Source organism: Beta vulgaris, chromosome 8 (genome assembly GCF_026745355.1).
Source record: "Beta vulgaris subsp. vulgaris cultivar EL10 chromosome 8, EL10.2, whole genome shotgun sequence".
NCBI lineage: Eukaryota > Viridiplantae > Streptophyta > Magnoliopsida > Caryophyllales > Amaranthaceae > Beta > Beta vulgaris.
The window spans coordinates 33,078,736-33,131,951 of NC_079209.1; the positions used below are offsets into that span (position 1 = coordinate 33,078,736).

At 40.3% G+C, this 53,216-nt stretch overlaps 1 protein-coding gene, 1 non-coding gene and 2 pseudogenes across 2 annotated transcripts; 3 read left to right on the forward strand and 1 right to left on the reverse strand.

Moving 5' to 3' along the window:
• Positions 1–3,797: 3,797 nt before the first annotated feature.
• On the forward strand, positions 3,798–4,601 carry LOC104885302 (uncharacterized). The gene has a single exon (XM_010669996.1). The coding sequence runs from the start codon at positions 3,798–3,800 to the stop codon at positions 4,599–4,601; it is 804 nt and encodes a 267-aa protein (XP_010668298.1).
• A 14,448-nt stretch (positions 4,602–19,049) lies between these two features.
• On the forward strand, positions 19,050–23,240 carry LOC130589890 (uncharacterized; annotated as a pseudogene).
• A 12,180-nt stretch (positions 23,241–35,420) lies between these two features.
• Positions 35,421–38,224, reverse strand: LOC130589891 (uncharacterized; annotated as a pseudogene).
• A 2,062-nt stretch (positions 38,225–40,286) lies between these two features.
• LOC125492985 (small nucleolar RNA R71) lies at positions 40,287–40,392 on the forward strand. The gene has a single exon (XR_007269370.2). It is a non-coding gene; the product is annotated as a small nucleolar RNA R71 (small nucleolar RNA).
• The last annotated feature ends 12,824 nt before the right edge of the window (positions 40,393–53,216 follow it).

Below are 53,216 nucleotides of genomic sequence, written 5' to 3' on the forward strand. Positions count from 1 at the left end.
AACAAGTGCATCTTGATGTAGTCAGGAGAGACATCATTAGTTGTTATCATGGCACATATCTCAAGAAACCTGTCGAGATGGTCTAGAGGATCTTCATCTGACCCCCCACAAAATTGCTCTGCTTTCACCATTCGAGTAAACTGAGGGTGAATGCTGAAATTTGTAGTGGTGGTGGGGAGTCGAATTCCACCTTGAAGAACATAGGAACCCGGATTTCCGAAATCCCTAAACAGTTGTGGATTTGCTTCACCCATTTCTGATTCAACTTCACTTGATGTACTTGAGATTGGTGAAGAAGGCTCGGAACCAAAGTCAAATTTTCCAAATTCTTCCGAAGCTTTCGCAATGTACGGTCGATTTCAGGATCTAGAGGCAATGTGGGTGAACCGTGAGTCCTTCTTCTCATGTAACACAACAAAGCTAAGCAGAGGATTAGCAAATAACAACCATAGTCAAAAAGAAAATAAAAGAAAAATCAACTAAGCAAACTAAACTAAAATATACTTCAATCAATAGCACAATTTCCCCGGCAACAGCAAAGTCTTCTGTTTTTTCTGAAAAACGTGTTCAAAATCCCGCACCAAATTTTTTTTTCGAAAATTTTCCTCATGTGCGGGCGCACAAGCGGGAGCACCTAACCCGTCTGATTTGTACATATTTCTTTTCCAAAACACTCAATTCACTCAACTTTTCATAAAAATTCAGATGTCCCAATGTACCTCTGATGGCTAACTGATAAATCAAAAGCCTAACTAACAAACAAAGAAAAAATAAAAGAAAGGAAACAAAAGAAACGGGTTGCCTCCCGTGTAGCGCTTGTTTTAAGTCATTAGCTTGACTAAAAAGGATACGTCCATCATAAGAGTCGCTCAGGTGAGCGAAGAATCAAGCAACCAATGGAACCAACGGCATGAGAATCATGATAGAACTTCAACCTTTGACCGTTTACCCAAAATGGACCATTCTCACCCATAACTTCATAAGCTCCGTATGGAGTAGTCTTCAACACAGAGAAAGGACCCGACCACTTGGACTTTAACTTTCCGGGGAAAAGCTTTAGTCTTGAGTTGAACAATAAGACCTTGTCCCCAACCCGGAAGTCTTGTTGTTGAATCCGGTGATCATGCCATTTCTTCGTTTTCTCTTTGTATTTTCGCGAACTCTCATAAGCATCAAAACGAAGTTCTTCAAGCTCTACTAACCTTTCCTTTCGAGCTTCTCCCGCCAAGTGAAGATCCATGTTGAGCTCCTTAATTGCCCACCAAGCCTTGTGCTCCAGTTCAACCGGCAAATGACATGCTTTGCCATACACAAGGACATAGGGAGTGGTGCCTATAGGCGTCTTAAAAGCCGTGCGAAGAAGTCTAATGGACTTGAGGAACCCAATAAGGATAAATGAGTCATATTAATGATAAAGATTCTAATTTGTTTATTCTATTCATCATCAATTATCATTAAGTTCAATCTCCTTTTCCTAAGCCCAAAAGGGAAGCCCTTATAAATATCCTATCACTCAATTATTTTACCCCACACAAAGAATATTTTCTCTCTCCTCCTTTCAAACTACACGACATTCACTCTCTCTCTCCTCTTCCACGATTTTCTTTCTTTCTCTTCCAAGTTCTCTCTTTCTTCTTCCAGATAAGGTAACAGCTGCTGTTCCCATTCCAGAGGTTCTACATGCTCCCTCCTCTTCTCAAAATCCTTCTCAAAATGCTCCCTCCTCTTCTCAAAATCCTACCATTGGTTCTACATACACTCTAGCTCATGCTAGGAGGTTGGACTATTTGTTTTCTTTGGTTATGGGTCATTCGGAAGCTATGATGGAGTTTGCTACGGAAGCCAAGGATTTGAATGGGTTAGTGAAAGGGGTAATGAGCAAAGTTGACGAGGCTTTGAAAGGACAACAAGTGATCATGGAATGACTCAGTGAACTTTCCTCCTCCATCCAAGTGATGAACTCTCGGTTATTGAAGTTGGAGGATGGTGTGCTCAAGAGTGATCATACCATGGCCGAAAATCATAAGGAGGTGATGGCTAAGCTTAATGATGTGGTGGCAAAAATCGAGCAACCTCCCTCTCCTAAACTTTAAATCTTTCTTAGTTTAGTTTTTGTGGGAACATGAACTTTTTAATCTTCGTCTTTTCTATCTTTCCCTTTTAATCATGCTACAATGGAACTTGTTAATTTGATAATTCTAGTTTAATCTTTTTGCATGTGTGCGACTATTGAATGGCTAATATTCTTGGATTGTGGTTTTGAGAGTTGAATGCTTTATTTGCTTATACTAACCAAATTGTTTCTCACAAGTTTGGTGGTGCGATGTGTTTAGTAGATAAAATTCATCTTTTTGAAATTGTGGACTAATGTTTTTGAAGATGCCAAAGGGGGAAAGAGAAAGGCAATCAGAGTAAATTTTCAAGGTCTTTACACAAATAAAATAATATGTTCTTTACACAGACCTGACACTATAGGAACAAGGTTAGGGAACAAGACTTAAAACTTATTTAGGAACACCTAAGAGTCTCTAAAGTTGTGCGCCTAACTCAAATATGCGCCCAATATATTTGTTAGAGTTATTAGGGTTGTTTTAACTAAGATCCACTATTTTAGGAATTTAGTTTAAGTTTGTTAGGAAAAAGATTTTAAAAAGATTTTCTTATTTTAATCTAACCGATTTTCAAATCTTATCTTTTACCTTTTATATTTTATTTAAAAGATTTTGTTTTCAAAAATAATATATTTTCGGTTTTTAAATGATTTCGGTTTTAAGATATAAAACAGTTTTTTCGATTTTATTAAAGATATTTTAAAAAAGATTTTTCCTAAAAACTAGGTAATGTAAATAATTTATTTTATTTCCTAAAAACTGGATTACACGCCTAAAAAGATACTGCTACACGTTTTTGTAGTTAGTAGATTTAGTGGCTTAGTTAATTATCCTCCAAGTATTTAATTTAATTAAATGAGTTTAATTATTCCTCAAGTTTTGTGAAACCACGTAATATGGTACCGCTTCTCTTATGAAGTGAAGTAGTGGATTAGTGGGTTATTTACTTGACATAGAATATTTAATTTTTTTAATTAATTAATTAAGATCATGAAGATCATGTGATAAAGGTTTAATTAGTGGAGAACATGTCTTGTCTTAATTGTCTATAAATAGGCGCCTAAATCCTTTGAACAATTTGTGTCTGACTTAGCTAATTTGTCTTAGTTATCTAAAAGAGTTAGTGCCTTTTCCTTAAGAGAATTCATACTTACATTAATCGAGTTTATTACTCTTCCATTGTTTTACAAAGTGTATTTTTGAGAAAAGGGTTTGAGTGAACTCTTGTAAGTGTGAGAAGCTTTGAGTGAAGCAAGAGAAAGAGAAAGAGAAAGGAACTTCGAGTCAAGTTTGAGAGGAACGTCAGTTGTGGGAACTGTCGTTGGGAACTTGAGTTGAGTGACTTGAGTTGAGAATCGAGAGAAAAGTAATAGGTTGTAATCAGAGTTGGTTTGGCCTATTATAGTGGAAAGTTGTTATAAAATCCCTTGTGGTCGAGGTTGTTTTTTCCTACTAGGCCTAGGAAGTTTTTCCTCGCTAAATCTCTCGTGTTCCCATTGTTTGTTCCCAAGTTTACTTTTAATTCCGCAAAAAGAATAGCTTATTCTCTCACTATAATTCACCCCCCCTCTTATAGTGCTCATATTATACAACAAATGTGAATGGTGGAAACACCCATGTGAATAACGCACGTAACTTATGCAATATGTTTATACGCGATCTAGAGGAAGGCGACAAGAAAACCAAATGGCCGAAACTCCGGAAAAAGTTGCAGCACGACTTAGGAATCTGGAGCAACTAGCTCAAAGCTTTGGTTTAATTCTTCAAAACCAGCTCAACAACCACCACCATGGAGACGATCCGCAAGCTGCCATGGCGAAAAAGATTTCCGCTTTGAAACCACTAACCTTTGTTGGTAGAGAAGACCCATTACTTCTCGAAAATTGGATAAGAGACTTCGAAAAGATTTTCACGACCACAGGTACGCCTGAGGCCCAGAAAGTAGACCAAGCGACCTTTTATTTACATGAGGACGCTGATACTTGGTGGGAAAGTGTAGGACCAATTGTTAAAGCTCAAGAGAACTTTAACTGGGAAACTTTTAAGGTAGCAATTAATGCTCGATTCTTCCCCGAGCACATTCGTAGGAAGAAATACAATGAGTTTAGTAGGTTCAACCAGAGCTATAACATGAGTGTGCAAGAGTACGCTCATAAATTTAATGAGTATGTCCGCTTTTATCCAACTGTAGTTCCAGATGAGGGAACTAAGTCTCAAAAGTTTGAAGACGGACTTAAGTTTGATCTTCAGACTCTAATGGGAGGTAGTACCTCAACTACTTTCGCAGAGGCGTATGCTAAGGCCTCAAACTTAGAGAGAATTCTACAGCGTGAGAAAGAAGTGCTAAGTAGACATAAAAGGAAGGTACCTACTAGCAACAACAACCAAGGGTACAATAAGAGTCCCAACAACAACAACAATGGTGGACGCTACAACAACCGCAACAATCAGAATTCTGGGCAACATACCCAACAAGGAAATAGGATCTAAAGGAACTTCGTTTGCAAGAAGTGTGCCAAGAGCCATCCAGAATTCACTTGTCAGGGTGAAAGGATCAAATGTTTCGAATGTGGAGAAGTAGGTCACAAATCGTTCAACTTCCCCAAGAAGCAAGCTCAGAATGGACCAAATGCGAACAACGGTAGCAAAGGTAACAATAATGGAGGTGGAAACATAATTCAGAGTTTCAATAACAACCGCCCAAGTGGAGGAAATGCTACATAGAACGGGAACCAGAACAACCGCTCCTCTGGAAGTGGAAATGGAAACTTTGGAAAGAATTGCAATGGAGGCTACACCAATGGGCGAATCAATGTCATGAGCCGAATGGAAGCTGACACTGATGCTAACGTTGTGACTGGTACTTTTCTTGTGAACTCAAATCCTGCTTATGTACTGTTTCTTGTAAATCTCTTTTCCAAAATATCCCTATAGTCATAGCTGGTACTGATTACCGGCCGATCTTATCCTTTTTTACCTAAAAGACTTTGACGTTATCTTGGGAATGGATTGGTTAGCTAAGTATAAAGCCAAAATTGAGTGTCATAACCAGAAAATATCTCTTAGAGGACCAAAGGGAAATAGGATATATTATAATGGCATAATCTTCCAGCTTGATGTCAAAATAATCTCTGCCGTGAACCTTCAAACCTATCTTAGAAAAGGCTACCCAGTCTACCTATGCGAAGTAAGGGATGTAAGCGTGGAAAGCGAGGAGTTGACCCAGATTCCGGTAGTAAAGGAATTTCCGGATGTATATCTCGAAGAGTTACCTGGAATGCCACTAGTTAGATAAGTGACTTCAAGATCGACTTAACCTCGGGAACAGGACCTATCTTTAAGGCTCCGTATCGAATGGCACCTGCAGAAATGCAAGAGTTGAAAGTGCAGTTGGAGGAATTGTTGGAAAAAGGGTACATTCGACCTAGTGTTTCGCCTTGGGGAGCCCCAATATTGTTTGTCCGAAAGAAAGATGGATCTTTGAGGTTGTGTATCGATTATAGGGAGTTGAATAATGCCACGGTGAAGAATAAATATCCACTCCCGAGAATCGAGGATTTATTCAATCAACTTCAAGGTGCAGCAGTATTTTCGAGGATCGATTTGAGATCGGGTTATCACCAATTGCGAATTGATGAAGAGGACATCCCGAAAACAACCTTTCGTACGAGATATGGCCATTATGAGTTCACAGTCATGCCTTTTGGACTCACTAATGCGCCAGCAGCTTTCATAGACCTCATGAATAGGACTTTCCAACCATACATGGACAAGTTCGTGATAATATTCATTTGACGATATATAGGTGTACTCGAAGGATAAAGAAGATCATGAGACTTAGCTGAGGAAAGTATTGGAGATTCTTTGAGAAAAGCAATTGTACGCCAAGTTCTCAAAGTATGAATTTTGGTTGGAAAAAGTATCATTTTTGGGTCATGTGATATCAAAAGAAGGCGTTTCAGTAGACCCATCGAAGATTCAAGTAGTGACCGATTGGCCTGAACCTAAGACCGTCACCGAATTAAGGAATTTCTTGGGTTTGGTTGGATATTACCGAAGATTCGTAAAGGATTTTTCAAGAACGGACCAACCTCTCACCAAACTGATGAAGAAAACAACAAAATTTCATTGGGATGATAAGTGTGAGGAAGCATTTCAAGAGTTGAAGAAAAGACTTACAATATCCCCGGTATTGACATTACTGTAACAGCCCGTTTTCCCGAGCTGCTAGGTAAATACACTTAAGATCCACTAATCACAATCAATGCTTAATAAGCCTCGGATTAAACATTTACTCGCAGCGGAAACATAACCTATGAAACGATCCTGAAACCTGTGGATTATTGGCCCACAAAACAAAATCCTTTATATAAGACTTCAATTACACCGATATCTCGACTATTATTCCCAAATATTGTATACAACGAAATATAAATATCTAATCTCAAATACACTATCTAGATACAAACTCAATCCATAAGCTACGCTGACATCTTTACCTTGCTTCACTTCAGAATCCTGAGCTCACAACACCAAACCTGCAACAATATTTCACTCTGCCACTCACCAAGTGACAGGCCACAGAAATGACAACACTATCAGCAAAGCTGAGTACACACTGTGTAATAGAAAATACAAGTTTAGGTGTATTTTGAAAACTAACACATAGTTATAATAACAGATAATCACATTAACTCAGTTATTATCGTTCACAAAATCAAATCGTTTGGCATGAACGCGAGTGGAGAGGGGTACCACGCAGTACCAGCTGTCTCCAAACTATTGAGGGTCGTCACCCAGCCTTTTATTGTTATGCTTGCAAGACTTACCCGGACATGTCCTATAACGCCAGGAATTCGCCCCTCCTGGAAGGCAACAGCTAGGGACTCTACCCGCCCTAACTCGGGGTGCCTATTCATGCCTCACTTTCATATTTATAAAATAAGATATTTAATGATTCATACTTGAATCCTCAATACTCATAACATAACACCATATTCGACCTTATCTGGTCTTAACTCATATCTGAATCATTTCCTCATTATCATACCAAATCATATTTTGAGAAATATAGTATTTTCGAACGATTTCGATAATTGAACAAAATGATACTTTTATAACAATCCAATAGCAATTCACAACTAACTCACAGAGATGTATCTATAATCATGGCCATTACCACAAACGATATATGATATCCAAAATTCAATATAACGCCCTATGGAGCATTTAAATATATTTTGCTGAACCCAAAGGTTACCTCAACTCTATAACAATTATACGAAACCTCCAAGCATCATAACTTGATTTCCCATATCATCTTGAATTATATACGTCTACATAGCCATTCTCCAACAACCATCTCACGATAACATCAATAATCAATAACCAAACTTAAACTAATTCCCAATTCACAAATTATCAACCTTTAACATTCTAATTTCCTTAATCCTTAATTAATATCTATAACTTCGATGATATTAGCTACATCGACTTGCATCCCAATTCATAATCATAATTCCAAATTATATAACTAAACAAACTAAACATAACTCACAACTGTACCTAAATCAAGCACCTAATTGTGCTACCAACAATTATATTGAGAATATAAAGCTAGCTCGACTCGTAAATAAACCTCAATAAACTGATTTCTATGTTGCACTCAAATCCTTAACCAATATATCAATTCCAACATTATAATCTCCTTCATAATTCCGAATGATACTCCATTCCAAAATCATCCTCCAATAATCACCTCATAACAATAACAATAATCAACAACCAATCTTAACTATTCTAATTATCTTCTTCTAACAGAACCATTATGCTAATAAAACTGAATCCCGCAAATAGAAATTAATGAAGTCATTCCCATAACTCATAACTCGACTTCATACATATCAACTCCAACTACAATAATTATAACAGTTTCCCAATTCTAAGATTAGGACTTCCCTCGCATCATCAACAACGACTATCCAATAAGAACGATACAACAACAACAATAGGCAACAGCTTCACAGCAACTCCACCACAACCACAATGACAGAACAACAATAACCCAACAACACTACTACAACAGAGCAACAACAACAATAGCAACTCCACAACAACTTCACCACAACCACCACAACAACTCACAACAACAATAACATAACAACTCCACCTTAATCATCATAATTACTCCACAAGTCCATGTACTAAACACATTCCATTAAGAATCATAATCGTAATGACTTAGTGTATAAGTGTTGTTTAGGTCAAATGAAACATCTCTAATGAACCTTAGCATGTTATACTCTTGTAATATACTCAATATACACATAATAAAATACACATCATAAGTAAATTCATTTCATAAACATGCTTTACACATAGAAAAAACAATCACTAACTATAGGATGGAAATCTCTAGGGTAAAACCAAACTAAGTGTGTACCTTAACTAAGGATGCTTAAAGCCACGAAATTCCTTAATCCACTTGGTTAACTACTCCTACAGCTTCCCCTGAATGTATAAAATGCTAAAGATAGTTTCAACAAGCTTATAGATATGAAAAACTAAGCTTAAATACAAGAGGTGTAAACTGTTGAACTTACACACAACTTATGTGATCTTTAGCAAGGTTTTCTATATGAGTTTAAGGTCTAAAGATTGGAACCAAAGCTTGAACTACTTTGTATGGATGTCTAGAAGAGTTCTATGTAAAGAAAAGTGGGTGTCCAAGAGGAAGAAATAAGAGAAAGGAGACGAAAATCCAGAACAGGCTTTTATAGTCTGTTCTGGCGGTACCCCCAGGGGAGGGAAACCTCTTCTGGGCAAGGTCGGTTTCTTGGAGTTTTTGGTGATTCTTGCTTGAGGTGTTAGCCTAAGGTGTTGGCTTTCATGCATAAAAAGTTCTTTGAGAGATCGACACTTAAGTAGCTGCTAAGCAGCTTTCTTTGAGGATAGGTCTGAGCTGTAATTTCAGCTGGCCAGGTTTTACTATGTAAGCAATTTACCTATTGAGCCACGTAATTCTTGGGGATAAATGACCATTTTAACCTTAAGACATCCCAAGCATGTCATATATCAAGTTTGGTTAGGTTCTGAGCTCGGATTCAACCCCAAAGGCTCTTTAACTAGAAGTTCATCTACCCGATAAAACAATCTCCAAACGATTTTCATAATCTTAATGTTTAAGGCTCTCAAGGACTTTCTAACTTATATATTGGTTTCCAAAGCCTTATTAGCTAATAAGAATGATGGTTCTTATCCTCTTTGACCTTTCTTAACCACTAAGAATGATAGTACTTATCCACAAGCTTTCTTAACCCTTAAGAATGATAATGCTTATCCACAAGCTTTCTTAACCATTAAGAATGATGATGCTTATCCACAAGCTTTCTTAACCATTAAGAATGGTAATGCTTATCCACAAGCTTTCTTAACCATTAAGAATGGTAATGCTTATCCACAAGCTTTTAAATAAAGGTTCTTAAAAACAGGGCTATTACAATTACCCTCTGGAATAGAAGGATTTGAAGTTTATAGTGATACCTCAAAGAAAGGTTTTGGGTGTGTTTTGATGCAACATGGCAAAGTAGTGGCCTATGCGTCGAGACAAATCAAACCGCATGAGCAAAATCACCCTACTCATGACTTGGAGTTAGGAGCGATCGTGTTTGCGCTGAAAATTTGGAGACATTACTTGTATGGAGTGCATTGTAAAGTATATACAGATCACAAGAGTTTCAAGTATCTGTATACACAAAAGGAGTTAAATATGAAACAAAGAAGCTGGCAAGAGCTTATAAACGACTATGACTTGATGATAGTGTATTAAGAAGGAAAAGCGAACAAAGTAGCTGACGCATTGAGTAAGAAGAGCGCTCATTTGCTAAACGTGTTGATTTTGGCAAATGAACTGTGTGAAGAGATCAAGAGATTGAGCTTGGAAATAGTTGAATCCGGTTATGTGAAAGCTCAATTGAAAACTCTTACTGTTGGACCAGACATATTTGAGGAGATCCGGGAGAAACAAGCTGCAGACAAGTGGTTAAGCAAGTTAAGAGAGATAAAAGAAAATGGTCAAGCACCAGAGTTCGAGATCGACGACAATGGCATTGCAAAGTATGAACGGAGATTGTATATGCCACAAGACGAGGAACTCAAGACGAGAATTCTAAAGGAAGCTCATAGTTCGCCGTATTCTATACATCCAGGAGGAGATAAGCTTTATAAGGATTTGAAGAAGCATTTTTGGTGGCCTAGGATGAAGCAAGAAGTAGCCGACTTCGTGGCAAAATGTTTAACCTGCCAGAAGGTGAAAATACATCATATGAAGCCTAGAGGAAAATTGCAACCATTGGAAGTGTCAGGATGGAAATGGGAATCTATCTCTATGGATTTTATCATGGGATTACCGAATACGAGATCGGGAAAGAATGCAATATGGGTAATAGTGGACCGTTTGACTAAGACGGCAAGATTCGTGGCAATGAAGGATACTTGGTCATTGAAACAGTTGGTCGATGCTTACTTTAATGAGGTAGTTAGGCTACATGGTGTTCCAAAGGACATCGTTTCGGATAGGGACTCGAGATTCTTATCTAAGTTCTGGAAACAGCTTCAGATAGCCGTGGGTACACTATTGAAATTCAGCACAGCCTTCCACCCAGCACTTGATGGTCAAACGGAGAGAACCATTCAGACCTTAGAGGATATGTTGAGAGCATGCGTAATGGATTTCGGAGGATATTGGGATGATCACTTGATTTACATTGAGTTCTCGTACAACAACAGTTATCACTCGAGCATAGGATTGGCACCTTATGAAGCGTTGTATGGACGAAAATGCAGAATTCCTATATGTTGGAGCGATGTCAACGAATCATTGAATTTAGGACCGGAAATGATAGAAGAAACTACCAATAAGGTGAAGTTGATTCAAGAGCGTGTGAAAGCAGCTCAAGATTGACAAAAATCGTATGCCGATCAAAGGAGACGAGATTTGGAGTTTGCATTTGGAGAGAAAGTGTTGCTAAAAGTTTCACCAACCAAGGGAGTAATGAGGTTTGGTAGGAAAGGAAAACTAAGTCCTCGTTATATTGGACCTTATGAAGTATTGGAAAGAATTGGACAAGTGGCTTATAGGTTAGACTTACCTACAGAATTAGCCAATGTTCATAATGTTTTTCATGTGTCTCAACTTCGTAAATGCATTTCTGACCCCTCCCATGTTATCCAACCTAAAACCATTGAACTAGATGAGACCCTCACTTTTGAAGAACGTCCTATTAGAATCCTTGATTCCAAAACGAAAAACACCCGAAACAAGGCAATAAAGTTAGTTAAAGTTTTATGGTCTAATCATCAAACCGAGGAAGCAACATGGGAAACAGAAAACGACATGAGAAAGTGTTATCCTGAACTCTTTTTTGAGGTACGATTATCGAGTTTCGGGGACGAAACTCCTTAAGGGGGACAAAATGTAATACTAACAAAGTGCAAAGCTAATGTTTCATTAATATTAAATATCTAACTTTAAAGTTCGAGGACGAACTTTGTTTTTAAGGAGGAGTAGATGTAATGCCCCGAATTTTCAAAGATTATTTTATTATTTATTAAGGTTTAATATTATTTCCACTTAAAATCATTTTATGATAATGCGATTTTATTTGATAACTATGTTTATTAAAATAATGATTTCATTTAGCTTTGATTTATTTAACAAGTTTTATTTAAATGGTTATTTATAAGTAATTTAATTATGGTAAATTAAACTCTTTACATTTGTTATGGGTATCTTATACAAAGTATCCTTGTACAAGTTGTCCACCCATTTTTTTTAGTAATCCAAAGCCCAAATATAAGTCCATAACCATATGACAATTTTAACCAAAAAAAAAAAAAGAAAAAAAAGCCAAAAGAAAAAAAGAGAAATAAATAAGCGTGATCATCATCACCATCTTCATCCCTCCTCACATATAATACAAAATCAACAGAGCCACGAGTTAGTTTTCATGTTTAAATAATTGTTCAAGTTAATAAAAATGAAGTGGAAGTAATTTCGTAAGTATTTAAAATGATTTCATAAATAATCTACTTTGATTTATAACTCTCTTAAAGATCATTAAGAATTTCTTTAAATTTATTCGAATTATTTAATTTGTTTATTTGTTAAACGTATATAAATAGGGGTTATTTAGGAACTAACTTATACCTCGTTAATATCTATTGTAGACTCCGATTTCGTAGACGGGGAATATCAAGAGTGCTAATCCGTTCAGTGAACTTAACTTTTGGGCACGCGTCACGAGATAATCTCCGATGTCCATCTAAACATAGATCCCGTTAGCGTAAAATGAATTATTTACGTGATTATTATGTGCTTATAAAATTTATAAGTATGGACTATAATTATGGATTATCGATTTAATGTGGACTATGAATACAAAGAACAAAATGGACAATGATTATGGATTTCGATTATGAATCATATGGACGATGTACGATACGACAAAGATGTTCATTACACCGCTATTAAAATCGGTTAATGTCATTTAATAATGTTATTATTATATTATTATGATCATTATTACTCTTATTTTTATGATTATGATTATGATTATTATGATTATTATTGTTATTATTATTTTATGATTATTATTATGGGAATTTATGAAAATTGGTATTAATAAAGACTTGTGATATTGAAATGATTATGAATCTGAAGTGATAAATGAACTCAAGTGATGGTTGTGTCTATGAAATGAAATATTGAAATCTCTATGAATGGATTGAGATTATGATGGATTGAATATAATCACACTGGATTGAACAAAACGACGTAGATTGAACAAGATGGCGTAAATTGAACAAGATGGCGTAAATTGAACAAGATGGCGTAAATTGAACAAGATGACGTAAATGTGTACGTGATTTATGTGATGACTTGATTAAAAGATGTAAATCACGTAAAGTGAAATATCGGAGGGAAATGATGAACAGGTTGCCCTGTATGAGTGGTTTAGCGGCCCCAACAGGTTCTCTAGTTACTATGCTGATTATTCTGTTACTGTCTTTCTTCTAGCTTGTTGTGATCCAAGTACAAGGGGTGTGCACACTAGAGACTCTGTTATTATGGCCATTATGATATTCGTAGGTGGTTACAGGGGATTGACTCCGGCCTACAATGTTGAAGTAAGTGGTTACAGGGGATTGACCCCGACTTACTGGTGTTCTCTTTCCTCTCCTTGAATAACCGAATTATTTGAATTAATGATGTGATTATTCAGTGTGTGTGTGTGTGTATGTGTGTGTGTGTGTGTGTGTGTGTGTGTGTGTGTGTGTGTGTGTGTACATATATATATGTATGTATGTATGTATGTATGTATGTATGTATGTATATGTGCTATATATGACTTCGAAAACTATTAATCTACTATTTTACAAAGTATTTTCAACTTAAGTATATTACAGGATGGAGTTGGAATTACTCAGTTTTCTGATTTTTGGGAGCTTGTCTCTCTTGTCTCTTTTCAATGTATTTGTGTAGGTGGGTGATCGAACGGGGGAACAAAAGGGATATCATTTAGAGTGTCATCCACTTAGCATATGATTAGCTTCCGTTGGGACTCTGAAATATTTAATTAATTAGTAATGTTTAACGAACGATTTACTTAGTTGTAATGATTAATGAATTTGAGTTTAGTTTGTTTTTAATTTAGCCTTGCATTTATTTCCAAAGAGATAATTGCGGCGGTAGTATCACCCGCCAAGTCGAACCCTAGTGGATTTATTTTCCTCCCCCAAATCCCGAGCTTTATCGAATAAAGAAGAGTTTGGGTCGGCGGGGGTGTTACAAGCTTACGAAGGATTAAGCATAGCGAAAGAGACTCTAGTCGAGATAACCCGGACTATTAGCATCACACTCACCGAACTACATCGGGGAGTGTAAAACTCAATTCCCAATCCTAATCAATTCAAATTACTATTACAACACGGTCCTGATTCTCAAACTATGTTATAATAAAATTCTATACAAAATCTGGCAGAGTTTCCTTTGAAAATAGGACAACCCTAAAGCGAAAAATAATTTAAAACTGTTTGCCATATCAATAAATAAAATACTCCAAGCTCAACAACCAACAGAGAATCAGGATTACTAGCTAGCAATTCTTAAATACAGAATTATGTTATAACTAATTTAATTACTAACTATTACAATGTCGAACGTCCTCACTTCGATAACAATTATAACACTACTCCAGCTCATATTAGGTTCAACTTGTAAAAGGTTAATTTACGACATCAACCTGAAACATTTAGGATATTGCCACCCCCAAGTGGCATGCCACATAAATGACAAAACAACATACACACATGGGCAAAGCTGAGTACTAAACCCGTAGATAATATTAACACATGTTTTGGTGGCTTTTACTTGAAAATGACTCAACATTCAATATAATCACACTTTCATAATATGCATTGTTATGGCTGAGTTTTTGCAGGATGACATTGACATGATGACATGATGACACGACGACTGTGACACGAAGACGCGACGAAAAGACACGAGGGTAAGGTCAGTCGGAGTACAAGTAACGGATTACCTGAAAATGGAAAGAGTTCAGCAAGGCCTTAAATTAGTCGTGAGATCCGTTGACAAAGAGTAGATTATGCAAAGGAGGGGGAAAGATTGCAACGTTGGAGTATAATTAGGAAGATCTCCTATAATCAAGCTACCGTTACCATTGTAATAGATTTAGAATTTATTATTGTATTTGTTGGAAAAAAGCCAAAGGAAAAAAAGGCATACAAAAGAGAGAGAAGCATCATTAGATAGGACTACGGAACATTTTTTTGTACTAAGCGAAAAAGAAAGCATACTCTGTAACGATTGTCACTAGACTATCACGACAGTCAACCATAGTAGATTGGTGGATCTCCATCCACCCGCGATATTTACCCATCTTCATTGGGATATTCCGCGTCACCATCTTTGTGTGTTCATCCCCTTTGATCCCCATTGCATTCATTCTTGCATTCTCGCATTGTCGTATACAAAATCTGGTTAAAATCGTCCCGAACTTTAATTCTCTCGTAGTAGACAAATTTTAGCATAAACAATTTGGCGCCCACCGTGGGGCGTAACCAGACCAACTACTGTTCATAATCCACCAAATGGGGAAACACCGAATCTCGACGAAATGCAGAGGCAATATGAGCAAATGAGAGCAGAATTGCTCGAAATGAAGCAAGCTAATGAGCGATTAGCCACTGACTTCACGACGTCGCAAGAAAGGATTCAAAAGTTGCAAGAAGAGTTAGCATCGTCCAAAGCTTCGAAGGTCGACGTCGCACCAATCTGAACGACATTCCTTACATGAGGGACCTCTCTGAGTCAGACGATGAGAGCCTGAAACGACGAAGAACTCGAGGATGAAGAGCCCTTAAATAATGAAGAGAACGACCAGGGAGAAGGAGGAGCGAATCTTATGGCAAAGCGCATGGTCCAGATCGAAAAGCAGAATAGGTGCTTAATGAAGCTCATGTCCCAGCTTCCCGGGGCTCCGACGCCAAGCATCGTGGAGCATCCAGATGGTTTTGCAGAGTCACCATTCATAGAGAGGATCGCGAGGGCTGTGCTCCCCAAAAAGCTCAATCTGCCTACCCTCGCTGCTAATTATGACGGTTCGACTGATCCAGGCGAGCATGTTGCCCAGTACAAGCAGCGGATGTGGCAAGCGTCAATTCCTTGGCATCTGGTAGAAGCTTGTATGTGCAAGTATTTTGGAGCCACGCTCACTGGCCCGTTCTCAAATGGCTCGAATCTCTCAAGCCAGGAAGCATTGGCAATTTTTCCACCCTAGTCAACAAGTTCTATGAGAAGTTTGAAGGCAGTCGTAGCCTGGAAAAGCAGACGAGCGACCTATATGGCGTCGTCCAAGGGCCTAAAGAATCTGTTCGCGATTATTATAATCGCTTTAATAAAATGATTAGCATTAAAGATCTTGATACTAAGACTGCATTGAATGTTTCAGGAAAGGACTAATTCTGCGATCAAACTATACAACCGTCTGACGAAGTACCCGTGTCAAACGTTCGAGGAAGTCAAGTCACGAGATTGCACAAGATGAGATTGGAAGAAGACGATGCCATCCTCAACACCATATCAACGCGTCGTGCACCAGAGGCTACCTACAATCAGAAGGCTTCCGTTCCCAAAAAGAATAATTGGCGAAGTCACCCATATGGTCGCCAAACCAGGTAAACAATGTTGCTAACGTTGTCAAAAATGCAGGTAATGACATGAGGACGGAGTCGCTAACCTTCCCAGATCTAGACTCTTATGGATTCTCTGTCGATGTCGGAGGCGTCGTAAATGCCTTGACCAAAATTGGAGCACTCGTGCGTTGGCCAAAGAAGAGCGACCGACCGGAGGCGCAAAAAGATCAGACAAGGTGGTGTCAGTTCCATCATGATCATGGCCATAAGACGGAGGAGTGCATTGCGTTGCGACGTGAGGTCGCGTTCATGCTTAATAAGGGTCATCTCAAAGCTCTCTTAAGCGATAAAGGTAAAGCGTCCTTTGAGAGAATCCTGCGCAGTCCGTCCCTCCTGCGTCGCCCATGCACGTAAAGGTAATAAATGTTATTTCTGAGGGTCTGATGTATGTGGACTAACGTACTCCGCAGCCAAAAGGCTAGCAAGAGAGGGCACCCCTCGTCCGCCGTTTTTAAATCTTGCAGGTCAGCGGAAGAACGTAAGCTGGAAGCGATGGCAATCACCTTTGATGACGACGACGTCTGCGCCGTAGAGCACCATGATGGACTAGTCATATCTCTGACAGTTAGTAATTGCTTGTTGAAGCGAGTGGTCGATGGGGGCAGCTCAGCAATATAATATTCAAAAGCGCCCTCGAAGGTATGGGATTGTGTGATAAAGATATTACTAAAAACTCTACTGCTTTGGTTGGATTCAGTGGAGAGGCCCAACACACTATCGGAGAGGTCACGTTGCCAACATTAGCCAAAGGCGTCAACCTGCCGACCAGATTCAACGTTGTGGATTGCCCGTCTGCATATAACATCATTCTCGGCACCCCATAGATACACAAGATGAAGGCCGTCCCATCAACCTATCATCAAACGCTGAAGTTTCCAACCAAGTGGGGCGTCCAAGAAATAAACCGCGAGTAAAAATCTGCAAGAGAATGCTATAGCTCGTCGCTCAATCCCCCAAAGGCATCCATCTAGGAATTAAAGGATGGGTCAGTGCCCGACGCGCCCAATGAGCAGGACGTGGATGAAGTGACGCTCGATCCATCCATCCCCGATCATGTCGTTCGAATCCGAACGACGTTGTCACAAGAAATACGAGGACAATTAATTGATTTTTTAAAGGCTAATCAAGATTGTTTTGCTTGGTCCCATGAGGATATGACAGGAATCAGTCCCGACGTCATAACACATAAACTCAACGTCAGTTACTTTGGCCTTAGCACATACTAGGGTTCTTAATTCGCTAATTTCCGATCAAGTTCCTTTGCTCCCTGTGGATACGATCCCTGCTTCCATTATACTTGCTTAATGTGCATGAAAGTAGGTTAACTATATTTGGTTAGGAGTACACGGCAAACACCTACCAAATTTTGGCACCGTTGCCGGGGAGCAACGCATTACTTGTTTGTAATTAGTGAATTTTTATTCCTTAGGTTATATTGCTTTGTAGTTTATGGTTAATACTCGTGCTACTAACCAATATCCTTTGCAGTATGATCGAGATTTGGAATTAACTCTTTTCAGGTTGAGAAGAGAACGACGTGAAAACTTCAAGGAGCTTCCTTTTGCTATCGAAATAGAAGAAGAGATGCCTCCGAGGGTCGAGCCACGCACATTGAAGGAGCTCACAGCTCCTAACCTTGATCAACAACCCTTATGCATTGCATTCCCACAAGAAGATGAAGGGGAGACTTTTGAGCTGAAATCGGGGTTAATACATTTGCTTCCGACATTCTATGGGCTAAATGGTGAAGATCCGAATAAGCATCTTTCGGAGTTCCATGTGGTGTGTAGCAGCATGAAACCAAGTGGCGTGTCGGAAGAGAAGGTGAAACTCAAGGCATTCCCATTCTCATTAAAAGGTGCGGCAAATGATTGGTTATATTACCTTCCACCGGGTAGCATTTCTACATGAACTGATTTGAAAAAGACTTTTCTCGAGCAATATTTTCCGAATTCGATGTCTGTGGTATTAAAGAAGGAGATAAGCAACATCGAGCAAAAGAGTGATGAAACCTTTTATGAGTACTGGGCCAGATTCAGGAAGTTATGTGCTAGTTGTCCTTATCATGGCTATGCAGATGAAGACTTAGTGCTCTACTTCTATAATGGATTAAGTGGTGAAGATGCACGAATGGTGAATGCAGCAAGTGGAGGGTCAATTGTGAATAAAACTGCACAGGCTGCTAAAGATTTGATAAACGAGCTACCTAAGGGCTCGAGACAATTCACTAGAAGATCAGGAGCTCGTCGTATGGCTGCCAAGACTCCTGGAACTTCTAAGTTAGAGGATCAAGTGCAAGCTTTGACATCCATGATGCGGGAATTCATGACAAAAGAAAAGAATACTTAACATTTGAAAGCTTGTGGCATTTGCTCTTCGAATCATTCCACAGATTTTTGTCCTCATTTGCAGGAGGAAGCGAGTGAAGAGGTAAAGGTGGCCGGATTTCAGGGCCAAGGTTTTCAGAAGCGGTATGACCCGTATTCGAACACATATAATCCTGGGTGGCGAGATCACCCCAATATGAGATATGGAAATGCTTCGGGAAACCAGCAGTGATCGCACCAGTAGAACCGTCCTCCACCTCTTTACCTGAGACACCAGGAGCAAGGAGCTCCACATTTTAGGCCACAAGGCCAAATACAGGGACCGAGTACCAGCATGTCAACTGAAGAAATGATTAATGCTTTAACTAAAAATGTGACTAACATGCAGGGAAATATGGTTCAATTTCAGGAGGAGACCCAATCGAGCATCAAGAATTTGGAGCAACAAATGAGTCAGGTCTCTGGAGCAGTGAGCCGATTAGAGGCTCGAGATTCGGGAAAGCTACCGTCTCAAACGGAGCTCAATCCGAAACAGAATACAAGTGCAATCACTTTGAGGAGCGGAAAAGAGATAAAAGGTAGAGATAAAGAGGTCGAGGAGGAGATTGTTGTTTATGAGCCCGAGCCTGAGCCAGATCCAGAGCCAGAGCTAGAACCTGAACCTGAGCCTTCCACATCTCATGAGAAGCCCAAGCAATCACCACCTCCACCACTTTATGAGCTAGCTCCTCCTTTTCCAGAAGCACTGCGAGATACTCGGAAAAAAGAATGTGATCGTGACATTTACGAGACTTTCCGTAAGTGTAAGGTAAATATTCCCCTTTTGGATGCTTTAAAGCAAATTCCTAGGTATGCTAAATTTCTGAAGGAAATTTGTACAACAAAAAGGAAACAAAGGTTAAGGGGAGCCCAAAAGGTAAAGGTTAGCGAGCACGTCTCTGCCATGTTCCGAAAGGCACTTCCTCCGAAGTGCAGTGATCCGGGCTTGTTCGCTATCCCTTGCGTGATTGGGAACACCACATTTCCTGGGGCTATGCTAGATTTAGGGGCTTCGATTAATGTCATTCCATATTTTTTGTATGAGTCTCTAAAAAACTAGGCACCCTACATGAAACTGGTGTTGTGATTCAGTTAGCCGACCACTCTAATGCTTACTCGAAAGGGATAGTAGAAGACGTGTTGGTTAAGGTCGATAAGTTAATCTTTCCTGCTGATTTTTATGTTTTAGATATGGAGCATGACAAGCACGCTACTCCTATTTTGTTAGGAAGGCCATTTCTAAAAACTGCTAGAACAAAAATTGATGTGCATAGTGGTTGTCTTACTATGGAATTTGATGGAAGCCTTGTAGAGTTTAACATCTACGATTCCATGAAATTCCCGAGAGATGACCACTCTTGTTACTCCATAGATGTCATTGATTCATACTTGCAGGATGTTTTCGATATAGGTGGAGAAGATTCTTTGCAGGTAGCTCTTGCAGGAAATGATATTGAGTATGTTTTAAGTGCTAACTTGCAGGAAATAGTACAGCTTTGGAGGAACATGTGACTCTTCCACTCGTTCCCTCCTTTGTGGGTCCTTTGCCTTTGACTATCCCTCCGGGGAAGCTTTTACCGTCTATTTTACAGGCACCCATAGCTGAGCTGAAATCATTGCCTGAGCATTCGAAATACGCATTCCTTAGAGATGGAGATACAATATCGGTGATTATATCAAGTAAGCTCTCCGCGGAACAGGAAAGAAAACTCATCGAGGTGCTAAAAGACCATAAGGAGGCGATCGGGTGGACTATAGCAGATATCAAAGGAATAAGCCCAACCACTTGCATGCACCGGATTTTGTTGGAGGATGATGCAAAGCCCGTGCGACAGCCTCAAAGGCGGCTTAACCCACCTATGATAGAGGTGGTAAAAGCCGAGATTCTGAAACTTCTCCCATCTGGTATGATTTTCCAATTTCAGATAGCAAATGGGTTAGTCCGACCCAAGTTGTTCCAAAGAAGTCTGGAGTCACAGTTGTAGAGAACCAAGATGGTGTCTTAGTTCCCACCCGTGTCCAAAATGGGTGGCGAGTCTGCATTGATTACCGTAGGCTTAACGCGGTAACAAGCGAACAAGGAAGGATCATTTTCCATTGCCTTTTATTGACCAGATGCTTGAGAGATTAGCTGGTCATGCTTATTATTGCTTCCTAGATGGATATTCTGGATATTTTCAGGTGGCCATAGTGCCGGAGTATCAGGAAAAAACAACCTTCACGTGTCCTTTTGGCACGTTTGCCTACCGGAGGATGTCTTTTGGACTATGCAATGCCCCCGCGACTTTTCAGAGGTGTATGGTAAGTATCTTTTCAGGATATATGGAGCGATTTTTGGAAGTTTTCATGGACGATTTTACCGTGCATGGAAATTCTATTGAAAATTGTTTAGAGCACTTGACTATGGTTTTAAAACGATGTATTGAAACTAACCTTGTGCTTAATTCTGAAAAGTGTCATTTCATGGTTGAGCAGGGAATTGTGTTAGGCCATGTGGTCTCTGTAAAGGTTATAGAAGTTGATAAGGCAAAAATTGATACTATTCCGTCCTTACCTTACCCTACTAATGTGCGAGAAATTCGTTCTTTTCTTGGTCATGCAGGTTTTTATCGCAGGTTTATAAAAGATCTCTCGAAGATTTCATCTCCTCTTTGCAGGTTGTTACAAAAAGATGAAAGGGAGGCTAGTCTCGGCTCCTATCATTCAACCTCCAAATTGGTCTCTTCCATTTGAGATTATGTGTCATGCAAGCGACTATGCCATAGGTGCGGTGCTAGGACAAAGAGTTGGAAGGGTGCCACATGCCATCTATTATGCTTCTATGACACTAAATGAGGCACAGCGTAACTACTCCACGACTGAGAAGGAGTTGTAAGTTGTGGTCTTTTCACTGGAGAAATTCCGATCCTACTTGCTCGGGACAAAAGTAATTATTTTCACTGACCATGCATCTCTCCGCCATTTAATAGCGAAGAAAGAAGCCAAACCTAGGCTAATTCGGTGGATTCTCTTATTAAGCGAGTTTGATTTGGAAATTCGAGACAAGAAGGGGATTGAGAACTTGGTTGCGGACCATTTGAGTCGATTAGTATCCTCTTATGATCTAGAACCAAGTTTGGAGAAGCCATGGCAAGAGCCTATTCGGGAAGAGTTCCCGGGCGAGCAATTGATGGCCCTAGGATGCTTACATCCATGGTATGCCGATATAGTAAATTTTCTTGTTTCTAACTCTTTTCCTCCTCATTTTTCCAAGGCACAGAAGGATAAGCTCAAGAGCGATGCCAAGCACTATGTATGGGACGAGCCTTATCTCTGGAAGCACTGCGCAGATCAAATAGTAAGGAGATGTATTCCTGATGAAGAGGTAGCTTCTATCCTTACCTTTTGTCATTCCCATGCATGTGGGGGTCATTTTGGAGCAAAAAGGACAGCACGAAAGGTATTGGAATGTGGTTTTTATTGGCCGAGTCTTCATAGGGATGCATTTCATTTCTGTAAATCTTGTGATAATTGTCAAAGGGTCGGGAATATATCCCAAAGAAATGAAATGCCTCAAAGTGCGGTTTTGTATTGTGAAATCTTTGATGTGTGGGGCATTGACTTTATGGGACCTTTCCCGACCTCTTTTGGTTTCATGTATATTCTTTTAGCAGTGGATTATGCATCAAAATGGGTGGAGGCTAAGGCCACTCGTACTGACGATGCTAAGGTGGTTGCAGATTCTGTGAAATCTAGCATATTTTGCAGGTTTGGAATTCCAAGGGCATTGATTAGTGACAAGGGAACCCATTTTTGCAATCGAACCATTGGTGCGCTGCTGAAAAAGTATCATGTGACTCACAAGACCTCAACGGCCTACCATCCACAAACAAATGGCCAAGCGGAGGTGTCTAATCGAGAGATCAAATCAATCTTGGGGAAAACGGTGAATCCAAGTAGGAAGGATTGGAGCTTGCGATTGGAAGACGTATTATGGGCATATAGAACAGCTTATAAAACCCTCATTGGTATGTCACCATACCGATTGGTGTTTGGAAAGCCGTGTCACCTTCCAGTAGAGCTTGAGCACAAAGCATATTGGACCGTCAAAAACTTCAACATGGCCCTGGATGAAGCTGGATTGCATCGGAAGTTACAATTGCAAGAATTGGAGGAGATAAGGAACGAGGCTTATGAAAATGCAGCAATTTACAAATCAAAGATTAAGGCATGGCATGACAAGTTAATTATAAGAAAAGAGTTTAAGGTGGGCCAAAAGGTCCTCTTGTTTCAGTCCCGCCTACGTCTTTTTCCAGGAAAATTGCGTTCTAGGTGGATCGGGCCAGTCATTATCGTGAAAGTGTTTCCACAAGGAGCTGTGGAAATCCAAAGTGAAGCCACCTCAAAGATTTTGAAGGTAAATGGACAGCGATTTAAGCCGTACTTTGAAGGATTCAAGCAAGTTGGGGCTGAGGATGTTCCTCTCGGTGACCCGGACTACGGTTAGACCATATGGTTGCAAGTCGTGTCGATGACGGTAAATAAACGAGCTTGTTGTATATAGTGTAGAAAGTTAGTTTTCTTTTGGTTTTTGGAAGATATTATGCGTTTGGTTTTTCGTTTTGCAGGAAATAAAAGAAAAGCTCGTGACTTGTGAAGTTGTTGTGTGTTGAAATGTGGATGAACGAGTATCAAAAATCGAGAATTGGTTATTGATGTGTGAGAAAAAGCATGAATGACTAATGAGAGTAATAGGTGGACAAGAGTGAAGAGGGAGCACAGAAAAAATGAGGGACGTTCTTCAACTAGGAAGGAAATCAAAGAAGCAAACACAAAACAATAGAAAGAAACAAAAAACAGAAGACGCTCGCAAGCCGCGATGAGAATCGCGGGTAGAGATTGTGCAGGTCACGACTCGCGACACTGTTCGCGACTCGCAATAGCATCAGGTCGCGACTCGCGACCAGACGTCTGTTTTTTTTTTTACGAAGCTCACTTACCCCTCTTTTTTATCCCTCACACACATTCATCCGCCACCCCTCCTTCCTCTCAACATTCTCTCACTCTCAAAACTCTCTACACTAATCTTTTCCTTTTTCTCTCTCCACACAAATTCTGCACTTTCCACTCTCCTTCACATCATAATCACTCCAAAATTTCTGAAAATTAACACCTTCTACCAAACCCTAGAATTTGGGGGCTTTTGATTTGGAGCAACACCATCCAAATTGAAGTTTGGAGGATCATTCTACGTGATTAAGGAAGCTATTCACAAGTTTTACTCACCCTACCTAACACTACTTGACTTACATTTTGGTGAGCCCACCAATTTACCAGAATTTGATCTTAAATGTCTTTTGGCTATGACACCACAAGGGGAGGGGTGTCCGGATTGGGTAAAATTTTGGGTGGATAGGTGCTTAGCTCAGTCGGCTGAGGGGAAGACCTCGGGGAAATTGAGTATGGGGCGCATGATTAGCCTTTTAGCCTCCCACCTAGGTGTCCTAGTACCTGTGGACAGGAAGGGCGCACCCACATACTGGTGGTCGGTTTTCTCGTGATTCCAACTGTTATGATACCATTACCTTGAGGAGTATTACCATGCTTCATTTCACAACCATAGGCAATGAGACGAGATATGTGTGGCTCTTTGGGGTAAGGAATGTTAGGTATATGACTTTACCGCAGGAGTGCGTGGCCATTACGGACCAGACTACCCACGAGGAGCTTTTACTTTCCCCTAATGAGAAGTATGCCCGCGTGGTGGCGGAGGAGTTAGGTCAGAGGGACCCTGAAGGGGTCCAACCTGTGCCACAGCCACAGCCACAACCTCAGCCACAGCAGTTCCAATACTAACAGTTTCAGCAGTACCAGCAAGAGCAGGGTTACCTCCCTCAAGCCCAGTTTCAGGCTCAGGTAACCCAGCAACTATCCAGTGTTAGGGGCGATTTGGGGGAGATGCAGGATAGGATGTACGGGATGGAGGACCAGATCTATTCAATTGGTTCCATGGTTTCGGCCATGAAAAACTTCTTTGTGTCTCGTTATCCACCTCAGGGACTGGAGAACCAGGACTCCTGGTACTACGATCCCACATCCGAGATTGAGGCGGCGCGCATTATACGCCGCCAGGAGAGAGAGGCCCGTAGGGCAGCCCGCAGGTTTGAGCGCGGGGGCCCCTCGGGATCTTAGAGCTTTTCCCTTTCCCTTTCCTTTTTCTGTTTTGGTTTGTTTTGTTTATATTGTGGTAAGTTGATGTAAATTTGAAAAAAAAAACAGTGAAAAGAAAAAGAAGAAAAAAAAAACGAAGAATCCCGCTGAGTTGAAAACCCGCAAGGGCGGGCGACTTGGGCAAAATTGGGGGCTTGGATAGGTCGAAAACCCGAAAGGGGCCTATGCAAGAGCTAGTTGAGCGGGTGAGTTTTGCGAGCCGAAAAAAAAAGAGAGATGAAAAAAAAATGAAAATGAGAAGCTAGGATGAAAACCCGAAAGGGTTCCTAGGCAAAATGAGAGATAAAAAAAGAGAGAAAAGAAAACTTGCTTTGATTCTCATTTGTCGGTGGCGGCGTTATAAGGTGGCGGCATTTGGAGTTGGTGTTTTCGGGTTAGATTAAGTTCTTGTTTTGTGTCTTTTGAGGGCGGGATAGACATCTCTTTTTGGCTTGTTTTTCTGTTGTTATTTATAGTATGTTTTGGTCGGAGCAAAAAGCTAAGCGTGGGGGAATCACTCACCCTCGTGCCTTACTTTCCTTGCATTTTGGGTTGGTTGGAGTTAGGAGGTCATTGTTGATGATCGTGTCCTGGGACCTTTCGGGATTCGAGGGTCATTTGTATAGGAGAATTCTTTTGGGGTAGATTTTATCGTTTGGCTTTTGTGTTTCGTGGATGGCGAATTCGGAGGTTGACGTGGTATGGCGTATTTTGGGGGCTTGGGTGTGTCGAGTTCTCTTTTTCTTTTACTCGAGGTCGAGTAAGGTTTAAGCGTGGGGGACTTTGATGTGTCCAAGTTATCCGCCAATCTTAGGCGGATTTCGGGTCGTTTTTGGTGACGGTACGAGCTTAGTATCGGGGTTTAGGAGAGATTTGATGTTAGGAGGTGTTGCCGGAGGATGTTGTGATTTGAGGAGTCTAGGGAGTGGTTTGCATGGTGGCACACTCGAGGGCCGATCTTAGCCCTCCAATCACTTTTTGTATCCTGGGGTCCTTGTTCGTAGTCCTTTATGGTGCATCTTCCGAGGTTTTCCGAGCCTTGTTCGAGTTTCGAGTTCCGAGGTCCGTGGTTCAAGCTTCGTTATTGTTCGTCGCTCGAGGATTGATTTCACTTCAGTTCTATAGCTCCATGGCTTACTCAAAAGCCAAATTATTTCTTCTTTCTCTTTGTATTTTTTGGTTTGGCGCGTTTTTTAGGCAGAGAGCACGTCGCGACCCGCGATTAATATTGCGAGTCGCGACCAGCTTGTTGTCGCGAGTCGCGAGGGTTGTCGCGAGTCGAGACCCCCTGCGTCAGCGCCTCATATTTTCTTTTCCTCCCTTGGAGGGTAAGGTTGTTAAGTTAGCTTTTTAGTTTAGTTTTAACTATGAAAAAAGGGAGGAGAGAGGTGTGTTCTATAGGTTTTCTTCTACTCTTCCTTATTAGATTTGTAATGAATTCTATGGCTTTGCTAGCTTAAACTTCCATCTTGGATTTGGTTATTGAAGCTCTAATCTATTTGTGAGAACTTGTTACTCTTTATTTTCTTATGGTCATTGTGATGCTTCTTGTATTTATCTCCATGATATTTGCATAATCTTTATTAGGAACGTTACTAGTATTGTTGTGTGAATCATCTAATGCTAATTTTAGGTGCATAATCGGATTGTTGTGTTCCTAGCTCCATGTAGCATACTAGGTGTTTGATTAAATGCTGAACATTAATCTTGTGCACTTAGAGAAGCATAGTGCATTACTTGAATGTTGTTGCTTTGATAACATTAGTAATCCTATCATGTTCCTCGACTTTAATGCTACTTTGGTTTGGACTTAAGTGCGATTCATTTGAGTTAAGTCATAGTAAGAGCGGTTCAAACCACGCGGATCGTGTGTTAAACCACGATCTAAGAGGATAGAGGTATCGACTTCTTGATAGGTGACCATAGGAGGGGTTGAGGGTTAAGGTTTCGTGATCACAAAGTAGGTTAGGGTGGATGTTAACCGAGTCCAAGGCATTTTTATATTGTAATCTCTTCGTGTTTTAGCACCGTGCGTAGTTTAGTTTACTTACATTGTTCCAAATCCCCCTTATTCGGTTACTTTGACCTTAACACATACTAGGGTTCTTAATTCGCTAATTTCCGATCAAGTTCCTTTGCTCCATGTGGATATGATCCCTACTTCCATTATACTTGCTTAGTGTGCATGAAAGTAGGTTAATTATATTTGGTTAGGAGTACACGGCAAACGCCTACCATCACCGCCGTTACTGTCAAAACCAAATGACGGAGAGACGCTCCAGCTTTATCTTGCGGTGAGTAACGTGTCCGTCAGTGCCGTCTTGACACGAGAAGCAATGAATCAGTAGCTCCCAATCTATTACGTCAGTAAGTCTCTGCTAGACGCAGAGACCAGGTATTCCTCATTGGAAAAACTCATTTTAGCCATAGTTGTTGCTGTTAAAAAACTTAGGCACTATTTTGAGACGCATACTGTTATTGTTATGACTAACTACCCTGTCAATTTTGTCTTGCGACGCCCCGAATTAACAGGATGCATGAGTAAATGGGCAATTGTGCTTAGTGCGTACGCGATCCAGTTCCGTCCAAGAACAGCCATTAAGTCGCAAGCTTTGGCAGACTTCGTGGCGGACTTTAGCCCAGAATTAGAACAGCTGGCAAACGATGAAGTCGCACAGATTAATCAAGTAAACGATGAGTCTTGGGTATCGTTTGTTGATGGATCTTCTAATTTTCGTGGTGCAGGTCTAGGCGTTGTGCTAAAGTCGCCACAAGGGGGCAAGGTAGTACGAGCCATTTGCTGTGAATTTAGAGCGATGAACAACGAAGCCGAGTACGAAGCACTTATAGCAGGAATGACGTTAGCAGAAGACATGGGACAGGGCGTTAAGAGTCTTCAGCGACTCATTGTTGATAGTTAGCCAAGTCAAGGGCGAATTCGCGGCAAAAGATTCCAAAATGGCTATGTACTTAGAAATAGCTCAGCGTAAGAGTAAAGTGTTTGACCCGTTTGATATTTTGCAGATACCAAGGGACCAGAATACGCAGGCAGATGCGCTGGCTAATCTCGGATCTTCTTTAAGGGACATTTCGTTTACTTCCATCCCTATTGTTCACCTGGAAAATCCTGCAGTCGCCAGGAATGTTGGAGACACCGTCGCGACAACGATTGAGCATCGTCAAGACAACCAAAATGTCATTGGTAACGTCAGCCACATCGTAGCTACGAGCGACCTTGGCACTAAGGAGGTAAGTTTCAGTTGCACAAAACCATTTTATGACTATCTTGCTAACGATATGCTTCCAGCAGACAAGGCAGAGGCGCGCAGAATTTGGTTTAAAGCGTCACGATACATTATTTGCAGGTTTGGTGCTCCGTCCGAAATAATATGCGACAATGGGTCGCAATTTATTAGCAACAAGACGAGACGTTTCTGTGACAAATGGAACATAATGTTGCTAACGTCAACGCCAAGATATCCACAAGCCAACGGACAGGCTGAGTCCAGTAACAAGACGATCATTGACACTCTAAAGAAACGACTTACAGCCGAAAAGGGTAAATGGGCGGAGGCGTTGCCTTCCATCTTATGGGCTAATCGTACGACACCACGCACTGCGACAGGACAAACACCGTTCTCACTAGTATATGGTTGTGAGGCTGTCTTGCCTTCCGAAGTGAACGTCCCGACTGCGAGATGTAGTTTAGCGACGGCGCAGCAGAACTATGACGAGCTCATAAGCGACCTGGATACCATTGAAGAGTTGCGTGACCCAGCGTTGGTGCGCATGGCTGCTCAGCAGCAAGTAGTCGCAAGGAGTTTCAACAAAAACGTCCAAGCCAAATCCTTTGTTGAAGGTGATTGGGTCCTAAGAAAAGTATTTCAAAACACACAAGAAGCTAACGCTGGTAAGCTATGACCTAAGTGGGAAGGACCATATCAAATTAGTAAGGTAGTAGGTAATGGAGCCTCCCAACTGGTCCGACGCGATGGAAGCTCCATACCACGCAGTTGGAACGCTACACACCTCAAACGATACTTCTTATAGTTAAGTAATTTACTTCGCTTTCCCGTCATTGTGTAAGAAATAAATAATGATTATTATCATGTCTGTGTCATTGTGTGTTACTGACTTCCAGGCAAGACATCCCCACCTGTTCCAATAACACTGCGACGATCTTTACCTACCCCAGCTAAACGTTACGACAGGGGCACTGCTATTCAAAGCCACAACTGTTTTCGACGTTCAATGTATTTTTCTGGCAATCGCATGAAAGTGTTTATGTACTTCCGATGTGTATTCAAAGTTGTTAAGTCCAAACGTTATGTCTGAACGACCAACAAAGGCTTACTAAGCGCCTGACTATGCCTTAGGAACGTCAGAATAACGACTGAAACACACGCATGTTGCACAAAGTAAAAGCATAAGATTAAAAAGCACAAAGCATAATTGTCAAAGTTATGGCCACCCCCATGGGCGACCCAAAAGTACAAACGTCAGAAGTTATGGTCACCCCCGTAGGTGACCCAAAAAGTACTGAACAAAGAGTCACTCCCTTGAGTGACCCAGAACAAAGTTCGATAAAAGTTCAAAGAAAGAGTGCATAATATAGAACGATTAAAAAACTAAGCGTCAGAGGCTTTGTTTGCTTCTTTTTCTGGCGACGCAGCAGTTAACGGAAGAGTGGCTGCGACCTCTTTCTCAGTCTCTGGGTCGGACGGCACGTCCGACGCAATAAACCCGGTGCAAGACGGAGCATTCTCATCTACCTTCGATGAAGAATTCGCCGTCGCATCCAAGTCTTTTTCGTCCATCAAATCCTTCATCGACCCCATGTATTGAAGGTACAAGTCGATATACTTCTGTGGCGTCCACGACCCCTTCTTCTTCATCAGGAACTGATACATCAGCGTAGTGACACGGTCGTTGCACGTGCCAAATTAAATACCTAACTTAGCCTAATATAGGGTAAGAAAGGGTCGATTCCACAAGGAAGCAAAGATTAATCAAGGGTTGAATGCGATTTAGCGAGCTAAGCCTATTTTTGGGGGTTTTTGAAATTAGTGAACAACTAAGAAATTAGGAACTAAGAAACTAACAGATAGATTAAATAATCCGAATTAAACTATATTAAAAGGACACTAGGGATAGGGGATTCGCGAGCTAATAGATTATCAACCAAGTTGTCAAGCCAAGGGGATTCCATAGGGTCGATTAGGGGACTCGATCTCTCAAATGCTTCCCAATTACTCTCTCGAGCTAATTAGGGGGACTTAATCAACCGATTTTACCTATTCTTATGGTAAAATCAATTAATCAAGCATTTCCACAACTCATAGTGATCCAAACGAGGTCCTATGGAGTCAAACACATATTCTCATGGTGAAGCCAACCTATAATCTAGCTAAAGATCTATCTAAGATTTCATTTCTCAATCCTTCACCTTAGATTTCCACAACAAGTTCAAATGGTGATCAATCAAATAAACAAGGCAATCAAATTAGTTAGACAACACAATCTCACCCAAAGCGCATCCCCAAGCTTGACTTTTAAGGCCAACTCATGGTTAGCAAGGTCATCCCCTTCCCCTAGTTACTAATCTACTCACTAGCCATGGAAAGGGATAAATAAAAAGCTTGAAGCAACAATAGTGAATATCATATCTAATAAGCTAATCATCAACTAATTACTACTAATCAATACCAAAGCAAGATAAAATAAACATAAAAACAAATAAGAGAAAAGATAGAAGAAATACTCAAAGATGGATGATATTCAAATGCAAAACTCCATTAAAATAGCTTCAATAACCCACATTCAAAAGTTTAGATATAGTTTCTCTCTCTAAATTCTACTTCTCTCTCTAAAAACTCTCTCTAAATTCTACTTCTCTCTCTAAAAACTCTCTCTAAATTCTACTTCTCTCTCTAAAAACTCTCTCTAAATTCTACTTCTCTCTCTAAAAACTCTCTCTAATTAGAACTAATTAATTTCATAAAATTAAAAGCTTAGTCTTAGAATTATTATAAAATTGGTTTTATACCCCGTAGAAACAAGGGCAAAGTTGTAAAAGACGAAACAAAAAGAACGGAGTATCTGGGCGTTGGAGCGCCCGCTCCTGCCAATATGGAGTGCCCGCTCCGGCTTGGAGCGCCGCTCCTGGGCCGCTCCAAGTTTCTGCCAAGTAGTGAGAGCCTTGGAGCGCCAGCTCTTGCACCGCTCCTGGGCCGCTCCATGCTACTGTCATTTGCCTCATCTAATATGGGGCACCCGCTTCTTTTCCTCGAGCGCTTTGGAGCCTCTTCCTTGCTTATCTTTGCTTCAAAACACTCCAAGAACATATTAGATGGGGGAGGGGGTAGAATGCACATGCAAATGAAATGACCTATATGCAACCTAATAGTATGCAAATGAACTAAAACTAAATGCTAAACATGAGAATATGAGAAATGATGGAAAAGGGAAGAAAAAGGAATATAATGGCCTAAAATGAATCTAAATGACCTAAATAAATGCAAATAAGTGAACCTAAAGTCCACTTATCAAATTCCCCCAAGCTTGCCAATTGCTTGTCCTCAAGCAATCAACAATCTCAAGGAAACCAATGCATGAATGAAAACTATAAAGGCATCACAAAATTAAGGTCCTCGTCTTATAAGAGGTGTCAAGGCAAAGGAAATCTCGACCAATTTTCGAAGCTTATAGCCGTCCTTCCTTATCCACAAGTTAGGGGTCAAAGGGTGGTCTAAGCTAGTGTGCAAAGAAAATGATTGTCTTAGAGCCCTCAACTATCACACAAGCCTTCATTGATTTTAAGTGAAACCTTTCCCTACAAAATGGAAAAACTCGCTCAACCTTGTACCAATCGCGCCCCACAAGCTCACAAGATCCCCTAAGCTAGCCTATTTATTAACTTGATTTTTTTTGTTGTTGCAAGGGCCCTAGACTACCTCCTCACGCGGTCTACCTCTCACTCGATAGTCATGTTTCTGAGGCACGGTACCGAGCACTCGATATGAGACGCGATAAGAGGGTAAGGTAGCTCATACCCAAGGCATTGGAGCATCTCTAGGGGCCAAAGCATGATGATATAGAGCTACTAGCCTTGTGGTTCTTATGCACCACTTATTGAACCAATTGGCCAAAGGGCTTTTTTTTTCTTTTTAAGGCTACTAGCCTTCCATTTGATTGAGCTAGAAAGGTTCTCAAGGTAGCCAAAAGGCGTATCCAAGGTCAAAGGAGAGAGTAAAGACTTTTTATAGGGAAAAAGTGACATTAATTCACGCTAAGGCGAGTCTCGGACAATCGAGGGGTCTATTAGTACCAAGACCTAGGCATCCAAGCTTAAAGCACCCCTAATACTCCTAACGAGCACATAAGACACTCAAGGCTAATCACCTCTACTCAAAAGCCAAGTTCCCAACCTCTTAATTCATATCATAGAGTTATTCCTTAATTAGGTGATGCAAAAAAAAATCTGTTTGATGCTTTTTTTTTTTATATGCAAATTATAAGCTACATGCAAAGCTATCATGCCATGCAACTATACTACATGCAAGTCTAAGACCTAAAGAAATGAGAAGAAAATAAAAAGAAACGTAAAGCAAAAAGATATATACAAAGCAACAAAAAGAGTAGACATAGGAAAAAGTTATATACATGTAATATACAAGAAAACAGTCAACCATGGTCGTTCTCATCAAATTCCTCAAGGCAATAAACATTGAAGCACACTCTCCTATCATGCCTCTAAACCCGACCTAGCAATGCATCCTCTCTAAGACGCGCACCCAAAAAAACACCCCAAACCCTTAAAAAGAAGCCACATCCCGCGAGCATAATCAAATATAAACACCCCCAAACAATCAAGGCACCGTCCTCGGTGCAATCATTCAAAAGAAGTAAAGGGGGACGGGGCAAAAGGAACTAGTCCTCGTCCATGTGAGATGGACCGGCTTCCGGAGGGGGGCCATGAGGCTCCCAACCGCCGTGTAGCCCGGCGGCCAAGCGCCGTAGGGGTGGGGATAGGCGGGATCACCCATGGGGTTGGAACCCCCGGGTGCTCGCCAATCATAGGGTGGGTCGCGTTGGGGCCAATACGGGTACGTGGGTTGGCGTTCATTCCATCCCGGTATTGGCCATGTTGAGGAGGCCAATTTGGAAAGTTGACATAAGGGTCAACATTTCCACTCTGCACATGGTGATGGTACATAGCATCAGTTTGTACCATCATACCACTCAAGTCTTCTCTCATGCCTTGGATCATATTCATCATACGATCCTGGTTGAGAGCAAGACTGTGGTAGGCCCCCTCATAGTCAAAAGACAGGATGACACTGAGGCACGCCGGCTGGAACTCGGCTCCTCTTGATGGGGAGGAGGAGCTAAGTTGCCGCGTCGGGCTGGGCGTCCGCGAGGGGGTCAAAAGGGATGAGAAGAATCTCAACTCCTCCCCTCGCGATCAAAGGTGTCACCGCTGGGTTTGGGAGGTAACAGTGATGACGACCCCTTACCTTCCAAACAAACCGCTCGGGATCGGGGGTAAAGTCATCCACCCGGCGGCTCTAATATAGTGCAAATCAAGGAAGGGGTTCTATCAACTGGAGTCAACAAAGAGAGTTGCTCCCCAAACCCAAGAGCGGAGGCAATGATAGTAACATCCCCCACAATGAATATCGGATTTGAATAATTCCCCACGGCGTATAGCAAGACACCGTTGGAGAAATAGAAATCCGAAATTCAGCTTGCCCCCACTTTCTTCAGGGTGATGGGAGGCAATGTAGAGTGCACTCACCTCCTCCGATGCTACCTTACTTGGTTCTTTTTTTGAGTAAATGGAGGTAACAAGGAGGCGGTGAATGTATCTAAGAATGGGGGAATGCATATGAGAGGAATATCCCGTCTTTGGATCAAAAGGGGCGTATCCGGCAATGTCGCGCCAAAATACGTCCCTTTGATAGAAGGTGGGGTATTGCCAAGTCTCGGGATTGCGAATGGCGTTTGAGGCATCACATTGGAAAATTTCATTAAGCCTCGCCAAAGAGATGCATTGGGGTTGATTGAACAATTGGAAGGAGATTTCATACTCCCCCTCATGTCCCTCAACCTCACGTCTCTCGAGAGAGGCTAAGAATTCCAAGTGAGGCGCTCATACGTCAAGGCGCTAAATGTGTGAAAGCGTTCCATGCCTAAAGCAAACAAGGCACGCCTTACATCAACTCTTATCCCTAGACTTTCAAGGGTGTCATTGGAAAAACTTGGAAGCCTTGATCTTCCGGTGCTTAAGTTCGTCATACCAACGTTTATGTTCGGGTTTGACGAACTTAAGAGCCGGAAGGGTGCCCTTGGTGTTCTTTGGGAGGTTGAGCCATGATCTTTTCTTACTTTTTTTACGGAACGAAACATCTTGGAGTTTAAAGAAATGCTCAACCAAGTGATAGTTTTTTAAAAATCAAAAGACACGAGCTCAACCTAACAAATAAACACAAAAATAAGGGCACCGATGAAGACAAGAAAAATCAAAGTAAAAATAAGAAAAATTGAAAAGACACTATAAAAAATATAAAAACAAAAGGAACTAGAAAGATGAAAGGAGTAAGTAACTAAAAGAAAAAGAACGAAAAAAAATCACACAAAAATTCGAAAAAATCCAAAAATCAGATAACAATCAAAATCTATCTAAATCTACCAGCTAAGTCCACAAGAAACACCACAATCATCATATATTCAATTCAAATCTAGAAGAAAAATGAAAGTTAGGGTTAAGTTTTACCTCCCTCTTTAAGAGGGGTGAAGAAATCCCAATTGCGAGCAATGTAGGCGATTTCAAGCTTCAATATGCTCCTTACCCTTTTTTCTTCAAGAATTCTCCCCAAACTTCAACTTTTAAGTGATGAGAAATTTCGAATTTGGGGCTTTTTGACGAAAATGGGTTCTTTTGTAGAGGAGGAGAAAATATGAAGGTTTTGTGAAGGAGTGAGTGAAAATTTGAGAGATGAAGAGATATGGAGATTTGAAGTTGGAGTTTTAATGGAGGTTGGAGAGAGAAAAGGGTTTGAGTGAAATGTGAGTGAGAGGAAGGGAGTGAGTGAGAGGGAAAGGGATGTGAGTGAGAGAGAAGGGGAGGGCCGATGGAAAAAGGGAGCTTAAAAAAAAATTCGCTCGGCTCAATGGAGCGCCCGCTCCGCTAAAAGGAGCGCCCGCTCCGAGCCTGGAGCGGGCGCTCTTTCATCGCTCCCCACCGCTCCAATTTGTCTTTTTAAAAAAAATTCGTGGGCGGAGCGCCCGCTCCTGGACCGCTCCCCCCACGCTCCAATCTCTCTGCCTTCCTTGTAATTCTTGCGGAAGGATGGAGCGCCCGCTCCTGTTTATGTGGAGCGCCCGCTCCTCTTGTGGAGCGCCCCTTTTGGGCTCTTTTGGCTCGCTCCTCCTTCCCTTCTTCAACACTTAGCCAATTTTTTTCATTTTTTCATCTTTTTTTTTTTTTTTTTTTTCAAAGCTTAGACCCCGGGTTGCCTCCCGTAAGCGCTTCTTTAAAGTCATTAGCTTGACTTCCCTATGATTAAAATTCTCATAGGGAAAGGGGGTAGTCATCCAAAGCAATGTGACCAATGTGCTCAATTTGGGTTCCATCATGGTATACCTTGAGTCTTTGCCCATTTACTTTGAACGTCCCTTTTTCTTCACTCCACACTTCTACCGCTCCATGCGGGAACACCGTTTTTACCTCAAACGGTCCACTCCACCTAGACTTAAGTTTCCCCGGAAAGAGTCTTAGCCTAGAGTTGAAGAGAAGGACCTTGTCTCCTACCTTGAACTCTCTCTTCATTATCCTTCGATCATGCCAAGCCTTAGTTCTCTCCTTGTAAATCCTAGCATTTTCATAGGCATCCCCCTAAGCTCTTCGAGCTCATGAACATCCAAAAGTCTTCTTTCCCCGGATGACTTGAGATCAAAATTCAAAAGCTTGATGGCCCAATATGCTTTATGCTCTAACTCAACTGGCAAGTGGCATGATTTGCCATACACAAGCTTGTAAGGGGTTGTGCCAATTGGCGTCTTAAAAGCTGTCCTATAGGCCCATAAAGCATCATCGAGCTTTAATGACCAATCCTTGCGAGATCGGTTCACGGTTTTCTCCAAGATGAGCTTCACCTCCCTATTTGACACTTCCGTTTGGCCACTACATTGTGGATGATAGGAGAGCCCCATTTTATGATGCACCCCATATTTGGAGAGGAGTGCTTGGAAACTCTTTTTGACGAAATGGGATCCCCTATCACTAATCACGGCCCTTGGAACCCCAAACCTCGGGAATATCACGGACTTAAAAGCTTGGTAACTACCTTAGCATCGTTGGTGGGAGAGGCGATTGCTTCCACCCATTTGGAGACATAGTCAACCGCCACTAAAATATAGGAGTTACCAAGTGAAGAAGGGAAAGGTCCCATGAAATCCACCCCCCAAACATCAAAGATCTCCAACTCTAGAATGTTGTGAGGGGCAATTCATGCCTTTTTGAGATGTTGCCAACCCTTTGACACCGATCGCAAGCTTTAACAAAGCTCCAAACATCCTTGAACATTGTGGGCCACCACAATCCACATGATAAGATCTTGGCAACGGTCTTGTCGGAGCCCATATGTCCTCCAAAAGGGGTGAATGACATTTCTCTATCACACTTGCTATCTCATCATCGGGAAGGCATCTCCGGTATAAACCATCCTCCCCCGTTTGAACAAAAGTGGGTCCTCCCACGCATAAAACTTAGAATCATGGAGAAACCGCCTTCGTTGTTGATATGTAAACTCAAAAGGAATAATCCCACAAGCCAAGTAATTCGCCATGTCGGCAAACCATGGAGTATCAAGAGCTTTGATGGAGTATAAGAATCATCCTTTAAGCTATCATCAATGGGAAGCTCATGGAGGGGGAGTCTTCAACAAAGGTAACGTGAAAGGTGGTCGGCCACCAAGTTTTCCGTTCCCTTCTTGTCCTTAATCTCAATATCAAATTCTTGGAGGAGCAAGATCCATCTAATCAATCGCGGCTTCGCATCTTTCTTGGACATAAGATATTTGATTGCCGAGTGGTCCGTGTACACTACCACTTTGGAGCACACAAGATAAGGCCGAAACTTATCGAAGGCAAACACAACCGCTAACAACTCTTTCTCCGTTGTGGCGTAGTTCTTTTGAGCCGAATCAAGTGTCTTGCTCGCATAGTGGACCACATGAAGCTTTCCCTCTTTTCGTTGCCCTAAAACGGCTCCCACTGCATAATCACTAGCATCACACATTAGTTCAAAAGGCAAGCTCCAATCCGGAGCTTGCACAATGGGGGCGGAAATAAGGGCATGCTTTAAAGTCTCAAAAGCGTTCATGCAAGCATCATCAAAAACAAACTCGTTATCTTTTTGCAAGAGGCTAGATAGGGCCTAGCAATCTTAGAGAAGTCTTTTATGAACCGGCGATAGAAACCGGCATGACCAAAAAAGAACGCACTCCCTTCACCGTAGTAGGTTGGGGTAACTTCTCTATGACCTCAACTTGGCCCTATCTACCTCAATTCCCTTGTGGGAGATCTTGTGTCCCAACACATGCCATCCTCAACCATGAAGTGACATTTCTCCCAATTAAGCACTAGATTCATCTTTTGACATCTTTGAAGCACATTTTTCAAGTTCTTGAGACAATCGTCAAAAGATGAACCTACACGGAGAAGTCATCCATGAATACCTCAATGGTCTTCCAACATGTCCGAAAAGATGGCGGCCATACATCTTTGGAATGTAGAGGGCGCATTGCACAAGCCAAATGGCATCCTTCGATAAGCAAAGGTACCAAATGGACAAGTGAATGTAGTCCTTTCTTGGTCATCGGGGTGGATGGGAATTTGAAAGAACCCCGAATAACCATCAAGGAAACAAAAATGGGAATGACCCGCCAACCTTTCCAACATTTGATCTATAAAAGGGATGGGGAAATGATCTTTCCGGGTGGCCTTATTCAATCTCCGGTAATCAATGCACATACGCCACCCGGTCACCGATCTAGTAGAGATTAGCTCTCCCTTTTCATTGGTGATGACGGTCATGCCTCCCTTTTTAGGGACCACATGGACGGGACTAACCCACCGGCTATCGGAGATAGGGTAGATTATTCCCGCCTCAAGGAGTTTCAAGACCTCCTTTTTGACCACTTCCTTCATATTGGGATTCAACCTTCTTTGAGGCTCAATAGAAGAAGCATGATCGTCATCAAGATGAATTCTATGCATGCACAAGGTAGGACTTAGCCCCTTGAGATCTTCAATGCTATACCAATGGCACTTCTATGTTCCCGAAGGACATCAAGAAGTTGAGTAAGTTGAGTGCCTTCAAGCATAGCATTGACCATCACCGGGTAAGTCTCACCCTCACCAAGAAATGCATATTTTAAAGAAGGGGGAAGGGGTTTCAACTCTACCTTGGGAGGAGGCTTAGAACTCTCCTCCTTAGGTGAAGGCACCTCAAGGGCTTCGATCTTCTCCTTGGACAATAGGTTGGAGAGGATCCATGGCAAGCTTGAAGTTCTTCCCTTCCTCATTATCCTCCAAATCCTCGCCCAAAAGTACATCTTCCAAAGGGTCCTTCTTATTCCTCATACCCTTCAAACTCAAGACCTCCTCATCAAAACTATCTATCTCTTCACTTCTTCCATGATTGGAGACTTCATTGATTTGATGAAAGCAAACTCCATGCTTTCATCTCCTACCCTTAATGTAAGCACATCACGTTTCATATCAACAAGAACCCCAGCCGTTTTAAGAAAGGCCTCCCAAGTATAAGAGGGACTTGGGAGTCTTCCTCCATCTCCATAACCACAAAGTCACATGGGATGAAGACCCTTCCAACTTGGACCGGCACATCCTCCAACTCTCCAATAGGAACCTTCACCGATCTATCGGCGAGTTGAATGACCCTCCTTGTAGGCTTGAGTTCAAAATTAAGTTGCTTAGCTATGGACAAGGGCATCAAACTACACTCGCCCCAAATCTGCCAAGGCCCTCTTGGGCTCCAAGTCCCCAATCTTCAAAGGAATAGAAAATGACCCCGGATCTTCAAGCTTCTTGGGGAGCTTGTTTTGAAGTACGGCACTAACTTCGGCGGTCAAAGCATAGTAGCACTTTCCTCGAGCTTGGTCTTATTGGAGAGGAGCTCCTTAAGAAACTTGGCATAAGTGGGCATTTGAGACATGGCTTGGAGGAAAGGGATATGCACTTGAAGTCCTTTCATGACTTCCAAGAACTTCATGAATTTGTCATTGAGTTGTTTCTTAGCTAACCTTTGAGGAAAAGGAACCGGAGGCACATAAGCCTTGGGTGTCGCTTGACTAGCCTCGTTGCGTTGCTCATGAACTTCTTTCTCTTGACTCGGTACAACATCACTTTCATCCTTCACTATTACTTCTTCAAGAAGCTTCTCAACCTCACCTTCACTCCCTCTTTCTCAACTTCGGGCTTTCATTCACCTCACTAGGCATCTTAGGCCCCTCATAATTTGCTCCGGATCTCAAAGTAATGGCCTTGGCATGCTCGTGAATCACGGGTTGGCTTGGAAATTTAGTAGAGGGGGAAGTGGTGTTGCTTACTTGTTGGGCAATTTGAGCAAGTTGGGTCTCAATCATTTTGTTGTGAGCTTGCATTTGTTGTAAGGAAGAGTGAATATCCCCTACTTCTTATCATTATCGGTATTGGTCTGGTTTGTTGGGCAAGGAAAAGTTGAAGTGTAGACTCAAGTGATGAAGGCTTTGGTTGGTTAGGCTCAAAGGGTGGTCTTTGTTGTGGTTGGTTGAAACCGGGTGGTCGGAAGTTGGATGTGTAGTTGTTGTGATTTTGTGGTGGAGGGTGTTTCCATGATCCTTGAGAGGGGTTGTTCCACCTCCCTTGGTTGTTGAAGTTTGAAGGCCCCTCTTGCCTTGCACCAACCCATGCGACATGTTCCGTAGATCCTCCACAATAAGAGCTTGCATGATCGGTGCCCCCACAAATTTCACAAGAGAAAGCTTGGGAAGGTGGTTGGCTTGGGGATGCCAAGTTCACCTTCTCGAGTTTCTTAGCTAGAGTGTCTAGCTTGGCATGGATATGATCCATAGCATCTACATCATACTTCCCTTTGCCACTAGCCTTCTTGCTTGTAGACCTTGTGTTCCCCGAAGAGTAATGCCTCACAACCTCCTCTATGGTGGGCTCAATGTTATCAACCGGAGTTTGGTGAGTTGACCCCCCGCTCCGGAATCAAGACTAGCTCTAGTCATGGAAGCAACCCATCATAGAAGCTTTGCATCAACATCCATTGACTATACCCATGGTGCGGACACGATCTTCGGAGGTCTTTGAACCTATCCATGCCTCATTCAAACTCTCATCCTCATCTTGTATGAAATTAGAGATCTTCCTCCTAGCCTCGGAAGTCTTCTCTTGAGAATAAAACTCATCAACAAAAGCCGCCGTCACTTGTGCCCAAGTAGTCAAGGAATTGAGGGGGAGAGACTGTAACCACTTCTTGGCCTTCCCCGTGAGAGAGAAGTGAAAAAGATTAAGCCTCACGAACTCTTGATTAACATTATTTTGCTTGACCGTGGCACAAAGCTCAAGAAAGTTCGCCAAATGGTCAAGTGGACACTCATGAGAAAATCCTCCATAAGGCTCTTGCTTGATCATTCTAATCAAATGTGGAGAGAACTCAAAGTTAGCGGTAGTTGCCGGCCTTCGTATCCCACTTTTGAGCTCAAATGCTTCGGGGTGACCATAGTCCCTCAAAGCTCTTGGAGGGGGTGGACCCTCCGCCATGATACTAGAAGTAGAAGAACTGGATTGATCTTCCTCAAATACCTCCCCCGGTTGCTCCTCACTAGTAGCTAGCACCCTTGGTTCCCGAAAAATCCTCCTCAACTCCCTAGAGTGCCCTCAAGATTGTGGTCGATTGGAAGCAAATGATCACTTCGTAACCTTCTTGACATGCAAACACAAAAGCTAAAGGGAGAGATTAGCAACACAAAGGTTTACCACCAAGTAGCAAGCAACCAATCGGTAACCAAAGAAATATAAAAATGGAAAAGGGGAGGGGAATAGAGTTGACTTAGACTCAAAAATCACAATTCAATGCAATGTAATCCGTTGCTTCCCCGGCAACGGCGCCAAATTTGACACGGTCGTTGCACGTGCCAAATTAAATACCTAACTTAGCCTAATATAGGGTAAGAAAGGGTCGAATCCACAAGGAAGCAAAGATTAATCAAGGGTTGAATGCGATTTAGCGAGCTAAGCCTATTTTTGGGGGTTTTAAATTAGTGAACAACTAAGAAATTAGGAACTAAGAAACTAACAAATAGATTAAATAATCGAATTAAACTATATTAAAAGGACACTAGGGATAGGGGATTCACGACTAACAATTATCAACCAAATTGTCAAGCCAAGGGGATTCATAGGGTCGATTAGGGGACTCGATCACTCAAATGCTTCCCAATTACTCTCTCGAGCTAATTAGGGGACTTAATCAACCGATTTTACCTATTCTTATGGTAAAATCATTAATCAAGCATTTCCACAACTCATAGTGATCCAAACGAGGTCCTAGGGAGTCAAACACCTATTCTCATGGTGAAGCCAACCTATAATCTAGCTAAAGGTCTATCTAAGATTTCATTTCTCAATCCTTCACCTTAGATTTCCACAACAAGTTCAAATGGTGATCAATCAAATAAACAAGGCAATCAAATTAGTTAGACAACACAATCTCACCCAAAGCGACCCCAAGCTTGACTTTTAAGGCCAACTCATGGTTAGCAAGGTCATCCCCTTCCCCTAGTTACTAATCTACTCACTAGCCATGGAAAGGGATAAATAAAAAGCTTGAAGCAACAATAGTGAATATCATGTCTAATAAGCTAATAATCAACTAATTACTACTAATCAATACCAAAGCAAGATAAAACAAACATAAAAACAAATAAGAGAAAAGATAGAAGAAATACTCAAAGATGGATGATATTCAAATGCAAAACTCCATTGAAATAGCTTCAATAACCCACATTCAAAAGTTTAGATATAGTTTCTCTCTCTAAATTCTACTTCTCTCTCTAAAAATTCTCTCTAAATTCTACTTCTCTCTCTAAAAACTCTCTCTAACTAGAACTAATTAATTTCAGAAAATTAAAAGCTTAGTCTTTGAATTATTACAAAATTGGTTTTATACCCCGTAGAAACAAGGGCAAAGTTGTAAAAGACGAAACAAAAAGAACGGAGTATCTGGGCGTTGGAGCGCCCGCTCCTGCCAATATGGAGCGCCCGCTCCGGGCTTGGAGCGCCCGCTCCTGGGCCGCTCCTAGGCCGCTCCAAGTTTCTGCCAAGTAGTGAGAGCCTTGGAGCGCCAGCTCTTGCACCACTCCTGGGTCGCTCCATGCTACTATCATTTGCCTCATCTAATATGGGGCGCCCGCTTCTTTTCCTCGGGCGTTTTGGAGCCTCTTCCTTGCTTATCTTTGCTTCAAAACACTCCAAGAACATATTAGATGGGGGAGGGGGGTAGAATGCACATGCAAATGAAATGACATATATGCAACCTAATAGTATGCAAATGAACTAAAACTAAATGCTAAACATGAGAATATAAGAAATGATGGAAAAGGGGAAGAAAAAGGGAACTATATGGCCTAAAATGAATCTAAATGACCTAAACTAAATGCAAATAAGTGAACCTAAAGTCCACTTATCACTTAGCCCTGACCCTAGTTGTAACCTCAGCCTCAAGAAGGTCCAGTTCATTCTTCTGTGCGTCAACACTTGCTTGGAGAGTCTCGATCTCCTAACGCGAGGATTCTTCCAACTTAGTCGCCTTCTTCCTAAGTTCCTCCGGCTCTTCTCCAATTTTCTTTAGAGTTACCTCCATGTCCTCCATAGTCTTCTTGGAAGACTCCACTTCAGTGTCTTTGGACTTCGCGTCCGATTCAGCCTTCTCCATCCTTTGCTTCATGGTCAGGTGACCCTTTAGCAGGGATGAGATCTCCCTCTTCGCCATAAGGAGATGTTGAGAGGACTGCATAAAGAGAAGAGAGTGTATGTCATTTGGCAGTTATAAGTTATTGTCATAATAGCGTAGTGTCTTAAAGCAAGTTAAGTGTCTATACCTAGAATAGGAGCTCTAATCAATCCGACATCATGCGAGGAAGAGTGTGTTCCTTTATCCTTTCCATAGCACTAGGAAAAAGGAACCTGTCACCTTCGGGCCATATGGACCTCTCCAACGACATAAAGTCGTTAGGGACGGTCACAGTGTACGAGGGCCCACCCTTATCTAGAGGGGCCAGAAAGTCAGTTTTGCACGTCTTAGACGCAACGTCTTGCTCGTCGTCCAAGTGGACGACGACTGTTGTGTCTTTCTTTGCCGACATCGCCTTCGACAGGGACACAGTATCAGCAGAGGATTCCCTCTTGCGTTTGCGCAACATTTCAGCCAGTGCTTGGCTGTCCAAACTCCCCCTAGGGTGCGACTGTGATGAACCTGTCCAGAAGCGATTAGTCAATAAAATGAATTTTTCTGACAAACGTTGTGCCCTAAAACAGAAAGAATAGGTAAATTTACCAAATGCCATGGATGAACAACTGTCTTGGGAAGCGAATAGAATTCTTCTGAACTGTGTGTCTTCTTTTGGTACTTTTAAAAAATTATCGCAAAGACTCTGAGACTCGTCGCGATGCGACAGTAACTTGGGGTTAAGACTTGCAGTAGAAACGATGTAAGAGTAGTGTTAACGACGCGACACGAATGTAGAAAGACTGAAAATAAACACACCTTCACTATTCCAGCCGCTAATCAGGGACTTCCCAGCTTCCCCTAGAGACGATCTCTTCACAAACACAAACCTGTTCTTCCAACCTCGGTCGTTCGACTGAACTCCCCCAACCAGAGGTTCAACCTCGCTTTGCATGTAGGGCTATTCTATTTTTTGCTTTGACCCTAATTTCATAGTATAACAGTAGGTCGTGAAGGGTGAAGGCTTCCTCCCACGACGTCGTCACCCTGTCGATGACGCTCAAAATCCGCCAGACTTGGGGCATAATATGCCCAGGGCTGATCTGGTAAATTTGCATAAGGTCTCTTGCTAGGGGGGTGAAGGGAAGTCTCAGGCCTATTTTAAAGGGGTACTCATAGAGCACCACCCAGTTGGTGGGACATGTTTCTGGTGGTTCATCAGATTCAGCATTCCTAATAACAGTATTGTCGGGCAAATTTCCTAAGTCTAAAAACCTTAGCATGTCTTCCTCAGACATAGTTGACAATTCATCATCATTATCACTCCTCTGTTCTACGACTTTTTCCTTGCCTCTCGATTTTTTCTGGTTTTTCACGAATGTCCTAATGCTACGTCTACTAGGTGCCATAAGTGCGATTGAGGAAGAGAGGAAAAAAGTGCGAATTGAAGAAATTAACGAACGGAAAGTAGAAAATTACCTGGTACTATGATCGTTTTTCGGCGGAGAGAATAATGGGAGTTATGGAAACTATCTTACTTAAGGAGAGAGAAAGATTTGGTGGTTGAAATCTCAACCGCCCACAATATTTATGCCTTCAAAACAATCATGACTTGGCTAACGCTTAGAATTAAACGGCTATTTAAAAAACAAAAAACTACCTTTTTCGTTTTGAGACCTTTGGGTTGCCCAGTATAACCGCTCAAGTGGATTTTGTTTCCTCCCTTATGTTTTTTCCGAAAGATATTTTCCACATTTGTCGCATGAAATTTTTTCTATGCTTTTTTGGTAAAGTGCCTTGATTGCATCAAAGATTCTTCATTTGGTTTAATGATTTTTTAACAATTGTCTCATGGTTTTCGCGTTACCCCGATTCGACAATTGGGGGCAAACTGTTATGGCTGAGTTTTGCAGGATGACATTGACATGATGACATGATGACACGACGACTGTGACATGAAGACGCGACGAAAAGACACGAGGGTAAGGTCAGTCGAGTACAAGTAAGGATTATCTAAAATGGAAAGAGTTCGCAAGGCATTAAATTAGCCGTGAGATCCGTCGACAAAGAGTAGATTATGCAAAGGAGGGGGAAAGATTGCAACGTTGGAGTATAATTAGGAAAATCTCCTATAATCAAGCTACCGTTACCATTGTAATAGATTAAGAATTTATTATTGTATTTGTTGGAAAAAAGCCAAAGGAAAAAAAGGCATACAAAAGAGAGAGAAGCATCATTAGATAGGACTACGGAACATTTTTTTGCACTAAGCGAAAAAGAAAGCATACTCTGTAACGATTGTCACTAGACTATAGCGACAATCAACCATAGTAGATTGGTGGATCTCCATCCACCCGCGGTTTTACCCATCTTCATTGTGGTTTTCCGCGTCACCATATTTGTGTGTTATCATCCCCTTTGATCCCCACTGCATTCATTCTTTGCATTCTTCGCATTGACGTATACAAAATCTGGTTAAAATCGTCCCGAACTTTAATTCTGTCGTAGTAGACAAATTTTAGCATAAACATGCATCACATCAGCTTATGTTGACCATATACTCATTATATCCTTATCCGATTAATCCTTTTATATTACACCATGATTCACATAACAGCAAACACAACAACGCGACTTCAAGCAATCACAACATATACATATTTCATATAAATCTAATTAGTTATTCTTTCTACATATCATGATCCCTTATAAGGAATGTGAGTTTACCGACTTTGATGTAAGCAATATCCTTTATTTCCTTTAATTGATTTCTTATCAGAAATTCATACTTATGTTTTCAAATACTATGTCAGTCATTCTCTTATACTTCTACAAACAAATCCTTATTAGGAATTGAATAATATGATAGCATTCTAATACATGATTCCTTATTGAAAATCCAATACCCAAACATGATTCCTTATCACGAATCCAATAAGAAGATATGATTCCTTATCGGGAATCTAACATTAGTATAACTTTCTATGATATGCTTCCTTATCAGGAAACCAATATCGACATTCACATTCAAATATTGAATAAACATTCATAACTTACCTGATATGATTCCTTATCGAGAATCCAATATCGAAACAACTTGACACAATACGATTCCTTATCGAGAATCCAATATCGATATAACTTTCACAATTCGAGATAATTTTCTTTTAATTAGGGGGAAAGAGAACGCAGCGGAGGAGACAAAGCTTACACTCCGACAGTGGAGGTCGTCACACAACCATTCTCTTTACTTTTGGCCAATAAATGTGACTAGTCTGGAGTACATTTTTCCGCTGATCCATCCACAGGTTTCACATTACCTGATATATCACCCGATTATCGCCCGCAAGAGCAACGGGTAGGTTTCCCTGTTGGGACCCCCCCCCCAAGGTTCACAGTCCATGGGGGTATTGTTCATGTCACCTCGTTCGTCGACTCAGATGAGGCTACTTTCCCCTTTTCCTCTTTGGATCACTTCTCATTAAATTCATATTTCAAGCATATCATTCTTAAATCACATCCAATAATTTAGTAATTCTTAACAACGATCTTTGAATAATTAACCAAACCAAGAGATTTCCCCCCTAGATAACCATAATCATTTAACATATAACTCTTATAAATACGTATTTAAAATCGATACATGTATGCTTTTCAATTCCAATTTCAATCATAAAGCTTGTGAGCCACAAATGGTAGTAAATAATCATGTTGATAAAATATCCACAACAATATCACTAAGTCTCTCAGTTAGAATTAACTAACGAGAGTTACTAAGCCAATTCTACACGCACATTACCCACTTTTGCATATACATAGTTCATACTAATTCTCCTTTTCATATTCATCAAATCTGTATTCATCTCGTCAATAATATCAGTTATCAAGTCCCAACAATACTCACATGTTTAAGTCTCTCTCTTAGAACTAACTAAGGAGAGTTAACTTACACAACACACTCTAGATCATTAATCAAAGGTTGATTGATGAAAACAATCCGCTTTGATTCATATTATACCATTATTGGAATTCCAAGTAATAAATTTAACAACAAACTCAACTACGGCCCATGCATATAATCACATAGAACAAGTTTATCTCATTAATAATTAGAATACCATTTCATTATCTATGTGGGACTTATCCCAAGTAATTCACAACTTATATTGATTTACATAATTAAACACAAGCACTAATTTACTTTAGTGAATCACTAGTCAAATAAGCCGACTTTATTATATTATCCCATTTATAGTTATCAAACTAAAATACTTTATAACCACATCTTCACTAATCTAATCCATAGTTAAGTAAACTAACTCCCATACTCTTCTTCTTACTATTAGTAATTAATTTAATCCTCTCTTCGACTTCACATGAGATTATTAACTAGGTTGACCCATTTAGCAGTCTACTCAAACTATTTTTCCACATAGCATCATCGATAATTCTAGTCATAATATATAATCTTCACCTCATTGTAAACTTTTATATAACTAATCATCTTTATAGAATTATACTCAACCAATTTTAGAAAATCATTCTAGTTGTAACGAGAGCTTTAACATAACTCATAAGCTTACTAACTTAATTCACATATCACATGGACCTTGACAATAACCAATCCCCATCTGCACGTCTTGTTGTAAATAATCACATATAGCTACAGTAAGACTTTATATTATATTTCTACACAACAAGTCTAACTTCGTTCTAGTCTGATTAACGTCCAAACATGTAATTGAGACATCTTTAAAGTAATTAGTAACTTATATCCAAGTGTGTACTTGAAACTCATATTTTAACAAATATTTACCACTAGTCATACTTTATGATATACTCTTGTTTAGAAGATCTCTATTATGTTAACGGAAATATATCCCAAAAAGGAGTTTAATTTATGAGTGGTTAACTACCTACTGTCCATTCCATTTTGACACATCAAAATTACAATAAGGTATTTCTAATTAAATTCATTACACTTTAGAATTGTTGGTAAGATCACTAATCCACCTTATTAATCGAATTCTATTAATAGGCCAACATGATTACAAAGAGAACTCCAAGTACGATAAAACTTTGAGTAAACCTTCTACCTTATACATCTTAACAATTTTTATGTCAACTCAATAAAACAAACTCACTAACAAAGTTCGTAGCAATTAACTAATTTGTCAAATTTTCATTAATAGTTAGTCTTACTAAGCTAACAATTCTATTAACTAATTAAGAGATCAATATAGGATTCTTTCCAAAACCAGCAAACAACAGCCATAATTATCACTTAGCTAAATCTATTTCAATGATCTGATTTTCAAATCAACAATTAACGATAATTATCACAACACACATCCATCCAGCTAACCAACGCAATACTACACTTATTTAATCAACCCACACAATCATTCAATTTGAAAGTTCAATTAACAAGAGAGGATAAATTCAACACTCACTAGCAACAGCACATCATCAACAACAACAAGAGTGCATCACCACCACCACCAACGACAACAATAGAAATCTCAACAACCAACGACCACAATACCAATCAAATCATGTATTATAAACTATCTCCTTGCAAAATTGTCAGACAACTTCTAATTCCTAATTAATCAACAACAATAACAACACAACAACAACAACTCCATAGCAACCTCCACAACTACAATGACATAACATCAACAACACAACTGCCACAACAATAACAAACAATAATAACAACGAAATAGCAACAGCAACAACAAACAATAGCAACAACAACAACATAAAAGGGTTAGTACATATGGTACTCTTCGAATCACCAGCAAACGTCGGTGGTGACGGCGACAAAGGCAGGGCGACAACAGCAGCGACGAACGAGTATATGGGAGAGGAAAACGTACCGGCGACAGCACTTCCAACCATAATCGACAACAGTATGATGTTCGTCGTCCACCGGCGAACACCGACAATCGTAGTAGCACCAGCCGCGAGTAAACGGGGAGTGAGGAGGAGAGACGCGAGGAAAGAGGAGGGCAGCGTCGTCGCACACAGTAGCAGCAACAGTGGGGAGGGGGAAGCTTTCGGCGAGCTCAAGTAAAAACGCCGGCCAGGCTTCCGGTGGTTGAAGGCGAAGGTTTGGGTCGGGTCGGGTCCACCTAGACCCAGATCCATTTATTTTAAACAGACCCCGACCGCCCCAAATCCGTTGGGTCTAGATTTTTCAAACCCAGGCCCAAATCCGCTGGGTCTAGCGGGTCCATGTGTAATCCCCCACAATTTTAAAGGGTTTTCATAAATATATTAAAGTATTTATGTAGTTATATTTAAATCCAAATGAGTTTGGAAAATGATTTGACTTTCAAAAAGGGTTGACTATTTTTAAAAGTCAACTAAAAATATTTTCATAGCTTAATAAAATTGAAAATGTTTTAATCATGTCTTAATAAAAGCTTTAAGTATTAAAAGTATTTATTTAAAAAGAAGTTTAATGGAATCGAAACTCCTAAAAGGATAAAAAGGAAAAGAGTCCTGTTGATGATTAAAGTCCTAAGTTGATCATCTTATTAGTCATCAAATCTTTTTAAATCTTATCTCTTTTCCTAAACCTAAAAGGATTAGCCTTTATGTAAATATCCTAAAACCCAATTATTTTATCCCACACAATTATTTTATATACATCACGCCATTCATATTTTTCTTCCTCCTCTCACCCGACTTTTCTCTCTCCTCTTCCTTTGTGCCGTGAGTTCCATATTTTTCCTCTCAAAGCTTGTTTCTTCGCTAAGTAACGTTTCTTATTGAACAAGAAACGTCACAAATATTTTCTTGGGCCAAGAACTTGCTGCCACCGGTCCTTCTTGCTGTCACTGCTGCCGGCGCCTCTCTTTTCCTCCTTGTTGTGGTTGTTTTCTTTTCTTCTTCTCTAAGATTCCATTAAAGTATTGGTTTTTACATTATTTTATTGTTATTAGCATGTTTATGATTTAAATTATGATTTTATATGAACAATATATTTTCGGTTTTCATAGGTGTAAAAAAATAATAATTTCAGATTTATTATTTTCAGTTTTTATTATGAAAGATATAGTTTTTAGGTTTTTAAATCACTAGAAACTATATATTTAAAGTATAAATATGAGTTTTGATTAGAATATGATTTTTATATGCATTAAATATGTTTTCAGAAGGTTTATAAATTTTTATAAGTGCTGGAATTTCAGAAAGTTTGTATAAAGTTTTTAATAATTTTTAATCACAGAATAGTTGTACTATACTAGGGATTAAAAATAACAAAAGTTTAATACATAAAAACGATTTTAAAGACGTTTAAAAGGGTTTGGGACGTTTTTAAAGTTGCTGTAAATTTTTAGTTCAAGGTATTTACTTTGTTATTTTATTTTCTAGGCGGAGAATTCATAGTAGGGGACTTTTAGAGAGTAAAAGTGGCCTACCGTTTCGTTTACACAAGGTACGTACATAGTCTATGTGTTATATGGTTAGAAACATGTTTTAGGGATGTTTTATTTATTAGTATCATGTATAGGACCTTGTTGTTCATATATATGATTTACTGAAATTACTTTACATGTTACTTGCCTGTGTGCTACATGTAAACTAAGAATATTATGAGTATGACTTTTGTATGGAATTTGATGCAAGCAGATAAGTTCATTTTTGGTATTAATTTTAGTGAATTAATGTAAGTAAGTTGGAATCATGTGTTACATAGATTCTTTGAGATTATTTATTTATCTTATAAGAACCGTGGATCTTATTTGGTAAGTATGAGTTATACCTATGTAAAGGTATGGATTTCTGTTGGCTAGGTTCAACAAAGGATAAAAAGAAATAAAAGGAGTCTTGATTGATGAGTTGTGAACACTTGTTAATCCAAAGATAAAAAGAATTCTGTTATGATTGTGTGATTATTTATTATGTGTTATTTGCTTGGTTGTGTCAACACAAGTAATAAAATATATTTAACGTAAAGTGAAACGAGAATAAGTTATAGACTTTAGACTAGTGCACGTCTAGAGTTGGACACTAAGGGTTGGAGTACATGGTGGTAGCCCATGGCTTTTCTAGGAATGGATTGATCACCATCCTCTTTATTCAAAGGTTCCTCGATATCGCAGGTCACTCTGAAATGTGGAGTCGCGCCCCATTTCATTTTTATTGGCAGGACAACTCGTCCAATAACTATTCCATTAAAGTAATAAAAAGTTGGGTTAAGTTTAGTTCAGTAAAAGTTGTCTGTAGAGTATTATTTACTTATGTTATTATTTATTCCTGCAAGTTATGTTTGTAGTATCATGTTTAGGATTATTTATGTCTGATATGTAGTACTCACCTTGCTGATTACGTGCTTGTCTGTTTTGTGATCATGGCTTTGCCTATTGATCCTGTGGTGATCCTTCGGGGGAGCAGAGTCAAGAAAGCATTGACATTACAGGTTCGAAGATGCATACCATTGGGGAATCTGGAATGGAGAGGCTTTTGTGACATTAGTATTATTTAAGTTGTTTCTAGGCGTTTATCTTCTCAGACATTAGTTTTAAGTTGGTGTGTTTCAGTTCAAACATTGTGTGGTTCTTATTTCATAAGTTTAATAAAGTTGATTTTATTTTAGTAAGTTTTCCGCTGCAAAATTCTGAGTAAGCCGAAACGTTATCACACGGGCGATAATGCCTGGGTAATTCTCTAGATTTGTTATAAAAGTATTTTCTAGAAAGAGAGAATTATCGGGGTGTTACACCATGGGTCCTAACTGGGTCCTAAATGGGTCCTTCTTAGTTTTATGTTTTTGTCACATTTTTTAATATATGTAATTAAAATTTTCCGCCCTAATATATATAGGTTCCTATTTCCATGGTTGAAGCATTTTCTAAACAAAATTTAAAGAATTAACTAATAAAATATTAAAATGTTACAACTTACAAAGTTACAAGTCTTAGATGGAGTTACAACACTAACGAGTTCACAACTCATAAAACCTTAGAGTTTAGGTTAAAAAATTTCTAATATGTAAATGGGTCCGCGGGGCAGGTCTGGGTCTAGCATATGTGGACCCGGACCCGACCCATGCACTTTGGGACCCAGACCCAAATCGGACCCATTGGGTCTAAAATTTCTGGACGCAGACCCTTATAAATGGGTTGGGTCCTAGCGGGTCTGGGCATTGCCATCTCTAGTTTGAAGGAGTCAGGGAGATAGAAATGGGTTGTAGCTTTGGGGTTTGTTTTCATGGGAGAGAGAGAAGTAATTGGGGTAGGTTTTTGTTTATTACTAAACCGACAAAGGCTGACAAAGGAATGGGAACCGATCCGAATTGATTAAACGCAACAATTCAGTTTTCTTATTTTGGGTAAATAGTACTCAATAAATCTTTAGATAACTAAAAACCTGAAATGCATAATGATAATAACTTCATAAGATTTAATTGCATAAATATACTACAACACCACAAATAAAAATCATATTCCAAATCCAAATAAAATATAAAAATTAGACGCATAATTAACTTAATGAATATAATTATTATTTTAATAATTTTTTTTGTAAAACAATCTTGTTACGAGCTAGCTAGGCGCGTAAAATTTAAAGTTGGCACGAAAGGCCAATAAAAACCTAAAGCTCCAAGATACCACTTTGTAACACCCCGACAATTCTCTATTGTCGAAAATACCTTTTTAATATAAAACTCAGAGAATTATTAAAGTATTATCGCTCGTGTTATAACGTATCGGCTTATTTAGAATTTTACAGCGGAAAACATAACAAATAAATTTTAGAAATGAAACTTAGTCAACAAAAAAGTCAACTCTAAAAGTCAAATCAACAAAAGTCAAAGTCAACCTCAAAAGTCAAATTCAACGACAATAGTCAAAGTTAAAGAAGAAAAGTATAAAGTCAGATTAAATATATAGTCAACACAAGTTCTCCAATCCCGAATCCATGATGCATCATCTTCAAACCTGTAATGGACGATGCACTATTGATCCCTAGAGACTGCTCACCAAATAGATCATCACAGGATCAATAAGGCGTAGTCATGATCAATACATACACACAAAGCATAAATAATAATATAATAACATTACAGACTACTTTTACTGAACCAAACTTCCCAAGTAGTAGATTAACTAATTTAGATGGAATAGTCAATGGAACGAGTTGTATAAACCAAAACTAGTCTTCAATCTAGAAGACGAAATACGGGCGCAACTCCGTATTTTCCTGACCTACGACATCGAGGAACTTCTAAAATAAAAA

What these genes read in the sequence shown, in the direction of transcription:
- LOC104885302 (XM_010669996.1), top strand. Translation starts at nt 3,798, where the DNA reads ATGGCCGAAACTCCGGAAAAAGTTGCAGCACGACTTAGGAATCTGGAG.